This window comes from Dipodomys merriami, unplaced genomic scaffold (genome assembly GCF_024711535.1).
Source record: "Dipodomys merriami isolate MVZ:Mamm:240054 unplaced genomic scaffold, mDipMer1.0.p SCAF_7, whole genome shotgun sequence".
In the NCBI taxonomy this organism is placed as follows: domain Eukaryota; kingdom Metazoa; phylum Chordata; class Mammalia; order Rodentia; family Heteromyidae; genus Dipodomys; species Dipodomys merriami.
Window position 1 is genome coordinate 5,647,263 of NW_027206290.1, and position 72,089 is coordinate 5,719,351.

The 72,089-nt window shown below is 39.9% G+C and overlaps 1 protein-coding gene across 2 annotated transcripts; it reads left to right on the forward strand.

The window, feature by feature from the left end:
• Positions 1 to 4,517: 4,517 nt before the first annotated feature.
• On the forward strand, positions 4,518 to 30,722 carry Lhx8 (LIM homeobox 8). 2 transcript variants are annotated; one of them, XM_070006302.1, is made up of 9 exons: positions 4,518 to 4,647; positions 6,618 to 6,704; positions 7,093 to 7,254; positions 11,146 to 11,267; positions 13,367 to 13,587; positions 14,085 to 14,188; positions 20,160 to 20,255; positions 26,378 to 26,561; positions 30,006 to 30,722. In XM_070006302.1, exons 1-9 carry the CDS (start codon positions 4,567 to 4,569, stop codon positions 30,080 to 30,082), a joined length of 1,134 nt encoding a protein of 377 aa, XP_069862403.1. In that variant the 5' UTR covers positions 4,518 to 4,566; the 3' UTR covers positions 30,083 to 30,722. The 2 variants fall into 2 exon arrangements, with proteins under 2 accessions (XP_069862403.1, XP_069862401.1); XM_070006300.1 differs by lacking the exon at positions 4,518 to 4,647 and adding an exon at positions 4,843 to 4,911.
• Positions 30,723 to 72,089: the final 41,367 nt, after the last annotated feature.

Below are 72,089 nucleotides of genomic sequence, written 5' to 3' on the forward strand. Positions count from 1 at the left end.
TTCCAGCCCCACACCCTGCCCTAATCTTGGGTTCCATGTAACTCCCAAGTTTATTTCTCCCATCATTTCTCCTATCATACTGTTAGCTTCTCCAGCAGTGAGCTGGGAGATAATTCACCCACGCTTGCCTTGCCAGCAAACTGGAGAGCACCCACTTCAAAGAAACCCCAAACCCAGAGTCCTCACATACCCTGTCTCAAGTGCACAGCCTGGCTTTCCCCTGATGTGCACTCAGAATCTGGAGATAATGACCTACAGCAGGCTCATTTGTTTTATCTTACAGATAGAGGTGTTCAGCAGGACCCAGTGCAGGCCAGTGTGCACCCCAGTGATTTCTGTGTCCTGATTGGGCTAGCAAGGAAAATATCACCAAGCCTGTTTCCCCTGGCCTGTAATGGGAAAGAAACTAGTAGGTTAAGCCACTTGCCAACTTTTAGTCACTTCCACTATCGTGGATAATTATGCCTAAACTGTGGATGTCAAGGATCATCCACATGGATCCACAGAGATTCATCTAAAAGAAACTAAGACAGGTAAGTTCCAAGGGGAGCATGTTTTCAGCTGAGACTCTAAGTGGTGTGTCCGGGGGTTCTAAGTTTGCCAAAAGAATCTTCAGGTATGATAGCCTCCAGTCCCCTTCCAGATTAACATGAACAATATTCAATGTAGTTTTTTTTTTTAAGTCCTAAAAGCCTTCTTTCAACTCTGAATCAAACATGACATCCAAAGTTTCAAGGCAGTCAACCTTGGCTGAAATTCACCTACAGGGCTCAAATCACCACCAAAATAATCCAGAGGCTGCTCCTTACCAGTAGTAGGAAGGTGTCCTCTACTTCCAATGCCTTCCACAGTCCTCCTGTGTCCTGTGCCCGGCTCGGTATCCAGGAGGCTGAGGAACATGAGGTTCGGTATAAACTGGGTATAGATCCTGCAACTCCAAACCCCTGGATGTGCTGCTGTTGATGAAGCTTTCTCCCAAACCTTTGCTCTGCCTAGCCTGGGCCTCCCTTGATCAGGGCCAGGTTGCAAGCAGGTCAGGAGAGCTGCGAGCCTGAGCAGGCGGTGACTCAGGAAGCCAAGGCTGGGAGCCTGCCTGAATTCCCTATTATCTCCAGCTTAAGTTCCCTCAAATGTGTGGTTTACTCACCGCAAGCAGTTTTCAAGCAAAGGGTTCAGTAGTTAGGGTGGTGGGGACTTTCTCGGCTTAAAGTAATAATTTGCTAATTCAAATCTATGGCTTTTAAATATCGAGCTCCAGAGAGAGAGTATGCAGAGTATGCCGATTTAATTTCAGCCCACTGATGAAGGATGCGTGTAAATGGTGCCTGCGGTGTGAGGTGGGAGTCCAGTATGAAAATATCATTTTTGTACATTTTGATAAAAAAATTGCAGAGCCAAAAAGCGTATTAGACGATTACAAATTTCACAGCGGATCACTGCCCAATTAATTAGGCAACTCTTTGGGATAAGTGGAAGCTGTGGGTGTCAGAGTGAGTTCACTTCTCTCCTTCCAACCCTGGACTTCCAATTAAGGCCAAGCTCTGTAAGATCCACACCCCCTTCCCTGCCCCCTCAGGTTTTAGGGAGACACTTGGTGGGTGGGGGGGGGGGCAGCTTCACAGCTTTGGACTGGGCACATTTGCAAGTCTTTCTAGTTCTCTTTCCTTTCCCTATTCTTTTGCTGGAAGGCGCCAGCAGTCCAGTAGTTTTGATCATCCTCTCCACCCTACCCCCAGAGGAGGTCAGCCTCAAAATTTCATTTACACCCTGCCATCTAGAGAGTACAATTTAGTAGACGGGTAACCAACTAGACACCATCATTTCTTTCTCACCAGCAGACCACAGGTAATTTTTTTTTTTTTTAAATCTTGTTCGTTCAAAATTGGTCTCAATTGGAGCTTTTATTTGGAAAAAAAATCCCCATTTGGAAGGTTAAACGGGCGGGCACACACACACACACACACACACACACACACACACACACACACACACACACACACATCATATTAAGAAACACCTAAAATGGGAAGAGGTACAATCCAAATAAACAAGCGAACTTTTTCTCTGCCTGGGACCAAGAAGGGTTGGAGAAAGGAGAGTGAAAGTCCAACGAGCAGAGCACCCCTGCAGTGGGCTGCTTCTTCAGACTGGCCCCTCTTAAGAGAGTTAGGATGTCATTGGGCCTAAAGCTCGAGAGTTGCTGACATTCAGGACAAATACCTGAGCATCTCCCTCCTCCTTCTTCCACACCAAGCCCCGCCAGAAGATGCCACTGCCCGTGGTGCAGAAATACACTCACCACCCGAAGGCCCACGGAGCAAGTTGGGTGCTCACAATGACGCCGGGTGAGCAGGGTCTGCGATCCAGCGCAGAGCCTGGAGTGCAGCGGACGCCAGACTCGTTTTTTAGGTCCTCGGTTTATAGCTGACGACCACCCTTCTTCCCTAAGCCCAGAAGCCTCTGAAAAGAAATGAATCATTTCCTCCACTTATGCAGAGATAGGAGCTCTTAGATCAAGATTAGTATTTTGAAAACCTGATTGAGAGCCGCCTGATTAGGCGAGGGTGGGAGCAAAGACCACATAAACGCCCGCGCCCCCGCCCTCCTTCCCCCAAGCAGCTCCAAGCGCTCTCGGCATTTCCAAATCGCCCGCCCGCCCGTGCAAATCATTCTTGATGTTAGTCGAATAGTACTCCTGATTTATTTTGCAAACCTTAACACAAGGACACTGTAATTAAAGCTCCAACCTGGGCCTTTTTTTTATTTTAAAAAAAATCCTTTTTCAATGGTTTATCCTGCTTCATACACGGCCTTACGGCGCCAAGGTTCTGCGTGACTCTTTCTTTCCGTTTGGAAGAGCCATCTCCAGAAGGATGATACTTCATGGAAAACGCATTATATGGATCCACCTCCCTCAGATACTGAGTTTTGCACTTGATGAAAACCACAAGTTTTTTGGGGTCCTGATGCACTAGTGATCTGTACAGGAAGAAGTCGTTTCATAAAGCCTTCAATTCTCTACCATCTTTCTTCCCTGCATTTGGTAAACTTAAGCGAAATCTCCCGTACAGGATCGGTGGCGGAGGTGGCTAATATTACTTGGGCACTGTTGTCGGTAAAAGCAGCTATGCCAGAAAAATTGCTTCCGACTCCCCCATGTTTATCAGAGCAAATTCAATTGAGGGAAACCCAAATTTGCAGTATTTACTCGGCCCCAAACGGTTGCACAGGCTTATTATTCATTGCAGAGAAAAGTCTGTCTGTCTATCCCCTCGGCTAAACTAGCCTGCTGATGAAACATTGGGACAAAAATCACGCCTGTCTACCTCTTCTACACAAACAAGGCAAGAAACGAGATTATCTGCACGTTCCTCTGTTTTGAAAACATACTTCTAGTGGAAGCAACCTCACATAATTTTGTTTACAAACCTTTAAGGAATAGAGTCACCAACACAATCTTTTATCACTTGTGTTTCACTTTTCTTTCGTTGCTTAATAATAAAAGGGAACCGGTGAGAAATAAAACCATTAAAATTAAGCTCTGACCAAATAATGAAGTCAAATTTCTACCACTAATAAAGCTAAACAAATACACCCTCCCTCCAATCCAAAGACAAATTATGGTATCACAATGACCACCTCCCCTCACACACTCCCCAGAATGCCAGAAGTTGATACTAGGGCTTATATTCTGTTCAGTATCAGATAAAAGAGCAATAGTCATTAACAACATACTTTTTCTTTCTTGAATTCTTGATTTTAAATCTAGTCGGAAATCGTAAGTTTTGTGGCGCTCAGATGGTCCTTCTTTATCTTAATGAGAAAACTTTTCGCAAATGGAGGTCACACTTAAATAAGTCAGCCCCTGAGCTGCTTGGGAGCCGTCGGGTTCCTCAGCCAAACTGGGGAGATGAACGTTTCTGGAGGACTACAACAGAGAAGTCAGAGACCAACCGTGTTTCCCCTTCTGCTAGCTGCAGAGAGAACTGTAACCTGAATCTTTGTTTAGGTTTTGGTTGGGAAGCGAGAATTTAAAAACCAAAGCAAAATGTAGAGAGCAAGTTTTTTGTGTGTGTGTTTTTGTTTTTATTTAAATCAAGTTAACAGACCATCCCCATTTTTCCCCCCTTTTAGTACGGAATCTGGAGTTAAGCTGGCTTGTCCTGATAAAGATCTTAACATGTAGAGAAGGCGGGTTTTCCTTCAGGAGGTGAGGCTGCTCGTCTAGGAAAAGACTCCCCCCCCCCACACTCAACACCCCCCCCCGCCCTCTGTGTGAGGTTCCACCCTCTGAAAACAAAACTTGCCCCCCCTTCTCCCCCTCTCTCTTTTCCTGGAGAGGCAGATCCCAGTGAAGTTGGGAAAGGCGCCGCAAGAACAGTGGGTTAGGGAGCAGTTCCGGCCATCGCGGCCTCTTTGGACCGAGACTCACTGGTGGCCTTCGGGCTCACGCCTTGGGCGTTTATTAGTGCCTGGGGGCGGGGGGGGGGGAGGAGGGAGATCCGCCGCCACCGACCGCCAAGGACCCTCCGGAGTTGGTATGTGACGAGCCGATCTAGCAGTGCCATGTACTGGAAGAGCGATCAGATGTTTGTGTGTAAACTGGAAGAAAAGGACGTGCCGGACCTAGCCGTTCCCCCCGAGAAGGTGAGCGAGCCGACGCCAGGCTGGACCCGTTGAGTAACAGTTTGCTCCAAACGCGAGTGGGCTGGGCTCCTGAACCAGGTTCGGAAACTACCTGGAACGGCCTCGTCTTCAGACCTCACCGCTTTTTTTTTTCTTTCTTTCTTATTACGTAGTAGCGTTAGTCAGTAATCATTACCTCCCCTCCCCACAAGCTCACTTAACCTGAGGCATGGAGACTGTAATTTGGGAGACGAAGCCTCGAGTCTAAGGCGCTGTCGGGTCCATGTGAGTCGTGCTTTTGTTCTCTTTGCCGTGGTGGTGATCGTGGTGGTCCGGGGGGGCGTGGGTTGGGAGGCTCGGGCGGCTGTGGGGTGGGCTCAAAGACGCGGATCTGGGCTCCGGGAGATCGCTGCCCTAGGAAGCTTGGTTGCTTCTAGGCGCCCATCCGGCCAAAGGGCCAGCGGGGCTGACGGCGACTCGCCGCGACGGAGAGGGACCCGTGGACCCAGGAAGGCCTCTGTATCCCCGGGCGGGCCCGAGGAACCCTTGGATTTTAAATCCCATAGTCAGCAAAGCCCGAGGCCCCGAAACCGCCCAATAGTTCGTCCCGAAGAAGGACGGACGAGCCCGGCCCCCTCTCCCCGCACGCACGCGGATGCACAACGTTTTTACGTTTACGACTCCATCTGCAGCCTGTTTTCGGGTCCCAGCCAGAGCCGCCCGGTAGTTAGTAACAAATACTTGGCGAACGTGGAGCTTTTCTGCTTAAATTGGCTTTGTCCGCGCGAGGACGTGGCCTGCGGGGCCGGGGTGGGGGAGGCCGCTGAGCGCGCTGCGCGTCGCGAGCGCACCCGAGGGTCCCTGGCTGGGGAGGGTCGCGGGGACCCTCGGTTTGGGACCGTATCTCACCTGGGGCTCTCCAGGGAAGGATAAAACAGAGAAGGCCAGAAGTCGGACGTGCAGACTTGTGGGGCGCTCGAGTTCGGGGGTCTTTTCATAAACTGGCAGAAAAGGCCCAGAGAGACTGGGTTTTCTTTCCAGGACAAAACTGCAGCAAAGATCTGGGAACACTTGGGTCACGGGAGTGGTTGCTTTAAACCAGTTCTGCCCGTGGTTGGGTGAGGTTGGTTGTGTGTTTTAATGTTTTGTTTTTTTATGTTTTTTTAAATGGGACACATTAAATTCAGCTGGATATTTTCTATTATTCGACCCGCTTTTTGCGCTGGCTAAAAATAATCCTTCAGCAGCTCAAATGTTGACTTACTGAGCAATAAGTGGCAATTTACACCTTAAAGAAACGAGTGTAAATCACTCAGCGCTCTAATTGCTGTAAGTTTACGAAAGAGCCGCTGGCTGGGTTTGAATCTGAAGCATTTTCATTCAAATTGTCATCGGCACAAACACCAGGCTTCTTAAATCCCGCTGTAATTAGTTTTCAAGTACCCTATTAAACCTCTTCACCTTTCGGGCTATCCTACTCAAAAAGCCCCCTTTTAAAAAATATATGTGTGTCTTGCTCTTTTAATTGAGGTTATTAAAGAAATCAAGTCCCCCCCCTTCTTCTCAACCCTCTTTTCTTCTCTCCTACTTCACCTCCCCTCCCCCCGCCCTGCACCCCCTTTAGCCCGGTGTTCCCCGCTTGGCGATGATTGACGTCTAGAAAGAAAACGCTTTGTGCAAGGATGATTGTTATTAACTTGTTATCCCTGGCGGGGGGGGGGGCGCGTGTTCGGGAGAGCACTGGGGACCCGGAACCCTAGGAGCGCCCGTCGAGTGGTGGCCGCCGGCGGCCCAGGAGGGAGGCTGCGCGCTCTTCCCGCCCCCTGCGCCGCGCCCGGGTCGGGCGCCCAGACGCTGCACGCGCCCGCCGGCGCGCGGCCCGTGCCCCGGGGGCCTTCATTAGCTCGCCCCGCGTGCGGCAGCTGCGGGCCTCGTGCGCGCTCTCAACTTCCGATCTGTTTCTCCCCGCGCGCCCCGCTCCCGCCCCGCAGTGCCGCGGGCTCATGTCGGAGGAGTGCGGGAGGACTGCAGCCCTGGCGGCCGGGAGGACTCGGAAAGGCGTCGGGGAGGAAGGACTGGTGAGTTTCAGGGAGGTGACCTGGGGGAACCGCAGGACCGGGGGCTGCGGTCCCCGAGTTCTTTCACAGGCCTAACTGGACCCACGTAGTGCGGTGGAAAACCGGGAGGGTGGGTGGGAGCCTTTGCGGTCCCCCAGGGGCCAGGCAGGCCAAGCTGGTGAGGCTCCTGCGGTCCTGGAGGTCAGGGGGTCGGAGACCCCAAGAGGGTGCCTGGCCAGAACTGGGACCTGGAGGGAGAAGGCTAGAAATGAGACCTCGTGAAGCGTGCAGGGGCGGGGGGGGGAGCTCATGCAGGAGGTAGAGAGAGGGGGGGTTCTGGGGGCGCCCCCATGGGTAGGTGGGATGCAAAGAGGAGGGTTATTAGAACGGCTTGCGTGGCTTTCTTCAGGTGAGCCCTGAGGGAGCTGGGGACGAGGATTCTTGCTCCTCGTCGGCCCCTCTGTCTCCCTCGTCCTCACCCCAGTCCATGGCCTCGGGCTCCGGCTGCCCCCCTGGCAAGTGCGTCTGCAACAGCTGCGGCCTGGAGATCGTGGACAAGTACCTTCTTAAGGTAAGGTGGGGCGGCCGGCTCCAGACTGGAGCAAGGCCAGTGGGGTTAGAAGCTGTGGGAAAAGGGGAAAGTTATACCCCCTCCTTCCCCCAACCACACACACACACCCCGCACTCCCTGCAGGTCTTCACCCAGGTTTTCAATCAAAGCTGTGGACTCATCTCAGCCAACGAGCCCGGTGTAGGCAGACTCGTGCGGTTTCGTAGGAATTCGTAGGACTCTCTACATTACGGAATGGGAATGGTGTCGATCAGCCAATTTCCCAGGTGGATGTGCTGGAATCAGCCTCCTGCTTGTAGAAGGGAAGGGGAAATGTTCACCCACTCTGAAACAGCTGTCTCCCCAACACACACTTAAAACAAAACCTTTGTTCCCTCGAAAGTGACTGGTCTCTCCACCCTAATATTCCCGTGTTCCTCTCACTAACTGGTTTTCCTCTGCAGAGTCTCTCCTTTGGTGAGAGCCACTGGAAGAGGCCCTGAAAAATCTTTTCTGGATGTGTTTTATAGAGTCATGTTTATTTACAGTTATCTGGGAACTTTTCCAAAGTAAAAGTTTATAGAAGCATTCAAATAAGAGCTATTTCAATAGCTTTCCGCTCTTATTAAGCCCACCCGATGCTGCTATTATGTCCTCTCCAGTGCTTAGGAGAAAAAAGAAAATGGATATAAAGTTAGGCACACACACACACACACACACACACACACACACACACACACAAGCGCCTCCGATGAAGTGTTTCAAGTGGTGGTTTGAGAGTTGGCTGTCTGTCTTAATTTGGTTTGCTTTTCTGTTACAATGTTGTGGGGGGAATTTTGGAGTAGAAATTCTGGCAGCCCACAGTTATCCATGTCATTGCAGGCAGGATCATGGTCCCATGTGTCTTAATCCTAATACATTGGGCTTTCAACTTCAATAGCTTTTAAAAACCACTATGTAAAATAATGGTTTCTCCTATACGGAATTAGTTACAAGCCAGTTCACTTTCTGTTCCTTTCCCACCATGCTTAAGTTTTCAAAAGGATCAATTATGGAGAATATAAGTTCAAAAAGAGAATTAGTGGGTTTCTTTACATTTGTATGTCAACATCCAAAGCTGCTTTGTCTGTAAATGGGAATGCTACCCTACACAATCCAGATATAGCACCGAAAACATTAGCAAAACACATTTTAAAATAACTAAGTTAACCTCACGTGGTGGTCGATTCTTCAACGTGACAGATAAATGCAAATTATCTTTAAATCTTTATTCTCCACATTCCATTTTTAGTCTTGCTCAACCTGAGCCTTTGATGTTTAAAATTATCTTTAAGATAGAAGCTTCATGGCCCAGTGTGGACCCCAGTACTTTGGTTAAAGACATGTGTGCATGTGTTTGTGTGCACGTGTGTTGTCCCTGAGCTTTTTTGTGATTAAGGCTAGCATTCTATCACTTGAGGGCCAACTCTACTTCCAGCTTTTTGTGTTTAAGTGGGGATAAAAGAGTGTCATGGATTTTCCTGCCTGGGCTAGCTTTGAACCAAGATCCTCAGATCTCAGCCTTCTGAGTAGCTAGGATTATACATAAAAGCCAGTGGTACCAGGCTTAAAATCTTATTTTTAATGAAGCTCTCACTAGTGGTTAAAACTGTAAGAACATTTCAAAATGTATCTTCATAGCACAGAAGATAGTTTTGAAATAGCTAACATTTTGTAAAATTTAAATATTGCTTATTTTCGTCTTAGGTGACCTATTTTTATCTGAGTTGCATAGAGCTCTCTTTTATGGTAGAACAGGAGACTGAGTTCCTAGCTTCCCCATACACTGTGAGCTTGTAATCTTCCAGATAAACTTGAATTCAAACTTACCATTAGCTAAACAAAAATTAGAACTAGTATAAATACAGTTTTGAGGTATAACTATCATAGGAAAAAAAATTTACCTTGTGAAACACCATAAAATGGAATTTGAAAAGTACAAGAGTAGATAAAGGCACATACTCCTTCACATAGTACTTCAGTGTCCTGTCACTTGGGTAGCTGTCTGGCCTCGCCTTAGCCCTATATTTAGGCACTAACCAGCTATTAATATCGGGTACCACTACCCATGTACAGTTTCCAGAATCTTCTCTCTTCATTTTACTTCTTGACAACAGAGTGGAATATTCAAGAACTTTGTTTCTATTTTGTGCTTTGAAGTAAACTTTGAAGAAAGCAAATCAGGTATTAGATTTGGCGTTTGGAAAGAGAGAGGTCAGGAGAAGAGAAGAGAGAAAGAGCGTGAGAAGCTAGGGCTTGATTATGATTGAAAGAAGGCACTGCATAGTGGAAAGCAACAGGAAACCTGTAGTTTGATGCTTTTCACTAATTGGGTACATCTTAGGATATTGTGAGGAAAATGTATTTTTGTTTTCATGACAGTATTGATCATAGTTAATATTTCAGTTTTTTCCTGGTTTCTTTTTATTCATTCTTTGTTATTTTCCAACACTTCCCTAATGCTAAAAAAATATAAAGACCAAAACTTTAAACTTTTAAATTTTCATTGAAAAAAATGAAGCTTTCATTTATACTTTGGAAAGAGACACATAACTGTAACTGGAAGCCAACAAACCTTTTCCCCCTTCAGCTTGAAAGCACTTTTTGAATTTAATATAATGAAAACACGTTGAACAGTAGTTAGAATGTGGCAATCTTTGGATAGAATATCCCTTTTTGTATGAAATTATGCATCTAAAGCCAAATCTCTCAGTAATTTGCTTTTGTATTTCAGTTATTCAATCCATTTATATGATGTAAATGGTGATTTGCTCTTCTTTTATGGAAATATAATTCAGATAGCACTCATCTTTATTCTTTTTTTTTTTTTTTTGGTCGGTCATGGGGCTTGAACTCTGGGCTTGGGTGCTGTCCCTGGGCTGGAGCGCTCTACCTACCGCTTGAGCCACAGTGCCACTTCCAGCTTTCTGCTGGTTTATTGGAGATAAGAGTCTCATGGACTTTCCTGCCAAAATGAGGATTCCTTCTATGGATGGCCAAATTGTAAAGGGGAATTAATTATGATTTGTTTTCTGAACTGATAGATCTTACATCTGTTTAGAGAGAAGGTCTAAGCTTTCCTAAACTCTTTACTATCTCTCACTACCTGCAGTATAAGTGGAAAATAATACTTCAGTGCCTTTTGCAAGCTGTTATAATTAGATTTATTTTTTCTCCTCTAGCCAAATCATTAAATAGGTTCCCCCACAAAAATAGGTTTCCCAGTCCTTTCTTTTTGGCTCTGCAGCTTCTCTATAGCTAAGTAATGCTGGAAAGGAGTCAGCACTGCCTTCATATCAATATTTACATTTACCTTAGAATTTCTGGGTTGTTCAGGAGAGCATAGTATTCTTTTTTTAATTAAGGTGAGAATTTTACAAAACTACTTTCATTTGCTTTTTTATTGCCTTTAATTGATGGACAGTTTATATTTAGCCAAAAAGTACATTGAAAAGGGTGTGGATCTTCCTTAACTACAGGTTTCATAATGGGAAGAACTTGGGAAAAGCAAACACCAACAGTCTCTATGTAGGACTTTAAACAGAAGATGTTTTTCTCCTGTGTTCATCAAGGTTTGACTTAAGAAAGAAAAAACATTTTAAACAACCTGAATTCTTCAAAGAAATTTAAAAAGCAAGCCATAGGAACACAAACACTGGTATGCAGTAGTGTGATTTTTTTTTTTCTGCTTAGAGTCTAAAAGCAAATACATCCAGATGCATTCTTAGGTAAATGCTCATGTTAGGAAGGAAGCAGAGCATATGTTAGAATACTACAGGGCCAGCCTTTCACTTTCCTCACACATAAAACCAGAAAGTGCTTTTTTGCAGCGTGGTATCAGAACAACCACTCACCTGCCCTCTCCCTTCACAGGTAAATGATTTGTGCTGGCATGTCCGCTGTCTCTCCTGCAGTGTTTGCAGAACCTCCTTGGGAAGACACACTAGCTGTTACATTAAAGACAAAGACATTTTCTGCAAACTTGATTACTTCAGGTATACTATTAAACTATCTTAGTAGACATTTGAAGAGATGACTAGGCACAAAGCATTTTGTAATAGACTTTTTCTTGTCCATATTGCTTATTAAAGCTCCATTTTTTCTACAGAACAGATTAAAATATTTTTGAGGTATAATTTTTGTTAAAACAAGTGTGTGTTTCTCTCTTTTAGGAATTCTGTCCACAAAAATTAATTTTAAATAATACTTCTACTCTGGAGGACAATAATTTTAGGTACTAAAAACAGGGAACCTTCTTTGCTATGCAAAACTATGAAATATAAGATGACTTATTGCGACAATACCCCTTGTTTGGGGTAAGTGATCAAATAAAATAAAATCATTAACAGGAAAAAATGAATATTGTGTTAAGGTTTAACCAATTTACTGCAGAATGATCCCCAGTTACACATCTGTAAGATTCTGTAGCTTTGGACACTATTGTCAACTAAATTTTTCAGAAAAAACTGACCATTTCAGTGTTATAAATATACCAAATTAATCTGCTTAAAATACTGATCTGTTCTACAATCTCTAGTTTGTGAGACTATATTTGTCCCAGATATTAAACATAACATTTTCTCCCTGTGATCTGTTTACAGTTATTTAAATATAAAGTCTCTCCTAGGATCTAACTCGGTTTCTTTATGTACAACTGTCTGGAAATAGAACTGCTTGCAAGCATGACTTTGAAAATGTCAGACTTCTTTTGAATTTCCAACAGAACCATGTTTTTTGTTTGTCTATTTATTTTTGGTGGGGGAAAAAATCCTGTTCATTGTGAAATTAAAACTATATTGTAAAGTTTGTAATACTAATTATATTGTCTATACTCCCTTTCAAAAAGTGATTTCAGAGAGTTTAGCAACTGATTTGAATAAAATTGCTAAGCAATTTAAAGCACTTCATGATGCCCAGGGCCCTTCATCTTATTAAATCACAGAACTTTGTAATTATCCCAAATGTCTATTTCTCATTAGGATTACTCTCCATTTCATCATCAGTAATATGATAATCATAATTTTTGGTAGCTTAAAGCTGTTTGAAAGATGTGGTCCTAAAATCTAGTTCCTTGGGATATTTAATTCTTTATATTTATTTTCTGAGATTTATTTTTTGGATCTCGGTGTTTGATTAGTTTAATTTACATAAAGATATGTCTATGAACACACACACACACACACACACACACACACACACACACGCACGCACACACACACACACACACACACACGCGCACTCCCCCCCCCAGTCTAGTGTGATAGGAACTTGCCAGGCCTGGACCATGACCGTGATGAGAGATAGAACATCTAGCCTCTCAGACTAGAGGAAAAAAAATACTTCATCTAGCTCTTAGTTTTTGTTATGATTCACTTTTATTCAATGTCCTTCCTCCCATGGATAGTGAGGCAATCTACTTTGTCATGAATGAGAAAATTCTTGATTTTCTTTTTCCTCACCCTTGTAGGGTGAGGACTTCCTATTTTTTTATTTATCAGTATTTTCTAATTTAAATATTTTGACAAAATTATTTAAAGCTCTTCCTAATCATCTCAATTTTGTTTTGTTAGTTTTACTTTGGGGTGCTGGGGATAGACCTAGGGCCTGGTACATGCTAAGCTAATTCTCTTAACAATAAGCTACAATACCCAGTCACTCAACTTGATTTTATACCAACTTTGAGTTGGTATACTTTCGTACTTTTAGTCTTTTGTTCTGTAGTGTGGTGGTGGTTGTGTGTATGTGTGTATGCATGTGTGTGTTAGACCTAGATAAATTTATAAACACCTTAATATTTGATAAAATAAGAGAAATATTCCATTCCGTGTCTTATTTATTTTAAAAGAAAATCTCACCTTCCTTCACAGCAACACTGAGGTTTTATTTATAAGAACAGATTTGAATTGTGACCCTGTGTCAAATCTTGATTGCATACCATATGTACTTTTAGATAAAAAATTCCTTTGCATTTTTGAAATACTTAGATACTTAGCTTATCCAAGTGATGTAAGAGAACGTGTTAGTTTAGTATTAAACTGATACATATCTCATCAAGCACTGGAATCTTCACCTCCTGCCCTTCTGTTTACTGTAGAAGGTATGGAACTCGCTGCTCTCGATGTGGAAGGCACATCCATTCTACTGACTGGGTCCGCAGGGCCAAGGGGAATGTCTATCACTTGGCGTGCTTTGCCTGCTTTTCTTGCAAAAGGCAACTTTCCACGGGAGAGGAGTTTGCATTGGTGGAAGAGAAAGTCCTCTGCAGAGTGCATTATGACTGCATGTTGGATAATTTAAAACGAGAAGTAGAAAATGGTAACTATGCACTTAAAATACTTTTTCAGTCTTTTGGAGCAGCAGATACTGGGATAAAAATGATTTTTTTCTCCAAGACCATCTGAATGCATAGTTAGGTGCAAGGGATAATTGTGAAATTCATTAAGCACTGTATAGTGAGTAGTGATCTCCATCTATATTACAGGGAAAACTGCCATACGTGCATTTAACTTGGTGCCATAGTGTCAGGCAGCAGTGTAGAGCTAGAGTTCAGCTTTTCTTTGGGTAAACAAATTGTTTCATTATATTTGCCTTCTAGGGATGGACCTTCCATGTTCATGTCTAATATGCAATCCTATAAATGAAACAATAGTTTCTGCTGTGTGGCTGTAATATGTTTTCAAACTTGTAGGCTTTTACAGTTTAGAAGATATATACAGTTTCACAACAAGTTGAGATATACAAAAAGATTTATTACTGTTCCATCGATAGCCCCATTTGTATTACCAATACATGTGGTATGTTTTACAATGCAGGTAATGGAATTAGTGTGGAAGGCGCACTCCTCACAGAACAAGATGTTAATCACCCCAAACCAGCAAAAAGAGCTCGGACCAGCTTCACAGCAGATCAGCTCCAGGTAGACTTGACAAGGAACTTATGATTTTTGAAGCCCCTCCCCACCGAAACAAAGCAAAACAAAACAGAATAAAATAAAATAAAAAGTAATTCCTATGCTACCTAAAAACATTGTTATGTGTTCTGAAAGGTAAACCTATGTTTGTTTTTTCAAAAACATAACTTAATGAATGTATAAAAACATACTTATTGCCCTAAAACATACTTATTGCAGCACCATGATATAAATGCTTTAGTCAGGTAAGATTTGTTTCCTTGGGATCCTTTGGTATAAATATCAAAGTTGAAACAAAATGTTGAACTGTTCTGACTTCCTGATAACATGAATCAAACTCAGGCATTTATATTAACATAATTACAGAAGAAGATGAACTATTTTCATACTCAACAGAAAGAGACCAAATGAGGGTACATTGTATTGGACAAACTACTGTCAACCATTTTTTTTCTTGTTTTGGTAGGCTTCATGCTTGCTAAGCAGGTATGCTACCACTGAGTCATGCCTCTAGCCCATATTTTTGCTGGTTATTTTGGGATTGAGCCTTGCTTCCGGTCCAGGTGTAAGCCTATACTGTTATCTGCCTGTTTTTTGTTTCCCATATTAGCTGGGATGACAAGCATATGCTACCACCCTAGTTTCTTCACCCAGTCTCAAGCAGTGTACTGCCTAAAGATGGCCTGGAATTCTAATCTTCCTGTTCTCAGTCTGCCACAAAACTAGGATAACTCACATTCCTCACTGGGCCTGACTATGGGTGCAGAAGTAGGTTTCAAGAATTTTTCTGCCTAAGCCGACCCCAAACTATAATCATTTCATTCTCAACTTTCCAAGTAGCTAGGATACAGGTGTGAGTATAGTGATGCTTTTAATGGAAAAGACTTTTTTTAAGTACAAAAGAATGGAGCATTTATCAGAATCAAAATATACTAGTTGGTTTCAAACAAGTAGTCCCTTTCTTGTTTGTAAAAGTAGGTAAGAGGAACAATTCTGTAATTTCATGGTTATACCCTCTAGAAAGAGAGGAATTGCCTTCAACTTAGTTGTTGTAAGTATTATTGTCAGAAATTTGAATTATATAAATTGTGAAGAAAATAATTGCTCTTTTTTTTTGTGGGGGTGGGGGGGTCCGGTCGTGGGGCCTGAACTCTGGGCCTGAGCGCTGTCCCTCAGCTCTTCAGCTCAAGGATAGCGTGCTTGAGCCATAGCACCACTTGCGGCTTTTTCTGCTTATGTGGTGCTGAGGAATTGAACCCAGGGCTTCATACATGCAAGGCAAGTGCTCTACCACTGAGCTACTTTCCCAGCCCTGCTCTTTACTTTTTAAGTTTATACATATAATGATTCTTTCTGGCATTTTTTTCCAGGAAAGGAAATCACATTTTCTAAATGATTAATGTGGCTATGGCATTTGTTTTATTTTAAAGAAAAGTAGCATTTATTGAGCAGGTACTGAGTACTTCTGAGTACTTCACCCAGAAGTTTTAGTTCAGACTTTAAAAGACAGTTAGGCAATGTTAATAAATGGATGAAAGTAATGTTTCCAAAAATTATATGGAGTATTCTAAGACCCACCAGTATTTAAGATGGATATGATAAAAATGTTTCATGAGAGAATTTTTTTTGAGAAATAACTCTGGATGTGACATATCTATTCTAAGGGAAATGGCCATAGAGAATACTCTTGCATTATAATCTAGATCCATTCAGAAAAACACCTCCACCCAGATAATTATTTTAAATATCTTAAAGATTTGTAGATTACAAATGAAAGGTCAGGCAATTGAGAGGAATACCTTCCTTTGAATTTTGCTTATCTGGGTAAGATACCCAGATAAGCAATCTCCCATGGAGATCATACATGCCCTAACTTAGATATGAGGACTTGTGGGGGCTATGGAACAACTCCCAGGTGCCAAAAGATGTTTGGGTTAAAACAGTCTCTGATGTAAGTGCATCTGTTTTTAAAAATGGGCAGCCATGTTAATAACTACAAGGTGTATAACTATAATTTGATGTCAACATTTGTTACTAAAGTTATAATTGTGAAAACTTGAAATCTTTGTAGGGTGTGTGTGTGTGTGTGTGTGTGTGTGTGTGTGTGTGTGTGTGTGTGTGTGTGTGTGTGTGTGTGTGTGTGTGTGTGTGTGTGTGTGTGTGTGTGTGTGTGTGTGTGTGTGTGTGTGTGTGTGTGTGTGTGTGTGTGTGTGTGTGTGTGTGTGTGTGTGTGTGTGTTCGTGTGTTCATGTTCCCTCTTGTGGGAAGCCAATTATGGTTAGTAATTAAAGGAGAATATTTGTGGCAGTCTTTCTGTGTTTTATGCCAGGCATCGTATCTGTTACCTTTTTTGTTTTTAACATGTTAACAATTTCTTGATGTAGGTAGCCTCTCCAAGAGGTGCAGGAACTTCCCTCAAAACAGAACCTCAAGGGAATGGGGGAGATACTATCCTGATTCTGTTTCCCAACTTCTGATCTGACAATTTGGCTTGATCTCGCAGCAGACCAACAGTGAAAATATGCCTTACCTAAACTCCTCTCAAGTGCCACAACAGCAGCTAAAATAAAGGAGAGAAACTAACTCTCACAGATAAGGCTTGTAATTGTAAATTGCAAATGTTCAGAAAATATTTCAGCCATGATTTATTACACATGTTATGAATCATTGTTTTTAAAATGTGTATCAGAATAATCCCAGATTGAAAAAGGAACTTTCAAAGAATGTTCTCATGTATTCAATATTTATTAGTATTTACGTTATGCCACAGATGGCTGCAACAAATAAGATACGATGCTCAAGTGCTTCTTCATAACTTAGGAATGTGGAATAGCTGTTGTTAAAAAATAAAAAGCCTCCAACTTGAACCATTTACTCTGGCAGACCCTCTAATGAATCAAGCAGTTTACCTTGTTGACAAATTCCCCCACATTTCAGAAAGCTAAATATATTCGGTTATTGCTTGAATTCAGCAAAATAATAAAATCTTGTGTGTGACCAATGAATAAGTCAAGACTGGCCATGCAGACCCTCTTTTAGATGGTAAAGAGATAAAGTGAGATGAATAAATTATTTTTTTCTGAAATTCTTCTTTAAACATTCAAGGGTAGGAAAAAATAGCTTTAAGACTCAGAAAATGTGTCCACAAATAGACTTCTAACACATGCTCTGTTTACAAGAATGATATTCTGGGGCTGGGAAGGTGGCTCAGTGGTAGAGCGCTTGCCTTGCAATTCATGAGGCCCTGGGTTTGATTCCCCAGCACCACATAAGCAAAAAGAAAAAAGCCGGAAGTGGCACTGTGGCTCAAGTGGTAGAGTGTTAGACTTGAGCTGAAGAGCTGAGGGACAGCACCCAGGCCCAGAGTTCAGGCCCCACAACTGGACCGCCCCTGCCCCCAAAAAAAGAATGATATTCTTAAGCAGGCGTCAGCAGTTCACACCTGTAATCCTAGCTACTCAAGAGGCTGAAATCTGAGGATAGTGGTTCAAAGTCAGCTGAAGCAGAAAAGTCATGAGACTCTTCATTCCCATTTAGCCACCAAAAGGTAGAAGTGAGACTGTGGCTCAAGTAGTGGAGTGCTGTCCTTGAGCACAAAAGTTCAAAGACTCTACTCAGGTCCTGAGGTTAAGCCCAAGGCCAGAAAAAAAGAAGATATTCCTTCTAATATAATTTGCTTATTGTAGTCAGTGATCATTACTATTAAACATGCCAGGGATAGCTCCTTCTTTTCATCTGTTTTCAGATTCAGTTGGTCAGCTGCTACTGTATACAGAGAGGAGCCACACTCCCTGACTACATTTGCAAAAGGAGTTGTTTTCAGTAGCATTGAGTCTGCAGAATAGTGACACTAGGTAGAAATTTAAAGGGTCTTTCCTTTCTGGTGAGACTAAATAATAATCTGCTGACAGCAAGATCAAAGACTACATATCTTTATATTATTCTAATTCTAAATAATCCATGTTGATTAAAGTTCCGCTTTATTCCTTGATGAGAAATTGCTTTATTTAATGTAACCTAGTTGCATTATTAGACTTACAAATTTGAAATAAATCCATAAAAACCATTTTGCTTTTTTTTTACAAGCAAATGCCCAAATATTTCTTCAGCTTTTTCTTTTTGAAAAATTAAAAAAAAGCCATAATTAATTTTTTCATTCGTCCTTTCTCTTTAAGATATTATATGTGAAACCACATTTGTACAAACCCAATCCCATTCCCATAGGAAGCACACTATGAGTAGCAAAGGATTAAGTAGAGAAATTATAGGTGTTAAGTTTTTATGCCTATAAATAATTTTAAAAATAGGTTCAAGTTACGATGAGCATATATATATATGTATGTATATATATATATATATATATATATATATATATATATATATATATATATATATATATAATGTAGTTGGTTGGGAATCCCAGAATACTTAGTTCTAGAAGAGTCCCTATTCAGAGAGATCTTCACTACAAGGTGCAAATGGTAAACCTCGTAAAGTTCCCTGGAACTACATTGGACTTCGCTCACACTCCAGAGTCTCCTCACATTGTCAAGTTTTCTTCTGTCATCAGTGAAGTGCATGCTTCTCATGACTGGCAGGGAGCTTAACTCTCAGGGATAAAAGAGTAAGGCATGACCCCAGCCCTGGTAACTCCCTATCTTGCAAATAGACTTGTAAATAAGTTGTTCAGCTACTCCATGCTGGTGCTGTAGCAGATACTGTTCCAGGAGCACAGAGAATGCTGTTGAATGATCTACAGCCAACAGTGTGGTGTGGATAATTTGGGTATCCAGGCCTCTGGACAAGCATGATCATGTTGGGTGACTGAGTCTCCTCCCTCTTTGTGACAGACCTTTTCTGTTTTATAATACTCCAGTTGAGTAACTTCTGGTAATAAAAACAAAAACAAAGCTCAAATGTCTCACTTGACTCCCATAGTGATTCCTTTTTCTAAGAGAATCTTAGGCCTTTGTGTTCACATATTTTCTACCTTCTTTCCCTTTCCCTTTTATTATATGTAATTATTGGAATGTCTTATACTTAAGAAAATTAAGACTGAGGGTGTTTCCCCCCCCTTTCATGTATCAATAGCTGGTAGCAATTGGTAGAGTAATTAAAATCTGAAGTTCCATATCTGTCACACATGAGCTTTTAAATATATAGATATTTAGACTTTAGTAAACTTTTATTTTGATGTTACTACGATTCAAATGTAGGGCCCCATCCTTGAGAGGTAGGTACTCTACTAAAGTCATAACCAAAGCCCTTTTTTTCTTTTTTTTGCCTGGGGCTAAACTGAGACCAAGAGACTATTTATGATTCCTGCCTATTTTGGTTTTCACTATCATGCCTTGTTGGTGTGTTGTCTGGGCTGGCCTCAAACTGCCACTCTCCTGATCACCACCTTCTGAGTAGTACAAACATGAGCCTCTTCATTCAGCCCTACCCTGGTAAATTCTTACTTAGACATTCTTTTGCATAGCTAAATGTTCCTTGCCCCTAAAATGATGGAATCACTGCAATGAAATGGACTCAATTTTGAGTTACATACCCATGAAAATTATCAAAGGCACTGAACCTATTTAGGCTTAGGAGACACTGGGGAGTATGATTTTTTAAAAAACGTATTTTATTGCTAATGCTGAAATATTTAACAAAATAAAACTCATGTCATGTTCTATCCATTGCATTTGTGAGTTCTAAGCATGGGGGAAAAAGGAAAGGTAATCTTATTTCTACAACAGAGAGCCTAGGTTTTGTGTTGAAGTGGATTATTTGTGTAAAAGATCTCACCATAACAGCTAGCTATAAATTTATAAAGTATGCCTTGTTTATCATTTATTGATTTTCAAGTAGTAAAATATAAGTATCACATTTTCTTGTATATGTCTTCAGTTTCCAATCAAGGGCAAAGAATTGAGCTGCATATTTTTTTAACTGTTTATTGCTTAATTTCTTTTTTTTAAAAAAAAACCAGGTTATGCAAGCACAATTTGCTCAGGACAACAACCCAGATGCACAGACCCTCCAGAAACTGGCAGAAAGGACAGGCTTGAGCAGACGAGTGATACAGGTGATTATCTTCAAAGAGTTCTGATTCTAGGTTTTTATGAGTGGGCACTCTGAAGAATTGTGAAGAATTCTCAAAACACTATCTTCCTGTTTAAAGCCTTTTTATACTCTAAATCTAGAAGGGAGCACAGGTCCTTGCATATGCCAGAAGTCCACTGAGCTACATCCCTCGCTCCTAAATCAAAAGTTTTAAGCCTGTTAATTAGCTTGCCTATATTAGGCTGCCATTTGTCAAATGACTCTTTGTATATTTTAATTCACCCTAATGTCCTCAGGCTAAGGAAGACAACTGCATTTCCAAACATATTCCCATTTATGGTGAGTGTTCTTTTCTATTTTTCATCAGTATGTGTGTAAAGAGTGCTCTTGACCTTTGCTAAAGTTTTGGGGAGAAGGAAATGTTGTGAATAAAGCTAGGGAAGGAAGAATTACAACAAACTTACAGAAATGGACAAATATATGTTGGGAGAACATGGAAAATGAAATAGAGGTGAATTTGTAGAAGCTACAAGTTCAGAGTTTTCTTGAGCAGAAGAAATCTATGATGTATGATTTAAGAAGAGAGATAGTAACAGTATTAGATGGCTGAAAAGAGGCAGACAGGTTGACTGGGATACCCAAAATAGTTGGGGGTTTTAGAAGAGACTTGACTGGGATAATGGGCCTAGAATTTATTTGAGAAACATTAACTGTACAATGATGGCAAGGGCTGGATACTGGAGAGATGAGAACAAAAATTAAAGACTATAATGGAGAAGCAGAAGTTAAAATATCTATGGTTGTGGTGGTACCCTTGCAGGAATATTAAAGTCAAAAGAAAGCTTGATTGGCTGTTGAGAGGGAAATGGAGTCCCCATCCCCATTTTTCAAAGCTGTGTTAGTCATGCAGTAATGGTGGTGTTTAGTGTGTAAACAAGCGTTTGAAAGGAAGAACAGGAGGCTGAGATCTGAGGATCAAGGTTGGAAGCCAACAGGAACATCCATTAAGTCTCTTATCTATAAGTAACCACCAAAAAGGTAGAAGTGGAGTTGTAGCTTAAGTGGTGGAGCACTAGTCTTGAGCTCTCAGGCCCTGAGTTCAAGCCCAAAGACTGGCACAGAAAACAAACAAACAAAAAAACCAAAAATAGAAGAACAGGACTCAAGCAAAAAGATCTAATGTCATGAAATTGAATGGTATTCTTCAGAGAGAGAGACAGAGACAGAGACAGAGAGAGACAGAGAGACAGAGAGAGTCAGAGAGACAGAAGACAGAGACAGATCAGAGTATAATAAGTTAAGGACGGACTTTAGGGAGAGATTTAACAGGATTTCTAACAGTCAGAAGAAAGGATATTTGTGCAGCAGGGCCTGAAGAAGTAGGATGATGCCTTCTAGAAGTGGAGGCCAGGGGAAGGGGAACCAATAATGTATATGGAAAACAATTTTCAGGCATACTCAAAGTTCCAAAAAGTTTAGGAAACTAAATTTTTGAAGTTTGGCTGGGGTAGCTGAGTGAAGTCCTTCATTGGCTTTCTATTGAATTTCTTAAGTTGGGAATATTTGGTATTCTTGAGGAAGCAAAGTATTTCAGGTGAACAGGTCTTTTGTGCAGATAGGAAACACCTGCCAGGGTGATTGTATCTCTGAAGATTTAAGTTCTAAGCACTGTTGGTTGACTGCAGAGTGTTGAGACTCTCCTGGAAAGCTGGTCCCCACATCCTCTGCATTCTTCAGATGTTCAAAGTATTGGGTTTATCTTAGAGTGCCAAGTTTTAAAATGAGACTAAAAAGGATCCAATTTAAAAAGGAGTGCTGCCTTTAAGGAAAGGCTGAGAGGTTTAGAAAAGATCTAGAAGTCATTTTATAATCTGAAAAATAGCAGGGATAAAAGAAGGCCAGAACAGGATAGACATGGTATATGCAGAATAGGTATCTTTAAATATGTGTGAAATGTGGTCATGCAAAGAACATACAAAACAGTACTAGTGTGCATGCATAGTATAGTGAACCTTCTTAGGCCACTACCATGAATGAAGTAAATTTCCTGTTTCTCAAAGTAAAATTTCCTTTGTAGGTAGGTCAGATTTAATGATCCAAGGTTTCTTTCTTAGTTATGACTTTGTATATCCATGGCATTGGTGACCTCAAGTAAATCAGATTCATGACAGTTATGTTTTAGACAATTTTAGTTGGAAGCAAAGGAGGATGGAGAGTCTTCTTAGAATATTTCTTATAATTTGAAGGGAGAAGGACGTTAGACAGCGTTTATGTTGTAATTTCCAGGTATTCATTTAGGTCAACAGTAGTATATGCAAGTTAACTTGATCCCAAGCACTAAAATTTGGAGAATATATTTTTGCATGTTAGCTTTTAATATGGGAAGACTAAAGACTGGGTATTTTCATGGGATGATAAAGCTATACTAACATACAAATGTGTATATTATGTATATGTGCATATGCACATGTAATTTAAATACATAGTCCTTGGCAGTATTTTTGAAGAATCCACTGCTGTGATAATTTCTCTCCTTCAGTTCTCTTCTGCATGTTGGCTTAATTTTAGTCTGCTTCTAGTATGCACACTATGTCACCCAAAGATTAGGGGGAACAATTGTCTGGCACCTAGAGAGTCTTAAACTTTATTAGTTACAAGTTGACTTAATGAGGCATATGTAACCGAACAAACTGTCATTATACCAAATTCAATGAAAAACGATGGATAATTTTAGTTCTTTCTAATTCTCTGCATCCATATCCAGTCATTATTAATGTACTTTTTCAGATAAATGAGTTATGAATTGTATATCTTATAAGAAGAGTGTCAAACTTGCTATTTTTTTAATCAGCTTATCAAGATTACTCTTCCATGCTAAGGTCTATATCTGAGCCAGGTGTGGGGATACATGCCTATAATCCCAGCATTTGGGAGGTAGAGTAGGGGGATGGAAAATTCCTAGCCAACCAAGGCTACATAGTGAGACAGTATTTCAAACAGACACATTCTCTGTATCTATTTTATTTTTTTATGTGTTAAACATGGTATAAATTATTTGACTTCTAATTTATCACTCTCCTAAAAATGCTGCCATGAGCCATGTTGTACATCTTGCTTGCATGCATGTTAAATAGTTTCCTTAGGAAACCTTTCTGAAAATGAGATGATCAAATCAAAAGTAGAACAATTTAAAAGTATGCAAAAATTAGCTTTCAGATAGTTAATACCGATTTCTTCTGCCCAGAGCTACATACAGGAGTTTTTTCCCCCGTCAATTCTTGAAAATTCTATATACAGTCATTCTTTCTATATCCTCAGTTGTTAAAAAAAGACAATGCAATTGTTTTTATTTCAACTTGAATGTATCTGCCTATTTTTAATGTTTTAAAATTGTATGTTTTCAGCCTACCTTTCTGTTGAGTAATTTCTTTTTTCTCCATCCTGCTAATTTTTATCAGTTCTTTCAATCTCTTCTAATTTGTATTTTTCTAAAAGAATTTTTATGATCTCTTAACCTTTTAATAGTTTCACCCTTGTTAATTTCTCTATCTAAAATGTATAACTTGTCTTTTTTAAACATTCATAGTTTCTATTATTTACACTGAAACTTATTTTTTAATCTGGATTGGTTCCATGTGAGGCAGACATTTACTTATTTTATCTTTAATTATTGACTAATTTCTCCTACATCAGTAATATTCATGGGGAATTTTATATGAATGTCCCAGAAATTTATAATTTTATCTCATATTTATCTTTTCATTAGTTTTCCAAAGGATTCATTTTACAAATTGTTTTTACATTATGATTCTCTGGCCTGCTGCTTGTGTAGTGGATTTAGGACTCAAACACTTTTAAAGTATTTTGTGCTCAGAAGTTTTTAACTCTTATTAGAGGTTTGCAAAGCAGAAGAAAAAAAGTTAGGGTGGAGGAATCAGAAGGATTTGTTTTTCCATTGAGAAGGGTTGCATTCTTGTCAAAAGTTTTTTTTTTATTCTGATGTCTGGAATGTTTGGCTATAATTTGCTTGTCCAGTTACATGATACTTTGTGTTTGCAAATGCTCTCTGTGCTTGATTACCCATGGATGGTCCTCCAAGAAGCTACTTGAATTAGTATTAAGGTAGTCATTCTGCCTTTTATGTCATACATTCTTCATACTTATTTTCAAGGTCTGACTTTTTTTTTTTTTTTTTTTTTTTTGTCGGTCGTGGGGCTTGAACTCTGGGCCTGAGCATTGTCCCTTAGCTCTTCAGCTCAAGGCGAGCGCTCTACCACTTGAGCTACAGCACCACTTCCGTTTTTCTGGTGGTTTAATGGAGATAGGAGTCTCACGGTCTCTCCTGCCCGGGCTGGCTTTGAACCGCGATCCTCAGATCTCAGCCTCCTGAGTAGCTAGGATTACAGGCGTGAGCCACCAGCGCCCGGCCAAGGTCTGACATTTTTTGTTTCAAAGAAAAGATCATACTTGGGATTTTTGGTATCTTATTTTTACAACTGAGTCGACTTTATGCAATATATAAATTGAGAGAGCTTTGGAGAAACTGTGGGAGCCAGAGTGAAGTATACTGAGTTATACGGAATTGTCTGGGCTGTGTGACTCCTGGGAAGGGCAGGTGGCAGTACTTCCCATCTCCAGTTGAGAATGTGAGAGCTCCTGTTTGGGAGAGGAAGGCTGCTGATGGCGGTGGCACGTAGTCTTACAAAGCCTGGGGTTGGACTCCATATAGGTATTTCAGAGTCTCATTCCTTCTTTGATGTCAGCTAAGTCCCATCCTGAAGACATTCCTTACATATTATCTTCAGCTACTTTCTCACTATTGCATAACACTTTGCATCACTAATTTTTATTCCTTTAATCCTTTGGGTTTATATTTTGCCAGCCCATTATTTTTGAGTCCTAATAGCAGGGTGTGTCTTTGAATTGAGTTCAAACCTTTCCTATATACATTCTTTGCAGCTTCCTCTGTTCCACATTCATCAGCCCTGCTTCCCTACGCACCAAACCAGAACAGAAATTATGCCTCTGTTCTCCACCCCCCCCCCCCCCCGGCTTGTTCCCCTGATGCCAAAGTTTTCTTATCCTAAGTCTCTGAAGCTTCGTACCCCTTCTCTTCAATTTTCATGACACCATTGTTTAGAATAATGACCATTAAGTGGTAGATGTGTTTTCAGTGCTGAGGACCGAACCCTGAGCCTTGGACGTACTAGCTAGGCAAATGCTCAACCAGTAGATTACATTCTTAGTGTGTGATAGATTAACACTCTGTAGTCAAGATTAATTTCATGGTAGGAATTTATTATTATTTTATAATAATAAAATTATAATTTATTATTAATTAATTTCTGGAAGCATTCTGGCAGTTCAGCCTCACTCATTCGGACGTGGATTGAAACCTTGCTTTTCCTGTATTTGTTTCATTTCTGCAAAGGAGTAGATAACAAGATGGTTAGCACTTTATGTCTGGTGAACTATTTCACCAGTGAGTATTTAATGCTATTTAAACACTACTCATTTTTTTTCTTATTATAGACCTGACCTTAACATGCTTCTTAGGGAATAGTCTGTTTATTCACTAGGAGAAATTGAACTCAGCAGGCTGGAATGTGACTGGAGTAACTGAATCAGGAGGCTTGTAGAAAGTGTAAAGGTCTCAGTAGGGATTTTAAATCATTTGAACAAGGATTTGAAATAAGACCAGCAGGTGTCTAAGAATATATTTACTTTGGTGGTGTATTTTTTAAAGTTCTGGCTAAAAGGGATGGTTCTATTTTCCTTCTTTCCCAAATGCCAGCAGTAAAACCAAACCAAAACACCTCGAAATTCTTGAGCCCTTTTTCCACCCATGTCTCTCCCCCCACCCCCGTTTTTTGTGTGTGGCCTTGGTGCAGACGGGGCAGGGGGGGGGGGGAGGAGGAGGGGGGCGAGTGCTTACATAGTGCAGAAAAGACTAATGTAGAAGAGGTATCATCTAAGAAAAAAATAACTGCTGTAATTTAGATCATATCTGTCTACAAAACGTTTAAAAATTTTACTCTGTGCCAGGGTGATAATTGGGGTTGTATTTGCTTTTTGGCTGAGGTGGTAGTGTGCTCTGAAGCTGATGTGTGACTCAGCTACCTTGTTCTTCTCCTCTGCTCCCAGGTGTGGTTTCAGAATTGTAGAGCTCGCCACAAGAAACACGTCAGTCCTAACCACTCCTCCTCTGCCCCCGTCACAGCAGTGCCACCCTCCAGGCTGTCCCCACCCATGCTGGAAGAAATGGCCTACTCTGCCTATGTGCCCCAAGATGGAACGATGCTCACAGCCCTGCATAGCTATATGGATGGTAGGTATCCCAACATCTAGCCCCTGTCTCCCAATCAGTAACTGATAACTTCTACTATTAGATTACTGACAGGATTTGTGTCATAAAATATTACCTCAATAGTCAACTGAAAAATAATATAGGGGTTACAGCAGAGAGCAAAGTAATCCAAATGTTCTCATCTCTCTGGGTATACTTTCTTGAATGAGTTTAATATCCACTGTACAACAAAAAAATGCAAATATTAGTCATGATGACTGTTAGTGCTTGATTTTTTACCAACAAAATCTGTTTTGTTCTTTTTATTTTCACCTGATAAATATTTAAATGTATTTAAAATCTTTAGATTGGTATTTATTAAACTTTGGTAAAGATTCTTACAAACCTGAGCACTGAGCTTGATGAATAAGGATTGTGCACATGCCCTATGCATGGTACCCAAATGAAGTAGTAGAACATAACAAGCACCCCAAACATCTCTCTCAATCATTACTCTTTCCTTCCTCTTTAACCAATGCCTCAGTTTTGCCCCTTTTTGAGCTTTATCTTAATTGAGCCATACAGAATGCATTTTCATAAGTCTTGCTCTCTTAGGAGAGACTCAATTAGTGTTGTCTTGATAGTTGGGAGATTTGATGATCTTATCATGATACAGAACTCCATTGTAGGAATCATATGAGAGTGTATCCTTTTATATTGGATAAACCTTTGTGTTTTTTTTTAAATTTGAGTATTTGTAAACATGCTGCTGTGGACTTTTTCCTGCATGCCTTTTGGTGCACAGTAATCCCACATTCTAGTTGGTATGTGCCTGGAGCAGCACAGAGGGTCACAGGCTTAGCACACACTTAACTTCAGGTAGCTCTAACAGTTTTTCTGTACTTTACACTCTGACCAGTAGTATGTTGAGAGTTCCAGGTGCTAAATGTGATGGAATGTATTATTTTTAGTCAATTTGAATGTAGTATAGTACTGTCTTATTATGTGCTTTTCCCTCATGACTGATGAAATTGAGAGTTTTCCACCCCTTTGGATGTTTGTATATACATCATCTTTGTGTGTATTTTCTTTTGGGGGTTGATCTGTTCATTTGTGTTTGTAAACTAGTTTTTATTAATAGAATTTGCAATGCACTTCTGATAATTATGTGCTGAAAATAATTTGAATTTGATGACTCACCTTTTTCTCCTCTTTTGATGGAATGTTTTGTGAAGCACAGGTGTGTGTGTGTGTGTGTGTGTGTGTGTGTGTGTGTGTGTGTGTGTGTGTGTGTGTGTGTGTGTGTGTGTGTGTGTGTGTGTGTGTGTGTGTGTGTGTGTGTGTGTGTGTGTGTGTGTGTGTGTGTGTGTGTGTGTGTGTGTGTGTGTGTGTGTGTGTGTGTGTGTGTGTGTGTGTGTTTCTTTATGTCCTGGGGCTTGAACTCAATGACTTGCACTCTCATTCAGTTTTTGCTTAAGGCTGGTGCCCCATCTCTTGGCCATAGGATTTTAGTTAATTGAATATAAGTCTCTCAGACTTTTCTGCCTGGGGGCTGGCCTTGAACCTCAACTTTCAAATCTGTCTCCTGAGTATCTAGGTTTATAGACATGTGTCACCAATAGCTGACTACAAGCTCTTAATTTTTAATAGAGTTAATGAGATTTTTTTCTTGCAGAGGAAGTATTTTTTGATATCCTGTTTAAAAAATTGTACCAGGCTGGGAAGTTGGCTCAGTGGCAGAGTGCTTGCCTTGCACGCATGAGGCCTTGGGTTCGATTCCTTAACACCACATAAGCAGAAAAAGCCAGAAGTGGTGCTATGGCTCAACTGGTAGAGGGCTAGCCTTGAACTGAAGAGCTGAGGGACAGCGCCCAGGCCCAGAGTTCAGGCCCCACAACCGACAAAAAACAAAACAAAAAAAACAAAAAATTATACCAACTCTAAGATATTTTAGTTTAAGACAAAATAATCTTTCACATCTTGAGTAATTTATTCCTAAGTATTTTTCCTCTTCTTTTTTTATGTGTTTGGTTTAAAAAGGCTTTATTATATTGTGCCTGGGTATACAACTTAAATATGAAGTTTAGTATCTTTCAATATAAAGCCTCCTTAGCTCTTCTTCTCTTTGAATTTATTTCTGTCCTTAGGGAGGAGGGGGGAATCACATTTTCTGGCTTTTTGACCTATGTGGTTTAGAGTAGATATTTTCTTCTGACCTATCTTCTAGTTTTCTAATTCTCTGTATATCTAAACTCATAGTATCAGTTGTGCTTTTCAACTTGAGAATTTCTATTTGTCTTCTGACATCACTGTTTTGTTATTTCTTTTCTGTTATATTAATTAGAGTGATACTAAACTTTGTTTGATACTCCTAATATCTATCTCTGTTCTGTTTGTTCTTCTTCTTTGTTTTTAGTCAAGTCATGTCTTTAATTCATGCCTTATCTTTTATTTCATTTCAGTTGTTAGGTATAAAAAACTAAAACTAACTTGAGTCTCTACATTGTCTTTGATCAGAGGTGATTATTTTTAGCAGCATAAAGTTGGGCTAAGGGGAGATCAACTGAATCCAGTTAGTTCACATGAGGCTAATATATTTCCATTTCATAGAATTTTTGATGTTTCCTTTTGGGATCTCAAGTGAAAGCCTGAGTTTCTTTTGTTGTTGCTTGTGTTTTGGTTTTCCACTGCAGTGGGTTCTGATCTTTGACTTTTGTCCCAAACGTCTGAAGTCCAACTTATGAATGCTAAACTTTTCAGCCAGTGAGATATTTCTTTATGGTGGAAAGCAGGCTCGATTTTCCCACCTCCTCTTAGATTTGCTTTGCAATTTCTCACTAATTTGGCATGATTTAGATGCCTTCCAATAGATTTTCTGTATGCATGTATATCCAACTTTCCTACTTGCCCTCAAAAGAAGGTTCAGTTTGAAGCAATGCAGGTTTTGCTGAAAGCAGAACTTTAAAAATTTTAGGTAAATAAAAAAATCAGAGCCTGTTGTACCATTGTTGCCATTTATTATGCCACCGCTGATAGTGTGTGTGTTCATATGAAATATTACCGTGATGCTTGAGCCAAATATGTTTTGGTATATGTGTAAGGAGGAGGTAGTTAATTATTAATAAAAGAAACTGGGGGAGTCACTGTATGACATCTGCATGTGAACATCAGCCATGTCTCTACAGACAAAGCTCACCACATGATTTTCTAGCTGCAGGGTAAAGTGCAGTGAATGGAGTATTAACGGAGTTCATTAAAGTGGCAAGTAAAGATTTGGAGATAAAATGCTTCTTGGATTCTTAATAATGTTCTCATGTGCTGAATGAGATGATGTTCCAGCTGAGGTCAGCAGGATGAGTGGTGCTCAGTATCCTCTACTGTAATGAGTGAAGAAAACACATTGCCGACGTTTGCTCTTGTTTGTTCTTCTACTAGTTTTATTCACCCTAAAAAGACTGATCCATAAATTTTGTTTCTATTTTGTAGCTCATTCACCAACAACTCTTGGACTCCAGCCCCTGTTACCCCATTCAATGACACAACTGCCAATAAGTCATACTTAAATTCCTTTTTTTTTCAGGGAGAGAAATGATTGAGGATATAAACTTGTCATTTATTATGTATAAAATAGCATTGAAAATATATTAATGTTAATTTTTTATTTAAAACCCAAAGCATTTCCAACATCACTTTGCTGCCCAGGTATGTATCTATAGTTGGCCTGCAAGACACTTTTATTGACTCTTCATTTTTTTTTGGTAAAACTTATGTTTACAAGAAGGAAGCAAATCAAAATCATTTTTTGTATTGTCTGGAAATAGTTCACTCTAGCGTGTATCTGTTAATTTATTTGTCATCAAAAGAGCACTTTGCCTAAAAGAAAGGACTGACAAGTGTGCAAAATGTTTACAATCTTTTGTGAAATTGTAGTTTATCATTAGTTGGTATCTGTAAGTTATTGTTATAAATATTATCTGTATTTTTTGTTATATACAACTTTATACTTTGAAGCTTGTATCTGTGAATTTGCGACTGAAATTTGTTTTGCCAATGTTTTCTGAATGAATTGGACAAAGCTTCTGTTGTAGCATGCCATGCAAACACAGTACCATGTTATGGTTGAGGAGTTATCGATGTAAATAACAGTATAGTTTAATAAGCCCACCATTCTAAGTTTATTAAACATTTTCCATTCTTGTGAAAGTTTTAGCCAACTTGTCTTTTGTGTGTGTGTGTGTGTGTGTGTGTGTGTGTGTGTGTGTGTGTGTGTGTGTGTTCAGCAGTAAATTGCCTTTAATCTCTTTAAAAATCGAACTCTCAATTCTAAGAACTCATGTGTGAGCTGCATTGTAGCAATAAGAATATTATTCATAGATTATTGCACTTATTTGACAAGAGAACATATGAAAACATTTAATTTGAAAAATAATCCCTTTATAAAACTAGCTAATAAAAGTCATATAAAGAAAAGCAGACTGTTATTTTCAAAATGACCTTTAGGAATCCCAATATGGCTATGAAGTATAATCTGTAAGAATATATTTCTTCAGAAATGAGAAAGTAAATCTGGAAGTGTTTGGGCTTCATATACAAGGACTCTGCCCTTTCTTCCTAGGGAATAATCCTTTGGATACTGATTCTTGGGGCTGCATTCTAAACCTCAAGTGTTTCTCCTATATAGTAGTAGATGCTTTTCTCAGAATTACAAATGCATGCATTGAAACAGTTTTGTATAATGATTCAAAGAGAATAAAAATATGTATCTATGCTTTTTTACAAAAAAGCAAGTAGTTGCCCTCTCACTAGTTTTTGGGTCTGAAGAACTTAATCAGTACTCTTTGTCATTCATATTCCAGTCAGGAAAAAAGAAGGTAATGAGAAAAAATTGAGACTTCTTTTTTTTTTTGTAATTCCTTGTTTAGCTTAGCAGATTCACATCTGGCTGAGGACTGGAAGTATTTGTAATTCTATCCTAGTAATCATAAACTCAACCAGAAACCAATCACGTGGCCAAAAGGAACTGATGATTTGCCTCAATCCAGAAACAACAAGCCTACGTTTCACTATGGGAGAAAGGAAGGGGATTTTTTTTTAACTTGCTAGTTGGAATCCTTTTGACCAAAAAAACAAAGAACACAGCCAAATGTCTTCTACCTGATCTTATGAGACTGATGCTAATCTCTCTGGGGTTTTGTCTACCTGTCTCAGGCTTGAAGTGATGATGTCAGCTTCAGCTTCCCACATGTCAAGGAAAGTTCCTGTTGTCTAGCCAAACTCAGCACAGTTAGCTGCTGTAGCACTTCCCAGCTGGATACACTTGGCACTCATTAGGTTGGGAGGGGCCTGGTTATATGCATTGGGCTCTCTTTCCTGTGCTCAGTACTCTTGGACTCTGAGGTTTTTACCAACCACCATCTCTAGCCTTTTTAGCTCCAAAGATGAATCTCCAAATTAAAAGAAAACTTGCACTCAAAAGTTAAAAGCTATAAAAATGGAGAGATGTATGTACCATGCATGCAAAATTGTTAATGGGAAGAGACAGACATGAAAGTACTGAAATGATGATACATGATATGAGCATTTTATGCTAGGCTTTTATGCTATTAGCACAAGTCAAAGACCCTAATTTTAAATTAGAAGAACTGAAGCATTTCCATGCCGTAACATTCAGTGTAGGCCTGTGGATACATTACTCACATGCTTGAATTGAGGCTGCTCAAACAGCATTTGCAAGGACTGTAGGAAGAAAATATTGTTGGACTAGGCAGACCTGATAACAAGTAGGATGTCTTAGAGAGTCTGAAACCCTATTCAGACAGTTAAGTGCTCCATTCAGATTCTTGTTATAGGACAAGGGAGCCTTAACAATATTTTACACATATTCCTAACAATTCCACATTACTTATAAATTATAGTCATATGTTTTAATTGTCCCATAATAAATACTGTTAGGTAGAATCATATTATGTGCTTAAAAATAATTTACAGGCATTGGAAAGCAGATAGCTATCTTCTTTCTTCTTGTTTCTTTTTTTTTTTTTTTTTTAAATAGTAGTAGGGTTGGACCTCAGGGTCTCACACTCTTGCTGGCTTGCTTACTCAGCTGGTACTCTACTGCTTGTGCCCTGTTTCCATCTCTAACTTTGCTTCTTGCTGGTTCGTTTGGAGATGGAGACCTTCAGATTTTTTTCTTCTCAGGCTGACATAGAACAGTGATCCTCTAGGTCTCAGCCTCTGGATTAGCCTGAGGAATAGCTAGGATTATAGGCAAGAGCCACTCACTGGTACCTGGGAAAAGATAGATTTTTTTGTTGTGCAACAGATTGAACTTAGAGCTTCTAGGAAAGCACTTGAGCCATGCCTTCAGCTCCCTGTACTATTTCTTGACTTAGCAAAAAAATAATTTAAAAAACTTTACACTAGTAACATAAAATATTAATTTGCATATCAGAGAACAGTGAACATTCTTTGTGGGGTTTTTTGTTGTTGGTTGTGAAGTTTGAACTCAGGATTTGGGAGCTGTCCCTGAGCTCCTTTTGCACAAGGCTAGTGCTTTATACTCTAAGCCATGGTTCCACTTCCAGTTTTGTTTTTGGTTTTGTTTTGAGATAAAAGTCTCATGGACTTTTCCTGCCAAGGCTGGCTTTGAACCATAATCCTCAGCTCTCAGCCTCCTGAGTAGGTTGGATAACAGCTGTAAGCCACCAGTGCCTGGCTGTGATTTTTCTTTGATTTTTTTTTTTAGAAGGATGAGATACTGTGCCTTAAACTCAGGGCTCTGTGCTCTTGTTCAGCTTTCTCACAGCTGATGTTCTACCATTTGAACCACACTGCCAGTCTAACATTTTGCTGGTTAATTGGGGATGTAGTCTTGAGAACTTTTCTGCCTAGAGTGACTTCACAGCCTGGATTTCAGCTTACTGAGCAGCTAGGATTGAGATAATTATGAGCTAGTGGCATCAGGGAAGCAAACATTCTTAGGACCTTGTTCAGATAATGTTTTATCAATTTATATCAAATACTTTAGTACCTGTCATTTTTTATACTCTCATATTTTATTCTAGTACTACCTTTGTTACTTGGCTCTTCATATTTTTCAATTGCTTTTCTGTACGCCATGTTCCCATTCAACAGATAAGGGAAATTTAGGGAACTTTGATTAACGTAACCTTTTGGCTTTAATATGCAAGACTTCTCCAGAACACTAGGTTATCTTTATAGATATCCAGAAATCTCTGGAGAGTGAATTCATAAGTTATTTCTCATTGCTTGAGTTTCATAAGAATTCCAATGAGGATAGATTTCTTAGGTGAAGAGACTGAAATGCAGGAAACCCCCTTCTCCCTCTGTGAATGTTATCACCAAGCACAGTACTCACCACATGCCAAACAAGGACCTGAACTTGATGGGGGACTACTACACATATACACACACGTGTATATGGATATGTATGTGTGCATGTGAGGCATGATAGCAGATGAAGAAAGAAGGTTGTTAAGAAACAAGAGGAGGATAGTGAGTACTGGGCATGCAAACACAACATCCTTCTTACTTTCCACAGAGTGGGCACCAGGAAAGCACACAGTTGCTTGAATGAGGATGTTAGGAAACCTATCAGAATACAATCCATGCTTGAGCATTCCAGTATAACTTCAAAAAATAAAAAAGCTCCAATTAAAGTTCCTCAAAAGACTCCACATAGAGCTCCCCTATCACCCAGCAATCCCACTTTTAGGCATTTACCCAAATGATCACAAACAAGGCCATACTAAAGCTACCAGCACAACTATGTTTTTCGCAGCATTATTTACCATAGCTAAGATATGGAACCAACCCAGATGCCCCTCAGTAGATGAATGGATCAAGAAAATGTGATAGATAGATACATATATATATATGAAAATGTGGTATATATATATATATATATATATATATATATATATATATATATATATATATAATGGAATTCTATGCCTCCATCAGAAAAAATGACATTGCCCCATTTGTTAGGAAATGGAAAGACTTGGAAATAATTATATTAACTGAAGTAAGCCAGGACCAAAGAAACATAAGTCCCATGGTTTCCCTTATTTACAGTAACTAGTATAAGTCTAGGACAAGCAGAAAAAGTCGAAAGCTATGTACATATGACCATATACAATGATGTTAAGCGAAATGAACCCTAAGATAGGGACACAAATATCTTTTTTCTTTCTTGCTATTGTTTGTAACATATTTATAATGCTTTGTATGTTCCTCCCCCACAGTATAACCCCTGTTTTCACTGTATTTGATGTCGGTGCCCTGCATCTTGTATATACATTTCTCTAATTCGGGGAGGGGAGGGGGAAAAACAAAATGCTTAAATAAGGATACAGATTGACCCATTGTAACAATGAGATGTACAAAACACTACATTGAAAATGAACTTTACAACTTCAGTGGGGGGGGGAAGGGGAGGGGGGTTGTGGAGGTGGGAGGGAAGGTATGGTAGGGAGAAAACAAAGGAGAAGGCAACAATGCTCAATAGGAAATGTACTCATTACCTTGCCCATGTAACTGTAACCCCTCTGTACAACATTTTTACAATAAAAAACATACAAAAACTCCAATTATTAAGATATTCTCTCCCCTTTCCTTCAGCAAGTACCATATATGCCTTAGGCAATTTACACACACACACACACACACACACACACACACACACACATATATACATTACAACATTTAATATGGGATATGAGACACCTAGATTTTTACACATTCTTTGACACCAATTAACTGATAAAAACAGCCTCCTATAAGGTCATTTTTCCTCAATAGCAAAAGGAAGATTTTTATGAAGCTAAAGTGAGATGATAAATGGACAGCATAAAGACACAATGGATTAATTTGGAAGGAGAATGCTAATGGCACATCAGGGAAACCCAAACTGGGCTGCTGGATCATTAAGAGGCTGCCAAGCCCTTAGCTCAGGAGCCCTGAGGCTTCATCCATTCTGAAGTTGGAGATGAAGCATCTGTGATAGTAAGAAGTTGTATGGCTGGCAAATAGACTTCTCTGGTTCCAGTTCAGTATAGCCACAAAATCCCTTCTTGGTCATAAGGAGCTACCCAGTCTAGAGGTGTCTGCTTCTGTAATTTGGGTGCAGAAAGTCTCTATGTAACTTTGCTTGCAGAGGTGATTTAAATGTTTGTGATTGAAAAAAAAATCCCAAAAGGATTGTGATGCCATGTTTGAGTGGAAACCATTGTTACACATTGAATTTCAAAATATTTACTTCCAGGAACCAGGGTGAAATCTCCAGAGAACCACTACTAGTTATTAGCTCATTTCTTTCAGATGGATTGGAATGAGTCTGTTACTTTGCCAGCATGATTCAGAACCACAAATTTCATCTTTGGTTGAAATTCCTCCAAGTGAGGCGATGCACAATTCTTCTTGTTCATCATTTATCTTTTCAAACACAGTCTTGTGCATTCATGAGAATAACAACATGCCTCAGGAGGGCTGGTGGGCAAAGCTGACTTCACACCTTTTTCAGGAAAGCACGACTGGAATTGCATTAGGAAAGCTTGACAGAGACATGAATCCACCCTGATGAGGGGAGCCCACACCCTTTGGGACACGAACAGACAATGGTGAAGCTACACTGTGACAGCCAGAGTCTGCAGGGGATTTATGGCTTTGAGAAACACACTGAACCCATTCAGGGCAGGGGTCATGGTGTCGTGGAGCAAAGAGGGCAGAGTTGCAGCCTCAGTGGGTCCTCTGCCTGGGAGTATTCTACTTTAGAGCAGACTTAGAACCTTGTTAAAGTATGTAGGTTGTTGATTTGCTTTAAGACCTGTCATGAACATCTACTAACTGCAAGGCATGACTGATGCTTCATTACAACAAAACCAGATCAGGGAGAAGTATCACAAAGATTGTCATCGGACACTGTGAAGACCTGATTTAGCCACATTCCACTGGTGGTACGATGGGTAAATTAATGAGCATCATTTTTGCTCTCCTCTCTCCTTTCCCCTCTTCTCTGGTCTCCTCTCCCCTTCCTTCCATCTTTTCTATTTGTTTCTTTTGTCTGTGATGTCAGGAATGGCACTCAAGGCTTTGAACATGCTGGGTAGGCACAGTACCACTCCTCCAACCCTACCTCAGTTTTCTCATGCATCACATGGCAGAATAATGGCACATGAATAGTGATTCTTGAAATGAAAATACAAATGGTACATTTAAGGTGCTTAGAAAGGTATCTGATGCGTAATAACTTCTGACTGTTCATTTTATTGGGTAAAGTAATTCATCACTGGAGTCATGCAAATGTCTTTTCCTAGCCTTCCTTCTCTTCTCCCTGTTTCTTTATCCAGGGCTAATACTGCGCATTATCATTTCTAGGAAGCTTTCTCCAATTGTTTTCCACCCATGTAGATTACTTGCTGCCTTTCAGCTGCCATCATTTCCTCAGAGACTATCACTGCACAACACAGTTTATTAAAATTTTCCTCTCTCATGTTTGTGTCAAATCTAGACTTTGGAGCCAGCCATTGGGTAGCTCATGCCTATAATTTACTGACTCAGGAGGCTCAGGGAGGATGAAAGTGGAAGGATTTGATTGGAGGCCAGCCTGTGGAAGAAAAGTTTGAAGATAACCAGTATAACAAGAAGACTGGGAAAAATTTAAAAGAAGGCTGGAGATGTGGCTTAAGTGGTAAAGCACCATTGGGAGGCTCTGAATTCAAATCTCAAGTCCTGAGAAAAGAAAAAACATTCAAAATAGGGATTCTTTATCTCAGAGTCTCTAGAACCTAGGACATGCATTGATAGCAGTGTCTTTACCATATTTGCCTATTCCATGTCATCCTGAAGGAGGGCTCCAAGAGACAGCATTTTTCCCAAGCTGGCTCCTCAGCCTAGCTCTACTGTGGCACAAGAAAGGTCTCTGCCTTGAGTGGAGACCTGTTTCTTGTTCTCTTCCACTTAGCCCAACAGACAAGTTGGGCCATTATCGAGTAATTCAGGCAAGAGAAGCAGCCAAAGCACATGTTTTTATCTGAGTTACCCAAATTGGCTGACTCCCCAGCCTGCAGTTACTGAGTAATTGCTCAATCTTCCACTTGGCTTTTGCTGTGAAAATGTGGCCACAGTCTTTTCATGTCTGTCGAGTGGTTCCTCCTTCTATCTAATGCAGCTTGAAGCACAGAATTTCCCTTTTCCTATGTCTGAGGTGACTGTTCTGGGTCACCAGCAAACTTCACACTGTAGGTAGGACTGAGAAGTTTGAGTAGGGTGTTGGTAGTTGTGTTTTTTTGTGTTCTGAATAATCTCTGTTTTAGAGAGGAGGAATGTTCATACAGGATGCATGGGACCCTTTCCTCCAACTCTATTCTAAATTTCACACGTTGGACCTCTTATTATTTTTTTGTTTCAACCTCAAGTGTAGGAAACTAGAAAGCCTTTTCCAAGAGACTAATGGACAACTTATCACTGTCATTCATAGAAATATCATGGAATTTATTTCCAGGTAGAGCCTTGTCCCCAAATCATCCTGCCTCTTGCTCTCTATGAGACCTTGGCCATCTCACCAATTTATCACAGGTTGTTTCTCTACTTTTGGAATCTATCCACTCCCTGTACCTTACCACTAGTAAGCACACGTAGTACAAATCACCATAATTAACATAGCTGCACAGTTTTTGGCTTCTCTCGCCTTTTTTTTCTCCTAAAACAAATTTACATAAATCTGTTTAAAACTTACCTTGAGCTAGGTGCAGTGGCTCACACCTATAATCTCAGCTAGCTACTCAAGAGGTTAAGATCAGAGGAAAATGATTCAAAGCCAGGCAGAGCAGAAAAGTTTTCAGGATTCCATTTCTAATTAACTAGCAAATTGTCAAACAGGTGGTATAGCTTAGGAAGTAGAGCACCAGTCATAAGCAAGCAAACCCAGTGAGAGTACAAGGCCCTAAATTTAAGCCCTGGTAGTGTTATGTATACACACGAACACACACACACACACACATACACACAGAAACAAAACATTAAACAAAATATTAAAAAAAACTTCCCTAAGAACACAGCATAAAAAAGTGTCTACTTTGTTTGTTATGTGTATAGTGACTTCCTTTAGTATTCAGAAGAAAATATATCCGACGAAATATTGAAGGGCACTTCTGTTCGGATGGTTCCTTTTCCCCTTTCCCATTACCTTCTGGTCTCATCTCTTATCCTCTTCCCTACTTATATATTTGCTGACATGCTTCTATCATTACAAGTCTGGCCTATAGGTTTGAGGATACAATAGTGTTTGCCAGATTGAGTCTGTCATTTTCTGGCTGAGTGACTCCATTGCTTAATCTCAGTAAGGTTGTTTTCGGTAAATAAATACACCACAACTGACCTTGCAGTGTTACCCTGAAAATTAAACAAGATAGTAAATAGAAAGCAGTTAGCGCCGAACACTGAGTGGTGGCTGTTGCAGTGAGGAGTGAGGGGAGGGGCAGATAGGAAGGTACTCTGAAGTGGCAAAGCAGATTTAGAATTTGCTTTACGAGAGAAGCATTCTCTTACAAACAGCTCTCCAATTTCAAGTCCAGTTTCTGATGAAGTTCAGGCTTGAGCCTTTTCTTTTGATGTTCTGGGTAAAAATATTTAAACTTCATCCATATATGTACTATTATCTTCCCCTTTGCACCCAGCCTCCCAGCTCACAATTTCATTCCACCCCAGTCTGGAGGAGGCCAATCCCAAGAAGAATTTACTCTTCTGATGCCTGATTGATCTTGATTGCCTTTCGTGGCCCCTTTCCAAGATCTCTATATCACCGCTCAGTTGTGAGTCCCATTTAATAAGGATTCTACTAATTCTGAAGGGAAGCTCCCAGTCTCTGCCAGTCAAATTGATTCACTTTTCTAGACTTTGTGGTGCTTTCCTGGTTTTAGTGCTAGGTGAACAACTTGGGAGCCTGACAGCTCTGCCAACTCCATCTATGCCTTTTTAGCTGAAATGCCAGAGCTGAAATGGCCAGTGTGAATTATCTGGGTTCTCACCTGTGGGCTGGCCAGTGTCCATGGTATGTCAGTGGGTCATACGTGCTGACTAGGTTTTCTCTACTTAGCAGAAAGCACAAAACCTCAGTGCTCTTGGGTTAAGGGTTCCATATGGAATACCAAGTACAAAAGTGAGTGGGTTTTAGGCCAGATGCTTTCTAAGGTAATTGAAGTTTCATTACAGCTAAATGAGTCAATATTATAAAATTCTATGCAATAGCCCAGGGAAATTGGTAAATGGTATGTTTTGGGGCCAAAATAATAGTACAAAATGTCTAGTTGACTAGTAAGTCAAGTATATAAAATAAGCAAAATCCCCATCCATCAAAAGACCTCCTCCCAATAAACAAACAAAAATACTAAAATCCTTATAAGATACCCTGGCTGGCTTTTTCCCCCCAGTCCTGGGGCTTGAACACTGGGTCTGGACACTCTCCCTGAGCTTCTTTTGCTCAAGGCAAATGCTCTTCCACTTGACCCACAGTGCCACATCTTGCTTTTTCTGTGATTAATTGGAGAGCAGAAAGTCACAGACTTTCCTGCCCAGGCTGACTTTAAACCGTGATATTCAGATCTCAGCCTCTTGAATAGGTAGGATTACAGGGATGAGCCACATGCACCTGGCTCAAAATCTGATGGATCTTGAATTTAGTTTCACTAAACTATCATGGAGACTAGAAGGCTCTATTTTCAGGCCTTTAGAAGAATTGTGCAAGAGATGGTCAGAAGCTATACTTTGAGAATCTTAGGGCATTTGGAAGGTGTTTCAATATCAGCGTTGTGATGAATGATTCTGTCTCATGCTGATTTACAATTGTGTTTGCCCTCATAAATTTACTGCCTGTTTCTCAGTGATCTGCTATGAGCTGGAGTCTTATGTTCACAATTGTTATAAGGTGAATTATCCCAGAAGCCACATTTTGAGATATGGAATATTGGAGTCTTTATTATATAGTTAGCAGGCTGTAGGCAGCCAGTTGTTACAAAGGCCTGCAGCCCCCCAAAACACATAACACAGCCAGGAAACAGGCTAGAGAGGAAAGAAAGGACAAAAACAATAACAACAACACCAACAATCCAATTCAGCTCCAAATGGAGAGCTGAATCGGGATGCCATGATGACTGGAGATAACCAGGAGACAGGACACAGGACAGGATCACAGAGACACACATGGTGGCTAGGCTGGTCTGGGCCTAAATAGGGTCTGGGCAGGGGTCCAATCCATAGGAAATTCCCAGTCCCAGGCACTGGACTGACAGACTCAGTAACCTATCAGCCAAGTGCCCACTCTTGTCTCCAGGGTTCTGGGCATGCCCATCACCTGGGAGGCAGGTGATAGGTGGGGTGTTTCCCTCCCCCCAGCATGAAGAAAAGATGCCAGACACTACTATCCAACCATGTGGCCAATATGGGCACCTGCCAGACCTGACCTCCTTAATTCAGAACCACATCCAGGCTTTTATTTCTTTAATTTCTCTTTTCAAATATGGACTCACACTTTTTATGCACCAGCCTTGTACTGAAATCCTCCTACTTCTACTTTCCAAGTAATTGAGACTATTAGAATAAGCCAGAATTGAGTATTTTTGCTACATATGTTATAGTGAAGTTTAGAAATTAAGAGGCAGGTGGCTGGATACAAAACCAACTTAGCTATATTCAGAACTTAACCAGCCTTAGGGGTTCAAAGTATTATAATAAACAATTGAATCTATTTTGTTTATACACAAATTTATTTAGTTGACTTCTTTAATTCCATGAAATCTTTGACTGAAATACTATTTGGCACTTCTTAGTTGCCAAGATTTGAGTCAGTCATTTAAATGAGTGCATTGGGTACCCAACATCCTCATATTTTCAAATATTCAGACATTTTGGCCAGTCACAGAGACACTGCTTGAGACTAGTTCTGTAAATTTTAGGAAGGAAATCTGAGTCACTGAGTGACCAAGAGATGAAACCAGCATTGTAGGGGGAGAGCATGGGGGCTAGTTTTTATATATGGTGTACTGACCTACACAGATGTAGCCGCCTTTCTGAGTAGGAAGCATCCAATATACCCAATATGGTCAGAGATCATTCTCATAAATGAGACCCTTTCTAGAAAAGGCTGGTTAGTGAAGATAAAAGGAATCAGTGCTAACAGATGCAAGAGATGATTGCCCAGGCTGGAACCATAACAGGAATGCTATTGAACTATTCCATCCTGTTAAGATGGTGAAGCCTGATGTGTGACTCAAAGACTGCATCTCAAGTTTCAGAGATGTCTTCTAAGGTTTTTCCTATCTTCCCTTCTTCTTTCAACCAAAGAAGAGCTGAGGATCAAGATGACAAATGTCACCTTAGAAAATAGCATAGATTTAAAAAAAAAAAGAGCATGGAAAATCTGAGGCTTTGCTGATGGACAAAATAGAGTATCTTCAGCTCCTACATAGAATGCTGAGCCAGCAGCTATGAAGAATAATTGCATTTGGGTAAGGTAACAGATCTTGGACTGGAAATTTCAGGAACACTCTGGAAGAACAATAGCAAAGAGATTTGTATAGCAGCTGCATGTTTCATCCCTGAGTCTTGCCAAAGCTTTTCCCATCTTTCATCCTTTGAAGCATAAGAATTCCTCTCTTGAAACACAATCTAATCCAATTTTAACGTCCTTATTCATTAAACAAAATTTTACAGCCTAGTTTCATGATCTTATAACAAATTCCACAACCTAGGACAACTATCTGAACTGCTTCTTAGAAACACGTGGGTCCACTGCACTCACTATTCCTGAGATAGATAGCCACACTTAACAATAATTAAGCCTGGGCCTAATGACTAGTCCTCAAATAGGAGTTTTCCAAAGAGAAAAGGAGTGATTCATTGTAGCCATGTTGACTGTGTCTATCCAAATACTTTTGAAGCTTCTTTTGATTAACTATAGCTTCCAATCATGGTAACATAAAGAGAGACTGACTGGGTAAAGAACTTAATTTCCCTGCCAATGTAAGATTCATTCTCCTCCTCCAACTTTATGGATCTCATTTTATTTTCCATAATTTTAGGTATGCAATTTACATCATTTCCTTTACTAGAGTATTCTGAGATTCAGTAGGAATTTGGTCGGGCCATATTTTCCTGAGCATCTGCCTGAATTCTCCTGCCTTGAATATTTTTTAAGCTCTCATCTTCTAGTTGTCCTCACAGACAGTTGCTTCACAGAGAGCTGGAACAATCTTTAGAAATCATCTCTTCCAATGCCCTCGTTTTATTCTCCAATCACAGAGAGCTGGAACAATCTTTAGAAATCATCTCTTCCAATGCCCTCGTTTTATTCTCCAAATCCACTTGCCCCTCCCTTCCAGCTTTTCCTTAGAAATGGAAACAAAAATAAGCAAGGAGTTAGGCCCCCTGCCTGAGCCTCTTAGAAACAGCCTGGGCTCTGCTCAAGGATTTGCCTGCCAGGGAGTCTCTCTGTGGGATTACTGAACTGTTCCCAAACCTTCCTGACACTACCTGCTTGTACCTTAAAATAGCTCTCAGCTGGAAACCCTAACCTCTAGCTCTGATTTCTGGAATTCTGTTTCTTTTCAGTTTCTTTTGAAGAAAGAGAACCATCATTAAGTATTGATTTTGAACATACTCAGCCTGTCTGGGGAATCCCTACTTTCACTGGAGAAGGCAAGATCTCTTGGGGGTGGGGGGGGGATGGAAACAAGGCAATGTTAAGCATAAATATCTGACATTTGGTGAACATGTAGTATGTGCCAGGCACTATGCCAAGTGCTTAATATGTAAACTTCCTTTCATCCTTTCTATATCCCTGAGTTCGTTTTTATTGTCCCTTTTCACATTTGGAGAAGCTCATATGGGTCACACAGCTTTTAAATAGCATAACCAGTATTCAAATCTAAGTACTTTAGTTTCAGAATATATATATATATGTATACACACACACACACACACACACACACACTTCTCTTCTTCCTTTTCCTCTTCCTCCTCCTCCTCTTCTTCCTCCTCCTCCTCCTCCTCCTCCTCCTCCTCCTCCTCCTCCTCCTCCTCCTCCTCCTCCTCCTCCTTCTTCTTCTTCTTCTTCTTCTTTCTCCTCCTCCTCATTCTGTTTCTTCTTCCTATTCTTCCTCCTCCCCCTTCTTCTTCTGTTGCTGCTGGTGTTGCTGTTGGATTGGGGGTTTGAACTCAATACTATGTACTTGCTCAGTTTACTTACTATGTTGGTACTGTATCACTGAGCCTCATCTCTAAGCCCTGATTTCCTGTTTTAGTTGTTATTTGTTTGTTTTCTGCTTAGGCTGGCTTTAAACCACTATCTCTCAGAGCTACTGAATAGTTAGGACAGCAGGTGTGAGCCTCCACTCTTAATCATTATGCTCTCCTATCAAAAAACAGCACCAACAAGATCTTCCTTTTTTTTTTCAGGTGCTATGTTTGAACACAGGGCCTCACGTATACCAGGCAGGCATTCTACCTCTGAACTATATCCCCAGCCTCTAACATAGTTTAATTTACCAGTTGAGGAGGTAGGATAAAAGGGCCTGGTCATTTTCATAGTCTAATGACAAACATTCTGAGACCTTATCCTAACCAAATGGGTATCCTTCTTACAAAATTAGCTCTAGTGTTCCAGCTAGACTTGCTTGTCTAAGGAGTCAGTCCCTATTGCTATGGTCCTAAAAAGAATACACTTTTTTTGTTTTACTGAAGTTTGCCATTTTTTTGGCTTCTGTACAATAAAACATGGACAACCTAGTGAACTTGTCATACAGTTCTACCTCCCAGCTTGGCAATCCTAAATCCTGGAGCCACCCAGTCCATGGAGGAAGGGTGTTAGTGACATCTGGCTTCTTTCTGTTCCTGCCCTGGGTCCAGCCAGGGACTCTCCCAGTGGAGTGAAGGAAAGAATTCTCTCCCCACTCTGAGTATCCTCAGCTGGCATCCCTCTACCTGCTCCACCCCCTATAAACTCAGCTCAATAGTTTTATATACTTAGTTCAATAGCACACACGCATGCATACTCATGCATGTGCAGGTGCATGTGCACACGTGCACACGTACGTACACACACACACACACACACACACACACACACACTACAGTACCTTTCTGAAGACTTGTCTGCCAAGGTGTAAACCTTAGGGTCAGCTTATTCGTCTAGCTCTGTCATGTAAATTCCAAACTGTCAGTCCCTAAAACTCTTAAGCTGTGTCAGGGTGGATGATATTTCCTCTAGTAAAAACTCCTACTCTTTCCCTAACAGCTCATTAGTCAAGGTAGAACTCACTAAAGTATTGTGCTACATAGTATCAGATTGCATATGTCTTCATAACTTAATTTTCATGCAAAGGAATTTCCTATAAACACTTTAAGCTGATTCCTTTGCTTTTTTGTTCTCTCTGTAGAAATGGAGATAGCGGATGAATGAACTGAGAGAGGATATTGGAATGGCTAGCTCCTCATTCTGTTTTCCTCTGAGGAGTCAGTAGTTTTGAGGAACAGACATTCTGCCTGATACTATAACATTTGGCTTGTGTTGAAATAAGAAGACCTACTATAACTGGGTCCTAGAATGAGAAAAATTGATCTGCTTAGCCCAAGGCAGCTCTAAAAAGCTTTAGGCCTTTCCCCAGGAGGAAGGATTCCCTGTGAAAATAAATAAATAAAGAAGGAGGAAAAGAAGTGAGGCAAGGAAGGGAAAGCCTTGCTGAACCATTCATAACTCTCCACAAGACACAGCTAGCTGTCTCCTTGATTATCTGGGATGTCTCTGGACATCTCTGGAGGGACAGAAAGTAGTTCAGCTGCTGATGCAGTCCTATTGATCTCTTTTCAATTAGTACCCACGTCACATGCCCTTAACTTATATCTCACTCATGTCACTTATCTGCTCTAGGCAATCCTTTGTGCCCTGTCAGTTCTCTATAGCTTCTGTTATAGAGAACTCAGTGGAAGGGATGCCAGGTAGTGTTAGACAGAAACAACCTGATCACTATGTTGCTGAATTGCCCATGCCAAGAACTGGGGCAGGTTGGCCAAGAAGGCGGGCAAGATGGAACTGATTTGGGGAAGTATTTTTTTAAAAAGTGTGGTACAGATAGTAAGTGGAAGGGCAAACTCAGGACATGATTTCCCATACAGAATCCAGTAATTTGGCCATCTATGCTGCATTCATGTTTAAATGACAAACTTTATCCAGTTGATATTAGACACTATGAGTATTACCAAGATGGGATTTTTGTTAGTTAATATTCAACAAACAAACAAATCAATAGGATATGTATGTATGTATGTATGTATCTATCTATCTATCTATCTATCTATCTATCTATCTATGCATTATCTATCTACCTGCCTATCTACCTATTTATTTATTTCAATTTGCTTACCTATCTGTATTCCTACAGTGGACCAAGAGATAAGTGAAGAATTAATAGATAAATGTATATTGAAAGGTAGATGAGATTCACACACGTGTGGAAAGGTAGCACACTGGAACTCTGTAGGACAGGTTACCCAATTGGAAACCCAAGTAGGGATTATATATTTTAGTATTGTTGCTAGTATCTTAGTCTGGGAAACTTTTGTTTCTAAGGCCTTCTACTGATTGGATGAGGCCCACTCATATTATGAAAGATATTTTACTTTACTCAAAATCCACTGGTTAATCACATGTAAAAATCACATGTAAAAATGCTTCTTAGCAATATCTAAACTGATGGCATTTTATTATTGTTATTGTAAAGGTGATGTACAGAGGGGTTACAGTTACGTAAGTCAGGTGATGAATACATTTCTTTTTGAACAATGACACCTCTTTCCCCATTTCTCCTCATTTTCCCGCCTGTCCTCCTCTCTTCCCTCCACCCACACCCTGCCACAAGTTGTAAAGTTTATTTTCAACATAGTGTCTAGTGAATATCACTACTGCATTTGTTCACCCTTTATCCCACCATTTTTGTGCTCCTTCTTACCCTCCCCCCAAACAGATAAACTTATATAGAAGACAACTTATATACCAAACTTACATACAAAACAAAAGCAGAGACAATGGAGAGGGAGGAAAACAGCAAAATAACTAACCAAACAATTTTTCCATAGCCTACCAGAATTAAATTCAGTAAAACTGAGCACTGTGTCTTCCATATCATTAAGCACCCTTCTGGTAATTATGGCACTGGGGATTATTCTAGGAGCATTAAGAGAAGTTGGAAGCTTGTAGATTTGGGTTCACTACAGTTTCCAAGCAGGAACTGCAAGAGCTAGTTTCTTTTATCTTCATAAAGCTTTTCTTCTGATTCTTTGAAGCTAATCTGCATTCAAGTGGGGGAGCATGTTTCTGAGCTCTCCAGTTATGAGGTTTGCCCAGGTTTCTGGTTAGCAGCATCTACCCAATTGGATTCTTTATGCCCGATGGCCATGAAAACCTGTTCCAAGCCTTTTCATTTAGGGAGTAGAAGAAGGAATGATTTGAAAAGACATAGTACTATTTGTCACAAGGGTCACTAGAGAGAGCTGAGTTCTTCAAGCTAATGACACAGTAGAAGATAGTCTCAGGAACTTTCCTCATTAACTTCCTAGCTTTGAAAGGGCACAGAGCTGTGATTTTCCTGTGTGCCAACAATGATTATAATATCATGTTAGACACTTGACATACATAATTCAAAAACATACTCTGAAATAGGTACTTAACAGATACGAAACTGAAGATAAAAGAATTCTAGTCACGCCCTGAAGTTGTGCCAGTGAGGGAGTACTGACTCTCAAACAAAGACAGTTTACACTGTAAGGGGCTGCTTTACTGATCAGCTGTAATAGCATCTCTGAACTCCCAGCATCAGAGTGAAACTGTGCATTGTCTGATGTCTTGCTCAAAGCAGGCAAATGAGTAAGTGAATTTTTAGTTAAGATGATTTAATTGGTAAACAGCCTTTTCTCTGTGTGTGTGTGTGTATGTGTATGTGTGTGTGTGTGTTGGCTTTTTATTATTGTTTTATTTTTTCAGTAACAAAAATTTATATTAAAAAAAACATAGAAACAAGCAACAAATGCTGAACTACTGCAGTTGATGTGAAAGTTGAATCACCAGAGTACCACCTAAGGTGGCTTTCTTGTTCCTAAGGACGACTCCTACAGCAAAAAATTTGCAAAACTTGGCCTCAGTCAAGTTTGAAAACTACTAGTGAAGTCCACCCACCCCATCAGCCACTACCATTCAGCATGATAAATAAAGGATCATTTATCTCTACAAGTCTTCCCTTGGGCAATAGGGTGTTAACATGGACCTTTCCTTATTTCAGTTTCTGTTGACACATTCCAATAGAACTGTGAGATGGAAGTCTATGGCTGAGAAATTGTTAAAAAACTTAGCTGTAACTTGAGAGCATACTGCACAAATTGTTGGAGATTAGAAAGGAAGTGTGGGGAAAGTGTTGGAGGTTCCCTTCTTGTTTCTCGGTTAAGGGAAAGGGCTTCAAAGGGTCTGCTTGAGAGTTGGGCATTTAATTCTTCTGTTTAGCAGGCAAAGTGGACGAAAAGAGAGTGAGGAAAGTTGCCTAGCTATGTAGACCGGAAGAACAGAGGGTGCTGCACTGCAAAGGGCTGTATTTCCAGACTGGTGTGTGTGTGTGTGTGTGTGTGTGTGTGTGTGTGTGTGTGTGTGTGTGTGTGTGTGTGTGTGTGTGTGTGTGTGTGTGTGTGTGTGTGTGTGTGTGTGTGTGTGTGTGTGTGTGTGTGTGTGTGTGTGTGTATGTGTAAAAACAAGTGAGCTTGTTCAATAGGGACACGACAATGAGAAGCTAGAGGAAGATTCCTAAGTGAAAAGAGCGTGGGGGCTAAATTGCTTCACCCGTGTTAAAAGAACTGTAGACAGGAGACCACAGGAAGAGGGAGGAGACCTGAGCAGCACACAAAGCTGTCAGCTTAAACACTTACCAGACTCAGGAATACTGAAGGCATTGTAAGAGCAGCCATCATGGCCTTCAATTTCTCCTTATTTCTTCTTTCCTTTTTTCCCCCTTGATTTTACCTGAAAGGTAAAATAATCATAGCAAGCATCCAATGTAAGAATGAAAAACACAAGGCCAATGAATGTGGAAATGTCTTGCCCCCCCCCCCCTTGACATCCCTGTCACTTTAAATTACAGGTTGTGTATTTTACTGTAAAATCTATAAAATTCTCTCTCTCTCTTTTTCTTTTTGGGTCCAGTCGTGGGGGCTGAACTCTGGGCTCTGAACTCTTGAGCTCTTCAGCTCAAGGCTAGCACTCTACCATTTGAGCCACAGTGCCACTTCCGGCTTTTTTTTCTGCTTATGTGGTGCTGAGGAATCGAACCCAGGGCCTCAGGCATGCAAGGCAAGCACTCTATCACTGAGCCACCTTCTCAGCCCCTAAAATTCTCTTTTATCTAAAACAAAACAGGGAAATTATACGCTTGCTACTCAGGGCAAGAAAAGAGCAGTTTAAAATGATAGTAGGAGTCACCTTTTGTTTGTGCCCACTGTTCTGCTTGTCCAACTTACTGACATTTTGTGACTTCTTTCTACAGAGTCTAGTTGTGTTTTAGCACCTCACAGACGAAGACTTTCTAAATGACAATTTCTAAAACATTTGAAGAAAACTTCTCTCAATTCTTCTTTCTTTTTGCTTATGTGGTGCTGAGGAATCGAACCCAGAGCCTCATGCATGCAAGGCAAGCGCTCTACCACTGAGCCACCTTCCCAGCCCATCTCTCAATTCTTCTAAGCTACTTTTCTCCAGATTCCTTTCTTGTGGTCAGTGCACCTGGGCTCACAGTTCCCTCTCTTGGGCTCCCACATCTGTATTGCTGTGGTCCTGTCTGTCATTCATCTGAATGAAGCCCAGGCCTGGGTCTGGTGTTCCATATGTAAGGCACTATTCCTCTCTGGTGACTGTGAAGAGAATTCCTTACTGCTCCTCCTTGGAAAATTCACTGACATGAAATGATTGAACTCCAAGAATATGAGATCCTTTTCTTTCTCTCTTCTCTCCATCATCAAGCCCAGGTTTTGAGGATATCTATTAGGAACACATCTGCTAAGATCTGGAACAAGTGACTGTGTCTCCAATTTGAACTGTGCATTCAGACCCATGATCAGACTGTTTCATTATTCTCCTGCTCAGCACACTCAGGGGATACTGCCCCTCACTTTTAAACCATCTCAGAACCTTCCCTTTTTCTCAAAGAAGATTTTATTTTCTTCTTACTTCTTTTGCATTGACTTTGGCATATGTCAGTACTAACCATTCTTGACATCTTGGCCTGTTCTCTTGAAAACCCTCCTACAACATTTCAACAGGAACTACCCCCTAGAAATGGTATCAGATAGCATCTGCCATGGTAGACAGACAGCCCCATTGCTATTTCTCAAGATATCTTTATGGGAAACAGCTGGCTCCTGCCTGCACCATCTGATAGATAAACAGTATTATCAAAATATAAGCTGGCTGCTTCTTACTTTGGGATAAAGTTTAAAAAGACACAAGAGAGTAAATAAAAAATTATGATCTTTTCTTTCCTCTCTTTTTCTTGTATTTAATCAAGCCATTTTCTAAAGAGAAAGTTTGCCATCAAAATTTAGATGCAAGTTACTAGATCAGTCAAGCAAACCATTAATTTCATCATAAGTATAACTCTAGCCTTGGAATGAAAAGAAAGGAGCCCACAGCCTATTCTATCGATTTCACTACAAGTGACACATGCAGCTGGTGTGTAAAATCTAATTTGGGGATAGGGTGTCAAAAGGCAAGTTCTCAGCATCAAGGCTTATCTTCCCCCAGTAACTGAAACAAGAAAACTCAAGAAGTAGAAGCACTTATATATTATCTAATTATGGTGGTCATATTTAATAGCCTTTTAGTAAAACTAGGATCACATCATAGTAACAGCAAATGTTAACAATGTCTTAAGATTGATACTAGAAAATATATTGACTAACTCAATTTTAAAATGCATTCTATCAATCAAGAAAAAGTCATTCTGGAACATGATCAAAGTACATCAAAGATAGAAAAATGAAATCTATTCTACACTGTTTGAAAAGGCAGACCAAAGCAGTATAGTCAGAGATGCAGCAGATCAAAGTACATTGTACTTATTTCTAGATGATTACTAATAGAGGAACAAAAAGACACCCTCTTTAAAATGTTTATGAATGTCTTGTCTTTCACCAGAACATAATAACTATGAGGCAAAAGACCAGATAGGTTTTGCTTGTCATTGTTTCCTTAGCATCCTGTTGTTTCTAACTCTAATAAATGAGTAAATATGAATTTTTGCTATTTAATCTTCTTTCCAATGATATTTCCTCATTCATTTTTCTTTTCAAGAGCTCAGTCAAAATAAGAATGAATAGCTCATTCCTCAAATTGCTGTATCCCAAAGGAGAAAGACAGATTTATAAATAGGGGATTGAATTACAAAATGTTCAATACTCTAGGAGATATTGAAGCTACAAAGAAAGAATGGTGAACTCTCCCCTAGGGAGTCAGGAAATCTTTTCAGAAGATTCCATTTAGCTTGGTCTTATGGAATAAGAGGCCCAAAAATGATGGAATATAGAAAGAGTCTTTAATAAATAAGTCTGAAGAAAGATTCTTTTTTTTTCTTTGCGTTGAGACTTAAAGTTCAAAGCCATCTTAATTGGCTTTTGGGGAACCTTTGTCTTGCCATTCAGAATCATACAGATTATTCTCCATTAATCAAAATTATTTTTCTCTATATATTTTTGGCTTTGAAGACAAAACCACTTAACCACATTTTCCTGTGATCATGACTCTCTCCAAAGACTGGAAAGTGTGATTTGAAGTGATAGTCACACTTGACATTTGTGTCCCTTGCTTTGTTAGTTTTTACAACATTGTCTTCCACATTACAGAACGTAAATACCATTCTTTTCAGCCAGAGATAATTTATAATTAATTGCCCAAAGTGATAAAATTCCTTAAGACAAAGCATCAGAGCATCATTTATCCTAAACCAAAGGAAGGGAAAAAATTAAATTTAAATGTACACTTGGTAGAATCAATTGTATTAGACAATGCAAATGTTTATCTTGTCCATTTATATTTGTGTATTCAAGAACTAGATGTTTCTTTTAGAGATAAAACATAATGTTTAAAATATCTTAATGAGTGACATAATCCAGTTTGGGTAAAAAAAAACAAGTCTGTGCAAATAATAATTTAGATGTGTGATTTTAAGTATTAGCAGGCTTATTTCATTTTGTTCCAAATAATTTTTAAAATAACTGATTATAAGGTGGTGACATGACTGAATTTATTAAAAGTCACAAAATTGTATATGTAAAGGGTTACTTTTATTGCATATCCACTTAAAGTAAAAATTTTAACTAGATTTTTTACAAAGAGAAATAATAGGGTAGAAGAAAGAAAAACAGACTTTCAGTTTTATCATTTGGAAAAGATTAAATATTAGGTTCTTCCCTTAACCCCGCTCTGGACTTCTTCCCAAAAGGCAAACACTTGGTACATTTTAAACAGAAAAATTAAAATTGATCACCCATACAGACAGGCCAAGAATGAAGAGTAGAGAACTTGGGATTTGACAAGATGGAAAGGAATCCAAGACAGGAAATTGACTTGGTCAGATATATGGAAAAATAAGGCAACCCACAAGGCCATTAATGAAGGTCCTCCTCATAAGACAGCCTTGCCTGTGCACCCCACCCTCTGCCCTGTTCTTTCCATATGTGAGTATTTATTTCAGAGGGGCCATGCCAGTGCCTTCCAAGGGAAGTGCAATTGGAGCACATTTTGTCAAGCTCTGATACAAAGAAGGCACAGTTGGCACTTTGGGAGCTCTTCCTCAGGATGGAGCAAGGAGAGTCAAGCACATCAGTGCCCTTGATCTCCAGGAAACTCAATGCCCCTGAGCAGAAAGCTCATCTTCAAAGCTTAAAACAGAAAACCCTGTTAAGAAGGCTCGATCCTTCATAAACAATAGAATCTGTGTCTTTTCCTGTCTCCAATGACTGAAATAGGAATAGTAGAATGTTCTAAGCTTTTTACCATAGAAGGTCCTAAGAAGAAGTGTACTAGGAAGATGGTTATTAGAAATGACCTAAAGACATCAAGACCCAAGTGTTTCTAAGAGTATAGAAGATGATTATCATCACTAGAGAGAAGCAAATATTAGGTCAAATTGTAAGGATTAGCCAAGAAAGATACAGATAAGAGTATAGAAGATGATTATCATCACTAGAGAGAAGCAAATATTAGGTCAAATTGTAAGGATTAGCCAAGAAAGATACAGATAAGGCATAAACTGCCCAAGCCAAGCATGAGCTGGTGGTGCAACTGGCTCTGAAGGGTTAGAATTGGTCTTTGAACAAAGTTTTGTATTTTTACATAGAGATGAAGAAAAGTACAGGCATATCATCCTCACATGTGAGCTAATTGGGATTAAATAGGTGCCTCTGGTCCTCCATCTATTAAATCATGTATGGCTGAGTCAAATATAGGTAAAGCACTTAGTACACTGAGTGGCACAAAGTAAGAGGTAGATGTTAGCTAAATTAGTTGTCTTATTGCAAACATTCCAGATGTGGATTGGGTGTAATAATGAATACCAATTATAATCTGGAGTAAATCTGAACCCTAACCAAGGATTGCATACCATGTGAAAAAGCCAGTTTATAAAATCATTCAATCATCCTTTAATTCTTTCTGGACATTGAACCATATGTTTCTTGAAACGTATGCCAGTATTTCTAATTCCTATAGTGTGTAATTATTAGGATAACAGTAGAGTGGTATGAACTCTGGGTCTGACAGTCAGGTGACTTAGAACATAGGTATTCCTCTGTTGAGTCCTTTGTCAAAATCACTGCACTTTCCAGACATGTGGTCCCTCCATTCTCAGGAGAGGGTTGGGCAAAATGGTGTCTTTACTCCCTGTGAGTTCTGGATTTGTTGTTCTATTTTGTTAGATGATTGCTTTCATTTTTTTATCTGCATGTTTATTGCTGAGGTAAGATGCAGGAGAACTTTATTTCTGATCTACTATATTTCTCCAAATACTGTTAGGGTATCTTTTTCCTGCTGTCTCCTTTCTCTCTATGGAGAAGCAAATGATCACCTTCTCCATTTTCTCATCAACCCTACATCCTCTCACAACATTCTTAAGACTGGCCCTACTATTTTCCTAATCATCTAAAAGCTTCAGGTGCCTTAAATGTTCTTTTTTTAAAATTTTTTTTATTGTAAAGATACTATACAGAGGGTTACAGTTACATGAGTGAGGTAATGAGTACACTTCCTCTTGAACATTGTTACCCCCTCCATTGTTTTCCCCCTACCATCCCCTCCCTCCCTCCCTTCCCCAAGGTTCTTTTTTTTTTTTTTTGATTGTGATTAAGTGATTACTTAATTTCCAGAAATTCACAGTATTGTGGAATAATGATGCTCATTTAAAGTCACAAGTTCATTCTAACTTTCCTGGAGCAAATTGTCTATCACAGTTTGTAATATATAACGGTGCTCACATGTTATATACCATATATGTGATCAGCAGCATGGGGATATTTGGTAGTGGTTCAACCAGATGAGTGGGAGTTCTTGGTTTCTTAAGTCCTGTTAATTTTGTCATATCACCTAACATTTTGGATTTATCATCCACTTATCAGGGAGACCATGTACTGTTTGTCTCTTCGTTCTTGGCTTACCTCGCTCAACATGATTCCTTCTAGCTCCATCCATTTCCCTGCAAATGCCATTATTTTGTCATTTCTAATGGCTGCATAATATTCCATTGTGTATAGATACCACAATTTTTGGATCCATTCATCTGTGGTGGGGCATCTAGGTTGCTTCCATATCCTAGCTATTGCGAACAGTGCTGCAATAAACATGGAGGTGCACGTGTCCTTGTATATTGGTTCCTGTTGTCCAGGGTAGATGCCTAGAAGTGTTATGACTGGGTCATAAGGGAGGTCAATCTTTAGCTTTCTAAGGACCCTCCAGACTGCTTTCCAAAGTGGTTGTATAAGTGTACATTCCCACCAGCAGTGTAATAGCGTTCCTCGTTCTCCACATCCCCTCCAGCATTTGTCGTTGGCTGATTTGTGGATGTGGGACATTCTGACTGGGGTAAGGTGGTATCTCAGGGTTGTCTTTATTTGCATTTCCTTCACCACCAGGGATGATGAACATTTCCTCAAGTGTTTCTTTGCCATTTTTATTTCTTCATTTGAGAAGTCCCTCTTTAGTTCCCTCGCCCATTTAGTAATTGGTTTGTTAGGTTTGGGAGGGATTAGTTTCTTGAGTTCCCTGTATATACAGGATGTTAACCCCTTGTCTGATATATTGCTGGTAAATATTTTTTCCCAATTAGTTGGTTGTCTTTCTAGCTTGGTTGCGATAGCTTTATCTGTGCAGAAGCTTTTTATTTTAAGGTAGTCCCATTTGTCGAGTCTCTCTCCAACTTGTTGTGACCCTGGGACTCTGTGCCTATTAGTTCAAGTGTCTCTCCTACTCTGTCCTGCAGTAGTTTCAGAGATTCAAGTTTAATGTTAAGGTCTTTAATCCATTTTGAGTTGATGTTGGTGCATGGTGATAGGCTGGGGTCCACTTTTAGTTTTCTGCATGTGGCTGCCCAGTTTTCCCAGCACCAGCGGTTGAAGAGGCTGTGTTTCTTCCATTGTATGTCTTTGGCTCCTTTGTCGAATATCAGCTGGCTGTAGGCCTGTGGATTTATTTCTGGATCTTCTATTCTGTTCCATTGGTCTTCGGGTCTGTTTTTGTGCCCGTACCATGCTGTCTTTGTTATTATAGCTCTGTAGTAGAGTTTGAAGTTCGGCATGGATAGCCCTCCCATATTGTCTTTATCCCCTAGAATGGTTTTGGCTATTCTAGGTCTTTTGTTGTTCCATATGAATTTTTGGACTGTTTTCTGTATTTCAGTGATGTATGTCATTGGGATTTTAATAGGAATTGCGTTGAATTTGTATATTAGTTTTGGAAGTATTACCAGCTTTACTATATTAAGTCGGCCTATCCAGGAGCATGGGAGGTCTTTCCATTTCCTAGTGTCTTCTGCAATTTCTTTCTTTAACTTTTTATAGTTCTCATTAAATAGTTCTTTTACATCTTTGGTTAGGTTAATTCCTAAATATTTTATTTTTCGGGAGGTTATTGTGAATGGGGTTGCTCCCTTTATTTCCCTCTCTTCCTGTACATTATCAGTGTATAGGAAGGCAACTGATTTTTGTGGGTTTATTTTGTATCCTGCTATTTTGCCGAAGTGATTTATGATTTCTAAGAGTTTGGGGATGGAGTTTCTGGGATCGTGGAGGTATAGTATCATGTCGTCTGCAAAAAGGGATAGTTTAACTTCTTCTTTCCCTATGCGGATCCCTTTAATGTCTTTTTCTTGCCTTATTGCCCTGGCTAAGGGTTCTAGGACTATATTGAAGAGGAGTGGAGACAGTGGGCATCCTTGCCTTGTTCCTGATTTCAGGAGAATTGGTTGTAGCTTTTTTCCCATTAAGTATAATATTGGCTATTGGTTGGTCATAAATGGCTTTTATTGTTTTTAGAAATGTTCCTTCTATTCCTATTTTCTCCAGAGCTTTTAGCATGAATGAATGTTGAATTTTGTCAAAGGCCTTTTCTGCATCTGTGGCGATAATCATGTGATTCTTGACCTTGGCTCTGTTGATATGTTGGATTACATTTATTGACTTACGTATGTTAAACCATCCCTGTGTCTCTGGGATGAAGCCTACCTGGTCATAGTGAATTATTTTTTTTATGTGTTTCTGGATTCTGTTAGCTAGAATCTTGTTAAGGATCTTTGCATCTGTGTTCATCAAGGAGATTGGCCTGTAATTCTCCTTTTTGGTTGGGTCTTTGCCTGGTTTGGGGATGAGTGTGATATTGGCTTCATAGAATGAGTTTGGGATAGCTCCCTCCTCTGTTTCTCTGAAGAGCTTGAGGAGTATGGGTATTAGTTCTTGTTTAAAGGTCTTATAGAATTCTGCTGTGAATCCATCTGGTCCTGGGCTTTTTTTTGTTGGAAGACTTTTGATAGCTTCCTGTATCTCATTATAGGATATTGGCTTATTTAATTGGTTAACTTCTTCTTTGCTCAGTTTGGGCAACTTGTATTTCTCTAAAAATACATCCATTTCTGCCCGATTTTCTTCCTTTAGAGAGTATAGCTTTTGAAAGTAGTCTGTTAGAATTGTTTGGATATATTGGGTACGTGTTGTGATGTTTCGAGTGACATCCCTAATCCTATTAATATGGGTTTCCTCTCTTCTTTTTTTAATTAATCTAGCCAATGGGCCATCAATTTTGTTTATTTTTTCAAAGAACCAGCTTTTTGTTTGGTTTATTTTGGTTATGGTTTTCTGATTTTCTAATTGGTTAATTTTTTAATTTGGTTATCTGGCTTTGTCTAGTAGCTTTAGGTCCCATTTTTTCTTGTTTTTCTAGCTGTTTTAATTGCACCATGAGATTATTTACTTGGTCTGTCTCCATTCTCTTGATGTGGGCACTGAGGGCAATAAATTTGCCCCTCAGGACTGCTTTTGCTGTGTCCCACAAGTTTCTTTGTGAGGTGTTTTCATTTTCATTGAGTTGTAGAAAATGCTTTATTTCTTCTCTGATCTCTTCTGTTATCCAGGCATTGTTAAGGAGTGTGCTGTTCAATTTCCATGTATTAGAGAAATTTCTGCGGTATGCTTTTTTATTGAGAGCTAGCTTGATTCCACTGTGGTCAGATAGGATACAGGGGATTATGTCGATCCCTTTGTATTTGCTTAAGTTCCTTGCATGAACTATGATATGGCCTATTTTGGAGAAAGTTCCGTGAGCTGCTGAGAAGAATGTGTACTGTGTTGTTTTAGGGTGAAATACTCGGTAGATGTCAGTTAATTCCGCTTGAAGTATGGCCTCTCTTAATTCGGTAGCTTCTTTGCCAATCCTCTGGTTGGTAGACCTGTCCTTTGGTGAGAGTGGTGTGTTAAAGTCTCCTAGTATTATCGTATTGGGATCTATTTTATTCTGTAAGTTTGAGAGCATTTGTTTGACATATCTGGGTGCACCAATATTTGGGGCATATAAGTTGATGATGGTTATATCCTCCTCTTGGATTGTTCCCTTTATTAATATGTAGTGTCCGTCCTTATCTTTCTGTACTGATTTTAATGAAAAGTTTATTTTGTCAGATATCAGGATAGCTATACCTGCTTTCTTATTGGGGGCGTTTGATTGGTAGATCCTTTTCCACCCCTTCACTCTGAGTTTGTTTGTATGTTTGGCTGAGAGGTGGGTCTCCTGAAGGCAACAGATGGATGGGTCTTGTTTTCTGATCCAGTCCTCAGTTTGTTTACTTTTAATTGGCGAATTCAGCCCATTTATATTAAGAGAAAGTATAGAGAGATGCATTGTTGTCCCTGCCATTCTGTTTTCCTAAGTTTTTCTTCTTTCCTTTCCTCCTGTGCTTGCTCAGTTAGACTTTGAGTAATGCCTGTTTGGGGCAGGCCCCAGTTCCTGGTTGCTTTCTTCAGGTTGTGTCCCCCCTCTTAGAATTCTTTGTAATGCTGGCTTAATGTTTATGTATTCATTTAGTTTTTCTTTGCTATTAAAAGTTTTCAGTTCTCCATTGAATGTGAATGCTAGCTTTGCCGGGTATATCAGTCTGGGTTGGCAGTTATTGGCTCTCAGGGCTCGTATGGTGCTTTCCCAGGCTTTTCTTGCATTCATTGTTTGTGTGGAGAGATCTGCAGTGATTCTTATTTTTTTCCCGTTGTAGTATAGCTCCTTCATTTTTGCTGCATGCAGGATTGTTTCCTTATTATTCAGATCTATCATTTTTACTATAATGTGTCTAGAAGTGTTTCTCCTGGGGTCTTGTTTGTTGGGTGTTCGATAAGCTTTTGTGATGTAGTTAAGATGGTCGTTTTTGAGGTGGGGAAAATTTTCATTGATTATATTGTTAAATAGGTGTTGCATTCCCTTGCTCTGGAATTCCTCACCTTTGTCCACTTCAATTATGCGAAGGTTAAATTTTTTAGCATTATCTGCTTGCTCTTGAATTTTCCTTTGGTTTAATTTGAGTGATTTTTCCATATCTGTCACTTTTTGGTCCAGTTGGTGTATTCTGTCTTCTGTATCTGACACTCTACCTTCCATTTCATTCACTCTGTTGACAGTGGCTTCTATTGTGGTTTGCATGGAGGAAATGGATCCCTTTATGGATTCAATGTTGTTTCTCAGAGTACTGATCTCACCTCTCAATGAGGTATGCATTACCTCTAATTTGGCATTTATCTCACTTCTTACTGAGGTTTGTGCAGCTTCTATTTTTGCATGCATCTCTTGGTTGATACCCTGTATCTCTTTGGATAGTTCATTCCTGTGCTCTTTCAATTTCTGATCAATTTCTCACTTTATTTCTTGAGTCATTGCCTCCAGCAACCCTTGGATGTAGCTTCTGTCTTCCATTCCTGCTTTGCTCCCATTGGGGCTCTCCCCTGCATGGCTGCTGGCTTTTGAGGTGAGCTTGCTGTCCTGGGTGGTGGTAAACCTTGTGATTTTTCTCTGTGATTTTCGCATGGAGGTTCAGGAGACTGCTCTTCAATTTTGTTTTGGTGTGTCTGTCTTTGCTTGGTTGCTGATTCTGTATTGGTAGAGAGAGTCTGTGCCTGATCTGGGTTCTGTTGGGCGCCTATTTCCAGCTGCTATTCTTACTTAGGATTCTCAGCTCTCTGCTGTAGATTGCTGGCAGTTCCCGCCTTTGGAAGGGTTGAGCAGCCTAGACTGCTTGTGTTTGCTCCTACGGGTGCTCTTGTGAAGAACAGATGCTCTGGATGCACTCTCCCAAATACTGGAGTCTGCTATGGGCTCCTGATGTGTTTTTGTTTGTTTGTTTTGGGCTGGTTGTGGGCTTGAACTCTAGGTTTGGGTGCTGTCCCTCAGCTTTTCAGCTCAAGGCTGGCACCCTACCATTTGAGCCACAGCACCACTTCTGACCCTTTTTGCTTTTGTGATGCTGAGGAATCAGATCCAGGGCCTCATACATCCAAGACTATCACTCTATTGCTGAGCCACCTTAACAGTCTGAGCTCCTGCTTACTATCAGGTGCTGGCAGCCTGTGTTGCCCAATTCCCAGTCTAGGGTATATGGGTGGAGTTTTGGTGGGGTTTGGGCTTCTCTTGTCCTGGGCCTCCAGGTCTTTTGTTGTCACAGGCGTGCTTCCCGGGGAGTGTTGTTTCCTGGTTTTCTCCCCTCTGTTGAGGCGTATGCTCGGCTTTTTACTTCAGTTGGGAGGAGTTGGTTGTGTTGTTCAGGCGCCGGATCCCCAGGCCTGGTTCCGGCCCCAGCCTGGAGCGCGCTTGTTAGGCCTGTGCTGATGTGTATACCACCTAGGTTATGCAGCCTGGAGCGCACTAGTTAGGTCTGTGCTGATGTGTATACCACCTAGGTTATACAGCCTGGGGGACACAGTTCAAATTTCTTCTACTGTTGGTAGTCTTGACCCAGGGGCGCTGTTCCTGGCTTGGGCATTTAATCTCCCTTCCAGGGGCGCTCTTGCTCTATCTAGCCTGGCCAGCTGAGTGTGCTCCACGGGCTGGTGGAGCTTTCAAACAGTTTCCAGTTTTAGTGGGTCCTGTGGTCCGGGTGTTGGGGTAGGGAGTCTAGGTCAGGGTCTGGGGATTCCCTCCAGCTCTGGTCTCCCTTGAGGGATACACTTCCCCTGTGGGGTACTCACCCTGGAGCTGGTTGTTTCTGTGTGGTGTAGGTCGTCAGTTGTTGTTGTAATCCGAGTTCAGTTGGGGTGGTTGCGGGCTGGGTTGGGCGGTAGTGGCTGTGTGTGATTCTTTTCTGTCTCCGCCTCTGTCGAAGCTGTCGGGTCAAAAGTGTCCACGCTGGGTCGTTGCGATCGCGAACGGGTGGGTGGTCTGTCAACAGGTCCCTTTGTTGCGCTGCTGGTGCCGAGCGGCTTTGGCGGGATGGAGCCTCTCTGCTCGGGTGGAGAGTGAGGGGGTGGGGGTGGGATCCTCGTGGAGACTCCCGGCTGGTAGGTTTCTCTGTTCCTGGTGATCCACTGTTCTGCAAACCGGTACCTGGTGATCTGAAAGCGGCCCCCTGTGTCTCTGGGGCTCCCGCAGCCCCCGCCGGGCCGGCTGGCGGCTTGGCGCACTGCCGCGCGGCCAGTAAAGGTTGGGGGAGGGGTCTTCGCTTTTCTCTGTTCTGAAATTCTTCTTTTCCTCTCTTTCTTTTTTTGTTATTCTCCACCTCTGGTTTTTCTCTGAGTGTTCATCTTTTTGTTGTTGTCGATCTCTTGGGGAGATTAAGCGTTGGAACTCGAACTCTCTTTTTGGTTGGAGAGAGCTGTGGCGTTTCCCTACTGCCCCGTCGCCATATTGGTCCCCCCTCGCCTTAAATGTTCTTGGTGCATTACTCGTCTCCTTCCTGAAATCTTTGTGCAGAGAGGGCTCTTCTCAGCTCCCTATTCTGGACACAGGGATCACCTAGGGATTCAAATGCAGATTCAAATGCAGATTCTGTAAGTCTGAGTTATGTGGAGATTCCATATTCTTTTTTGTCATTGTTTGTTTGGTTGTGAGGCTTGAATTTAGGGCCTGGGCACTGTCACTGAGCTTTTCTTCTTAAGGCTAGTGCTCTATTATGTTGAGCCACAGCTCCACTTTCAGTTCTCTGGTGGTTAATGGGAGATAAGAGTCTCACAGACTTTCCTTCCCAGGCTGGCTTCAAATATTGATCCTCAGATCTCAGCTTCCTGAGTAGCTAGGATTACAGGTATGAGCCACTGGTGCCCTGTGAGAGTCCGTATTCTCACAGGCTCCTGTGATACCAAAGCTGTTGGTTCCATCTCACACTTTGAAGAATAAGACACAATTATGTTCTAGGAGCTTATGACTCTGGGGACAGGATAATTGTTAAGGATAATTGCATAAGCCTTTGGCTAGAAATGTGCTTTTGGTGCAACACTCAGGATCTGCATTTGATAGCCTTCCTTTCCAATGTTCATAGCCACCTTCTGTACATTCTTTATTTATGGACACACTTGATTTTGTAGAGTCTCAAAGGAAAACAGGGACTTGAGGCCCCAACTCACGCTTGAGACTTTCAAAGATTAAGACCCTCAACACATCTACCACCTATAGGAGTAAGGAAATCCTGAGCCTCTACTATGGGAAAGCATTGTTCTAGGTGCTTATAAGCATTCTTTTATTAAAAAAATTTTTTTAAGATGATTACAGAGGATTGTTGCAGTTACATACAATAGGTAATGACTACATTTTTTAAAACAGTGTTACCTCTTCCCTTGTTTTCTCCCAGTTTTTCCCTCTGACCCCATTCCCACACAAGTTGTATAGTTCATTTTCCACATAGTATATAGTGAGTATCACTGATGCATTTGTTCAGCTTTTGTCCCACAATTTCTGTGATCCCCTTTACCTCCTCAAAACAGATAAACTTACATGCCAGAAAAAGGTACAGAATCAAAAACCGTGACAGAGAAGGAAAGAAAAGCAAAATAAGAAAAAAAAACCATTTCCATTTCTCGGAGTTCATTTTGATAAACATCATTTTATATGAGCACATGCACATAGTTATTGAGCCTTTTTGATCCTCTGTTAAGAATATCCTCCTTTGGTCTCAATGTGTGAATGTTTAGAGTCCCGTATAATTTATCATGTCCAAGTAAAATTTTTTGTCCTTTTACCATCCAGTGAGCTTATTTGCAGATATATAGGCACATTCTAATGACCACAAATGAGGGAAATCATGTAAACTGGTTTCTTTGGGTCTGTCTTACTTTGCCAAATATTTTTTCCAAGTCTTTCTATTTCCTTCTGAATGAGACAATGTCATTCTTTCTAATGGAAGCATAGAATTCCATTGTGTATCTATACAACATTTTCTTGATCCATTTGTTCTACAAGGGGCATCTGGATTGGTTCCATATCTTGGCTATAGTAAACAATGCTATAATGAACATGGTTGTGCTGGTAGCTTTAGTGTGGCCTTGTTCATGCTATATTGGATAAATGCCCAGAAGTGGAATTGCTGGGTCATAGGGAAGCTCTATGTTTAGTCTCTTGAGGAACCTTCATACTGCTTTCCAGAGCCAAGCATTCTTTTTATAATCTGCAGAGAATTTAAGAGCTTCAAGGTACTTGAGAGTTTGCTGGGTCCTCATGTTTTCCTCAGTGAAGTAACTGAGACTAATAATCACAGACAATGAAGATTTAAATTTAAGCTAGAAGTTGCTAAGGGTAAGTGATGAGTGGGGAAAGGATGAGAATTTATGTCTATATATCTATATTGGTAACACATAACTTAGACTGGAAATATAACTCAAGTGGTAGAATGCCTACCTAGCAAATTCAAGGCTCTCAGTTGAAAAACACAACTCTTCTACCCTGGCCCCTCAAAAAATGAAAGATAGCATTGACCTGTAGTTCTAGCACTTAGAAGCCTGAGGTAAGAAGATCATGGGTTTGAAATGTCTGGAAAATATAGGATCAAAAAATTTAAAATAGGGCTGGGAAGGTGGCTCAGTGGTAGAGCACTTGCCTTGCATGCCTGAGGCCCTGGGTTCAATTCCTCAGCACCACATAAGCAAAAAGAAAAAAGCCAGAAGTGGTGCTGTGGCTCAAGTGGTAGAGCGCTAGCCTTGAGCTGAAGAGCTGAGTGACAGTGCCCAGGCCCAGAGTTCAGGCCCCATGACCGGACCCCCCCCCCGCAAAAAAAAATTAAAAACAAACCAATAAACAAAGTCTAATACATATGTGTATGTATTTATATTAATCTATCTGCTTCCCTCTCCTCTGTCATGTGTCAGATACTGTGTGTTTGGTGATTTAAAGACCATATAACATCAAATTTTCACAATATTACCCCAATTGCCAAGGGGCAATTATTATCTTCATAAATGAAAACTCTGAAATTAAAGATGATGCAACTGGTTCAGGATTGTGAAGCATGTATTGGATCAGGCACTTAGGCCTTGAGTCTTTCCTCAAAGGAATACAAGAGAAGTCCTGCCAACTGATGGTATGAGAAAGAAAGAGGAACTAGTTCTTAGCCTCACACCAAAGATAGCCTCATTCCACTTCCTGGAATTCTTATGCTTCTCTTGAAATCTCACTGTTCACTGCCAACTCTGCACCAAGAAGCCTCATCAGTCTTCCAGTCTCATGGCTCATACTCTGTCTCTGAGATGGTTTCCATATCACTGTCCTGCCTCAATGCCTAGCTGTGCTGTGTTTACTTCAAGCCCCATCCTGGTGAAGTCCTCCATCAGCAGTTTCCTTCTGAGCTCTCCCACCAGTGCATACCCTCAAGATTTAAAACCTGGGCTTCACTCTCCTCCTCTTCACCTTTTTTTTAGAATTCTCATTTTCTTCCTGATGTTTTATAGTACTGTATTCTTCTTTAAAAATATAGAGATATAATATTATTGTTATTGTTGTTCTACTGAGGGATTACCACTTTTATATCTTTCTCATTTCAATATCATATTCCTATGCCTGCACCTGCCTCTATGTAAGAGCCAATGCTAAGAGTTGTGGCAGGCCAGAATCCTGAAGGTTCTTGACATTTGTTGAGTTGCTGATCAAGATAACTTCCACTTCTAAAGACAATTCCAGTGCTCCCCACACCTTATAGAATCTTCTTCCCATCTTACAGTTCATTAATTAAAGAAATATTTAACAAGTCTCTATTGTATGGTAAAGAACAAGAAAAACACAGTCTGTGCCCCTATGGAACTTATAGTCCAGTAGGAGATATAAACAAGCAACCATATAATTGTTCTGACTGCTCTAAAGAAAAAGGAGTGATGAAAGGGGAGCTAGAAATGCAGATGCATTCAACTGACATGCTAAATGGTAACCCTTTGTGTAATTACTTGAGGATAATAAAAATACAATAAAAAAATAAATGGACAGAGACAAAGTATGTATTTGTATCTTCTACATTGCCTTCCATGCAAAAAGTGTGTTAACAATCAAGAGGGATTTTTTTCACTCAGATATGAGGGAAGATTTATTAGCACACATTTGCATCTGAGTCCTGGGACACAGCAGCAAGGAGGCTGGGATTTTTTGTTAGCTGGGACAACATATAGGTGTCTGATGATCAAGTAGCCAATCCCAGGGGGCAAATGTCCTTGGAACATTCTGCATGATGCCAGGATCAAATAGCAACTTGGAGGTGGGGTTGACTGAGTGGTGACTGCAGTTCCTTGGAGCATGAATTAAACACACATGGCACTTCTTTTTTTGCCCCAATGTGAATCCAGCTCTAAGCACACTGGGGGGGGGGTGGGGAAATGACAAATAGTTCTGCTGCTGTAATACTGGATCTTCCCTTTGAAGATTGTGTCAGCAGAGTTTTTCCCTCCAACATTATACCATGCTGCAAACCTAATAAATGTGTTCAGTGGTTTGGAGTATGCAACAGGGCAGAAAAGGAAGCATTTCAGATCAGCTCTTCTTTCTCCCTTCTTGGTATTTATTTTGTGGTTCTAAGAATGGAACCAGAGTGTCACACATGCTAGTGCCATACCATGAAGCTAACCCCAGCCCATCTGTACTTAATATTAAGGTAATTTTGGTATCTAGCTAAACTTCTTATTAAGAGATGGAAAGAGGTTTTGATAGTGCTTCTGAGATGGTAATGGATGAATTACTCATTACTCCATTGTATGTTGTTCACACATGCACTCCCATACCCCAACATGGGTTGCAGACACAAGGCAGGTAGAGGGCTCTGCAGTAATCAAGCCTATCTTCTTTCCTACTTCTAAATCCAGTAAAGATTATTTGAGACTGACTAGTTCATAGTGGCTCTTGTTCAGTAAAACTAGTTCAAGAGCAACTTACATACCCAAGACAAACAAGAACAGAAAAATAGAACAAAAGTTAAATAACTTTGTTTTTAAGATCTTGCAATAGGCAGGGTGCTGGTGATGCATGCCTGTAATCCTAGCTATTCAGGAAGCTGAGATCTAAGGATTGCAGTTTGAAGTCAGCCTGGTCAGGAAATTCCATAAGACTCTTATCTGCAATTCATCATAGAAAAAGCCAGAAGTTGCACTGTGGTTCATGTGGTAGAGAGCTAGCCTTGAACCAAAGGAACTCAGAGACTGAAAAAAAATTAAAATCTTGCAATTGTTTAATTTCAACAAATTAGTAAAGCTCAGAGATACTTTTTGTTAACATTTAGTGCATTTTGTGTCATGTTCTAAGCAAGAACAAATGTAAAAGAATATAATTATACAATTCCAAAAATCTCTTTCTTTGCCAAGTTGGTTGGATTAAAGCTTTTCTTTGAACTTTTTTCTTTTGACTATCACCTTTCAAAATATAGCATTTTGGGCTTCATGATATAGATGACAAAATGACTTATTATTAATGTACATGGCAAATTGAAATGAACTCTATGTTATTTAAATAGCATGGCTTTTATAATTACTAAAAGCTAAGTGAGGACTCACCAGTACTAGGGAGTCAGTACTTGTGAGTACTGGGGTTTGAACTCAGGACCTCAGACTAACTAGGCTAGTGCTTTACCACTTAAGCCACTTCCTTAGCCTTTTTTGCCTTTATTTTTTGAGTAAAGTCTCAGTTTTTGTCTAGCCAGCTTAAACAGAGATCTTCCAAATCTCAGCATCCCAAAGATCAAGGGATGAGCCACCACACCTTGCTAGAATATTATTTTTGAGTATGGATTCTTCTCTGCTGGTTTAAGACTGGAAATGGCATCTTTTACTGCCTCAAGTAAACAAGCACCACACCCACAAGACTTGAAGTAGGCATCAAGATAAACTCAATGCCTGCAGATTACCAGGGCCTTTCTGACTCACCAGCCCAATGTAGAGAATCAGAATAAAGGAAATCTTTCCCCTGACCTACACAAACTCCTGAAGTAAGGTCTGCAGAGAAAAACTATAACCAGCTGTATAAAATGGAGATCTAAGGCCTCAATTTTGAAGGCCACAATCATCCAGTTATGTAACATGAAATTTGAATGTTATTCAGGTTTCAGTATTATTTAGAGAACACATAAAGGTTAAAGGTCCATAGAGAAGGGAGGTGAAGGGTAAACAAAGGAGGAGGCTGCAATGCTTGGTAAGAAATGTATGCATTATCCTGCCCATGTAATTGTAGCCCCTCTGTACAGTATGTTCTCAAATAAAATAAAATAAAATTTAAAAAAAAAAAAGGTCCATAGAAATGCCACCCAATTCTCTGGCTTCAGAATCCTGGCTTCATGCCAGAATTTAGAATAAAAAGAATGCTAATAGTGAGGAGAATGGAAATCTCACTGAAGTTCTTGTTAGCTCCTCAAAGGGATTGTCATTACGGAACAAGAGTTCAAGCTATGTTAAAGAAATCTTATGTGGAATTTGGATGAGGCTCCAGAGGAGAGACAGAGCACCCTTTCTCAGTTATTCTGGCCTGGGTGCAGGGGTGATGGTGGAGGGTGGCTCCAATGACTAAGATGCCCTCTGAGAGCTTTTCAGAGGCCCAAATCAGCCACTCACTAGGCTAGGAAGGGGATGGTAAAGTACTCATACAGGACACTGGTGGCTACCAAGTACTGAGTGTCTGTAAGCACCAGACCCTCTCTAATGGGTACAATTGTATTATCTACTGGAAGGAGGGGATTGCTTGCATTTTCAGTTCAGACTTAACCCATGGGCATATATAGTAACAGGATGACTTTGGAAATGAAGCTCATCTGCCCTGTTTCTAAACCCAAGTGAATAGCTACAATGATCTTTCATCAGACTCTGTCAATTAGTGTATCAAGTGCCTTAGCATTGCTCAAAATGCACATCAAGGACCTGCCACTCCAGAGGACAAACGGTTGGTTGAAGTGTTCATTCTTTCTTCCTTCTCCTCTTCCATTTCTATTTCCTTCTAAATACCACACTACAAATAATTCAGTTTCCTATAGGAAAGGGAACATACAGAAGGAGAATAAAGGAAGATAAGAGAATAAAGAGAATGAGACTGAAGTGAGAAGGCCTGAGAAAGAATTCATCCGGGTGTGGAAAAGATAAAAGAGACGGCCAGCTCATCATGAAAACAAGGTTTTGGCTAATATGAATGCTCTGCAAAAAAAAAAGGCAGATTTTTTTAGTTCCTTAGTCATAAATCATATTTGAACATTGTTTTTGCTTATTTGTTGGGTCCCAATACAACTATGTGGTTACATGTGCACCTGCATGCGTGTGATCTTGAGCTCAGGGCCTCATGCACTTCTTGCTCATGGCTGGAACTCTAACACTTGAGCCACACCTCCAGTCCATAATTTTACTGATTAATTGGAGATGGAGTTGCTTAGATGTTTCTACCTGAGCTGGCTTTTAATCTTAGCTTACAGTTGTGAGCTACTGTACCTTCTTCTAACAGTTTGTTTCATGTTGTTTATTAGAGAGCTGCAAATGATTTGTATTTAATTCCTGGCTTCATAACTTAAATATGGGTTCTTTTTTTTAAACAAATTACCTTAGTTTTACAAAGAAGTTGCCATTTATCAGAAAGAATGACACCACCCCATTTGTAAGGAAATGGAAAATTTGGAAAATAAGCCAAACCCAAAGAAACATAGGTCCCATGGTTTCCCTTATTTGCAATTATTAGTATATGTCTAGGATTATCTTATCAGATGAGCAGAAAAGCTCAGCTGCTCAATAGCTATGTACATTTGACCATATAAGATGATGCTAAGTGAAATAAACTGCAAGGCATGGACACAAGAGGTTGTTCTTTGTTGTTGTTTTTACCATGCTATGTAATTTCTTGTTTCTTTTGTGTGTTCTGCCCCTATGGTATATCCCTTGTTGTTACTGTATTTGATTTTGGTATCCTGGTATTGTGTATATGTTTATCTGAAAATTTAGGGAAGGGAAGGGGAATGGTGAGCAAAGGATACAGGGGGAACCAATGCAACATTGATATTCACAAGACAATATGTTGAAAATGATCTGTATAACCTGGAGGTGGATTGGGGGGAGGGAAAGTAGAAAATGAGGGAAGGGGTAACAGGTTCAACAAGAAATGTACTTATTAGCTTACTTATGTGGCTGTAACCCCTTTGTATATCACCTTGACAATAAAAAAGAATTATCATAAAAAGCAGTTTATAAATACAAGGCATCTTGGTCAATGTCACCCCTGCCATTCATTCTTACCCATCCTTCCCCACCCACCCTTGTCTCAACTTTGTAGGATATACATTGGATTCTTGGCTACACTCTCCCCACCTTCTCATAAGTTGAATTCAGATGGCATTCCACATTCTATAGCATTGACCTGTAGAATCTTACTAGAGACTTCACATTACTTTAGCGTTTCTGTCCTTCCTGGGATATCAAAATGCTTTTTTAACAATATCTTTCCTTCATTTTTATTCTCTTTCTGTGCAGACATTCATGGAATCAGGATCAATTCAGCTGAGTAGAATGTGATGATCCTAATGTTATCCAGTATGTCAGGTTCCACCCTAGTTTAATATACAGAATGCCTAATCCTGGTTTGATACAGCTCTCCCACCATTGTGCTCTTTAACTACAAAGAAGTATAAGATGAAGATGTACTCTGTTTCTGAACCATGACAGACTAACATTTTTACCTGCCTTAACAATTTTCCCACTTTCTTAAACTATTTTGATTCATGCAGTAGCTATACAAGGGAAAAGAAATCAAACCCAAAGTGAAAACTTTTAAGGGAAAATAGAATGTAACCTCAAATAAGATCTATTTAACTGGTTGAAATGTATTGCATGATAGACCCACTCTCCCAGAATAGAAACCATTACAGAAGAAACCACCAACTTCTATATGGTTCTGACTACCAAGCAATTGGAGAGTTATAAACTAGGAAGAATGCGCTTTCCTTTGGCCATGGAAAATTTAAGAGAAGCTGTTGGTTGTGAATCAAACTTTATCCTGATAGCTAAGCCTTGTAGAAGATTATACTATATGCTGGGTAGCTCATACCTGCAATTCTGGCTGTTTGGGAGGCTGAGATTTGAGGATCCTGAGATTTGAGGATCTGGGATCCTGGATCCCAGAAAGAAAAGTTCATGAGATTCCAATTTACCACCAAAAACCAAAAGTGGAGCTATGATTTAAATAGTAGAGTACCAGCCTTGATTTCAAAAGCCAAGCAAGAGTCAATGATCTTGAATTTAATCCCCAGTACTGGTGCATGCACGGGTGTCCCCCCCCCAACATATTCACACACACACACACAGATGGTATTATACATGACCATGAATTAATGCACTCACATTTAGTTTAAGTGGGTTTGCTTTATTCTCTAGATGATGACAGATTCACTAGTGATCAGAAGTAACTCAGCTAGTTCCCAAGAGACTATTCATTTTTAGTTCCAATATTGAAAATGTTATGTGAAAAGTATCTTTGAAAAAGTAATTTATTTCTGATATGTATAGATAATACATACAGTAAGCACTTGGTATTCAGAAATATATAGTTTCAAGGAGATCATCACTAAGGCAAAACTGTAAGTGCTCAGGACACACACCACTTAATGCTACAAATCTACTCAGAATAACCTATACTATGTGTATAATAAATCTGAGCATCCATAACTTGAAACCACATGGCATAGTCTACATTACTGCCAAGAAATTATTGGTCTGCACATTAATACTTCTCACCAAAATCTAGACCTTATTTCCACTTTTTATTAGACTATTGCCAATGCTCATTTCTCCTGTGATGCCTCCCAACTTTTGCTAAATACATGCTGCCTTTCATCAAATGTACATTTTTAATTGTATCACTAAAATTGAGCACAACAATTTTCTGTTGCTTCTTGGGGTACCCATTTGCTCTTCAGGAGGAATATTTTTACAAGATGAAAAAAACTATGGACACAATGAGTCACACAATGACTTAAACACAACCAACAGGCTGACTGAGGGCTTCACTGCCTAAGCCATGTGCTTAAAATGTTTGTTTTTGAAATGTTTCTTATTACTTCTAACCTGTCAAAAATAAATATTTGAATATGACAAGCTTATTGCAACTCTATTTATTAGGCCTGTATAATTAAATATAAAACAAAAAAGTTGTTGATTTTTAATGGAGTGGGCATCTATTATATTGATACTTATTTTCATTAATGACTTGTAATATTGTGTTCTTGTAATCCTAAAGTTATATTTTAAAAATACATACATTTACAACTATCTGTTGGACAATATTTCAAGAAACTGGAAAAAATGTTAAGGTACCATTTTATACACTATGGTCTGTAATAATGATTTTCGTTCAATTTTGTGCTCCTCTCTCATGCCAAGAAAGACTGATTTATAAAGCATGTTCCTCAATCCAGAACCAGATAATACTGCAGATAATTACTATGCCCGGTTAGAATTTAGGAGCAATTTCCTGAGGTACAACTCGTAAAAGTGAAAGAGCATACGTTGGAATAGTGCTGCTCAGCTATACACTAAAGGGAAACAAGGAATTGTTGCCCAGAATCTGTCTTCCAGCATCAGCTTAAATAGTAGTCACATTATACTTGTGATCACATAGAACTTTTCACAGTGATATTTTACTGTATGGCTATGCATATACTTTTTAAGCTCTTAAGCACATAGAAAAACCAATTCAGTCAGAATCTAATTACATAAAATTTATTAAGATCAGTGATTTATTGTCTAAAAGTAGGAACTTTTTTGTGGGTGCCAGTATTGGGGCTTGAACTCAAGGACTGGCTGAAGACTGGTACTCTTCCCCTTAAACTATATCTTCACTTGCAGCTTTAGCTTAGCTAACTGGACATAAAAGTCTCACAGACTTCCCTGTCCCAGCTGACTTCAAATCATTATCCATAGATTTCAGCCTCCTTAGTACTTAGGATTACAGTCATGAACCATTAGTGCCTGGCAAAATGTAGGAGTTTTAGGATCAAAAGCATTTAGATTTCTTTTGAAAAACACCAAACTATATTATTTCACTAATAAGAAAATAGCCATTACCTATATTAGCAAACCTTGTCCTGGATTTTAAAGGAAAACAGAAAATAAAAAGAAGCTTGTTGTTTACATCTTTGAAAGAAATCCACTAAACTTAAATGCAAAATTAAGGTTTAAACTACTCAACCTAAGACAAAAGAAAAAGATGCTCTGCTAGTTTAAGATAGACCAGAGATAGATATGTTCAATCCTGCTTTGGAAATCTATAGTCAGGTATCATTCACACATTTTAAGTTCTCTAAATTTGTCTTAAAAATGATATTTTCTTCTTAGGAAAACTGGAACAACCAAGTGAGGGAGTAGCAGACATCTGGCAAATTAAAACTAGGAGCAATTAACTAATTCAGACAATTGTTTGATTTTTTTAAAGTCCATTCTTTACTCATTCAACATTTAACATAATTATTTGTATTTTATTTCAATTTCAGCTATTTGATGGACCAATGCATAGTCAGAGAAACATGAAATTTAAAA

Excerpts from the sequence above, each read along its gene's own strand:
- Lhx8 (XM_070006302.1), top strand. The coding sequence starts at position 4,567 with ATGTACTGGAAGAGCGATCAGATGTTTGTGTGTAAACTGGAAGAAAAG. Across the intron at positions 7,255-11,145 it reads TGGACAAGTACCTTCTTAAG|GTAAATGATTTGTGCTGGCA; the intron begins GTAAGGTGGGGC and ends CTCCCTTCACAG. Across the intron at positions 13,588-14,084 it reads AAAACGAGAAGTAGAAAATG|GTAATGGAATTAGTGTGGAA; the intron begins GTAACTATGCAC and ends TTTACAATGCAG.